Genomic DNA, 59,079 nt, shown 5'->3' with positions numbered 1-59,079 from the left:
TTTTTGACCCTATATTAAAATTAGAAGGTTTAGAAAGTGGATTAGATAACTTAGGTGAATTTTTAGCTATAGACACTACTGACCAGTTTCCTATTATAAAGGAAAAAATATATTCTCTATATATCTCTTACGAAAGTAGGTTTAGAAACACACCTCGTGTTGAACAACCGCAACAATGAGACGACAATCCGCATTCATTCTTGAATGTTTCAGGTTGTCTAAGAAGAAGAAGAAGAAGAAGACGACGATGAGTCAAGGTCAAGAAGAATCTGAGAGTGGAAGTGGATCTTCATCAAGAGGTGGCGGCGGGTTCAACGAGTTAATGGCGTACCTGAGTGAGGGCTTAGTTGTAGACAGTAGTGAGGTGTTTGATTTGGTTGAGTGGTGGAGGGCACGAGCATTAACTTGGCCGATCCTAACACGACTGGCAATGGATATTTTTTCAATCCCGGTCTCCACCGTTGCAGCCGAACAAGCATTCAGTACAACCGGCCGAATACTTGAAGAACGGAGAAACGCATTGCAACAGGATATTGTTGAAGCTTTGGTGTGCATCAAGGATTGAGACCGTTCCGACCAACGCTTACACGATACAATCTCACTGGCAAACCAAGAATAGATCAACGAATTTAATAGATTAACTTTTAATTTTCAAGATGATCCTTCTGCTTCATCTTGATAATTTCTTTGTAAATATTTATTTACTTTGTAATTTCTAATTTGTATAGTGTTTATTGTAATTTGTAATCTTGTATAGACTTTGTAAGTTCATCAAATTTGTAATTCGTCCCACAATGATTGCACTCTTTTTTTCTTACCAAGTTTTTATCCCAATTGGGTTTTTCTTGGTAAGGTTTTTAATGAGGCAATCATGAATTACAAATTTAAAAATCAATGAAGAAGTAATTTTTTTTGTATAGTTCGTTCGTGTCGTGTGTTCATTTCATATTTCAAATTGTAATATACACAATTACACATTGTAATTATACAAATACTTATTTCAACAGCATAAAAATATAATATAAAAAAAAATTTATGGCATCGGGTAGCCCAACCGGGCACGGGCAGGCTTCCTTTGCCCGAAGCCCGTCCATGGGAATTTTCAGGTCAGGTCGGGCAGCCCGAATTTTTGGGCAAATCAGGTTCGATCATCGGGCAAAAATTCAGACTTTTCGGTGGTCACGGGCGGCCCGTCCAAAGTTTCAGCACTGACCATGATAAATAACCCAATTTGCTTTCCTCTTTCTCATCTCTATCGCCCAAATCTTATGCCTACCCATCTCACTTCTTTCTTTAGCGTGAAGAACTCACTTCTTTCTTTAGCGTGAAGGACGATTGTTCGTTCTGATCTCTCTAAGTGACTTGGTAAATACTCTTTTTTCGTTCTTTCTCCCTGCGCTTATTGACACGTGATCTCTCTCTCACTCTCTCTCTCTCTCTGAATAAAAATACTCACTCTTCTTCTTTTCTTCTCTGCTAGGGTTTGACCTCGAATAAGGATTGAAACTCGGACGGTAACTCTTTCTCTCTCCGTCTGTTCTAAATTCTAAATATTTCTCTATCTTTCTATTTCTTCTCTTTTTTTTTAAGATTATGACTAAATTAGATGTCAATACGTAAATTTGGAGAATTAAGAAGCGATGTAGTGAATTAAATTACATTCGATTTAGGGTTTCTAGTTTAAAATGATTTTAGCTTTTTGAAAGGATGAGAGAAAGCAACGTTTTGAATGACTTATTTATGCATATAAAATTTAAGTGTCTTTTTTTGAAAGGATTTATGAGTAATTTTTCAATTCCGTACTTTTTAAAATTCTTTTCTCAAAAAGGAAAAAAAAAAAGTTCGAGTATGATCGAGGGGCAAGATATGTAAATATTGGGATAATGAAGGGCAAGAACCGTAGGCGCAAATAAACTGCGCGTTCTCTACAAATCTTTTCATATTCACACAGTAGGACTGTGAAAAAAGCCATAAAATCTAAACCGACCGTTATCGACCGAAAAATACACGGCGTGAGTGTGACGTGAAACTAAAGATAGTCCGTTCGGTTTTGGTTTAGAGGCCGATCGAATCCATTTTTTTGTTTTTTTTTTTAATGTTGTCGTTTTTACTCTCATTATCCTATCTGCTGTCGTTTTTTTTCCTCCCTCCTAAGACGTCTCCTCTGAACTCTCACTCTCTTCGTTTCTTCCATTTACTCTCTCACTCTCACAGTCTCGACTGCGGCCGCTCCAGCTCTCTCCTCAGTCCTCCTCGCACGTCCGCCCTAACACCCACCTCACCTGTGACGCTTCTCACCAATCGGCGCATATAAATTCGTGTTTCTTTTCCCGTCTCCACAAACCTTTTCATTTTCACACACAAACACACCCAAACCACGCCAAACCAAACCAGAGCCCCGGCGTTTTCATTTCTTGGTCTTCTTCTTTTCTCTTCGACGATTTTCCATCTTTTCGTCAGGTAAAATCCTCTTGATTCATCGATTTTCTCGGATTATTTTGCGGTTGCTTTTCTTCTTCTGGATTTCTTTGTTTTTTTTTTTTTTTTTTTATCGGAACTAAAATCATGTGTTTGCGCGATTGATTTTGTGATTTTCTCGGTGCGGAGTTTATATCTGAGGAATTTTTATTTGTTTTTGTTGTTGATTGTTTTTTAGAGGATTTGCTGCATTGCACTTTTTAATATTCTGTTAGTCATCTCCTTGATTATTGGGATATTTCTTTGATCTTGGTTATCACGCGTAGATTTTTCTTTTTTTTTTTATGAACCTTCCTTATCTTCCCATAAAAATAAATAAATAAAAGTAAAATATAAAAAATCTTCCTTATCATACACCTATATTTTCGAACATGTCAATGTAAAAATAAAGCTGCTTTTGCTCATCTCCGTCGCTGAGCTTGAAGATTGTCCACGATTTGATCCATCTTACTGGTATTTAGTTTTACTCTTCTCCGGTTTTCGTATATAATATAGAGCATTCAAAGCTTTTCCCTGATTTCTGATTATAATTTTCAATGTCTATGTTTTTCTTTCACATTAATTTGTGGATATAATTTCCTGTTGGGGTTTTTCTTTCGTGAGTTTTGATCTGATTTTGGGCATTGAGCTTTAATCTGATGATGTTTACGACATGATCATGGACTCGATAACATCATATTAATCTTCGTTGTGATATTTCTGTGCAAAAAGTAAATTACAACTGGGGCATGTTAGTATAAGAAAGGAGACAAAGAGAGCTTCTGCCTTATCTTATCTTTTTTCGTTTTATTTTATTTATGATCTTTAGTCTTACACTTTTTTTTCTTTTGTACCCTTAAATCATGTGTTTGCGCGGTCGATTTTGTGATTTTCTCGGTGCGGAGTTTATAGATCTGAGGAATTTTTATTTGTTTTTGTTGTTGATTGTTTTTGAGAAGTTTTTGACTGGTCTTGAGCCGGGAATCGGAATCTTTTGGGTTGATTTTGGTTTTTTATTTCGGTCAAACTGTTTAATCCTAACAATATTTAAGCGATTTTCATTTTTTGATTTGATTTTTTAATTTTTCTTTGATTCTGATGATGTTATTATTTTGTATTTTCGTTGAATAATCATCGCACCTGGAAAAGTGAATTTGTTGTATATGCTGTACCGGCTTTGTATGTGTCAAAGTTTTTTTTTTTTTTTCAATAAAAAAAATTAAAGCTTTTGTCCTTCGTACCCTAAGCAAAATGGATGAACGCATGTGTTCAAAAAAAAATGGATGAACGCATAGGTTTGGTTATTGGTGAAATCATTGGAAATACATATAAGGTCCATGACTTTGATGGTTTTTCTCGTGTCTTAGATTTTGTTGCCACAAAATCATTCAATTTTAACATGTAAATGACAGATGTCGATGATGTCTCGATCCATCATCCAAATTTCTCGAGATGGCTTGATCTCGATGTTGACTCGATCATATGCTACAAGGTCCCCGTTTTGGCACTTTTATGAATGGCAAAAAATGCGCTCCCAACAACCCCTGAAAAATGAGTATGAAGAAGAATTTTTGAAGGTGTTTCCTTCGGGGATAGTGTACTTACCAATGGAGGATGGCCGCTCGGATTTTAATGAAGAAGAAAAAAGAGTGCTGGAACGTTATTTCAAATCTTATCCTCAAAGATGCGGTATGTTTTCTATCAAGGCATGCTATTGTGTCATTAATTTGGTTGCACTAAATCACTAATTTCTTTTTGATATAATTCTCTAGGGGGCTCAAGGAGAATGATCGTGAGAGAGAACTTGAAGGAAGAAAACTGCAAGGAAGTTGAACCCTCTAGGGTATTGGCATTTCACTTTGTGGTCCTCAATTGAATCATCTTTATTTTATTTTATTTTATTTTTTCTTGTTTTATATATGCATTTATATTTGACCATAGTTTTCATGTTTATTAGGTCACAGAAGCGGGAGCAGTTTTGGCACTTGAGAAAAATAATTAACAAAAAAGTGGTAATAATACTCGTGTTGATTTGTCAACTACAAAAAGTATTCTTGTGGATTAACATCCAGTAGACTTTTTGGGCGGTGAAATTTGACTTTAGTTTTGTTTTGCTTTGCTTTTCTTCTTTTATTTTTTGTTTCTTTTAGGGCGATTGACAATCGGAAAAGTTGTGGTATAGACAGTGTTCATTGTGTTGATAAGTTATAAGTTTGGTTTCTAAGTTACGTGTTATGTGGTTTAAACTTAAAGTATGTGGTTTCTGCTAGTTTTTATTTGTTTTTCTTTGCTCTAAGGAGTTGCTTATATTAAATTGATGATGACACAAATATATGTTGGCTTGTTTTATTTACTATACCCTGTTATTGTTCCCTCCATATTCATTGCTTAGCCTAGATGTTGTCTCAAATGATTTGGAAATGGGATATTTACGATTTTATACTTTGCATTTTTAGTTTAATATACTTTGCATTTTTAATGCTGTCGATAAAATACCTCTCAGAATTTCATCTCTGCATGAAATTTTGTAACTTTTCTTGGTGAAAAGTTGATTGTGATTTATAGATTGATGAATTTACCCATTCTAACTTATAAACAAACTTGAAATGAATTACTAATTGCTAGTACTCTGCAACTTAGCTTGAAAATAACACTTTTATGATTTTTTTCTTTGTTTTATTAAACATTACATACGAATTTTTAGCAACAAGATCGTCTATAGGCTTGAAAGGGTAATTTGTCCCTTTTTTTTTTTTTTTAATTTCAAAACTATAGGTGCGATCTTGTAAACACACAAAAATGTAAGGCTCTTTTTTACTACTCTTAAAATGCAAGGTATAAAATAGAAAATAACGCTTCTTATGGTCAATAAAAATTGACCAAAGGTGATAAGATTATTGATATTTCAACAGGAGGATAATGAGCAATGAACTATTGTGGCTTGGTGGGGGCTATGTTTTTCTTGCATTTCAACCATTTAATTTGTATAAACGAGTTTTTTTTTTTTTTTTTTTTTTTTTTTTTTTTTTTTTTTTTTTTTTCTAGAGCCGGTATATAAACGATTGGTAGTTAGAAGTGTTCACTAAAATGAAATGTGGCTGCCAAAGCACAAACGTTAAGCAATTATCCTTCACCACTGCATTTGCATTTTAATTTCGAAAGAAAATATTTAAAAACATGTTTTCAAATTCAGTCTGCAAAACGCATATTCATTCTTTACAGTGATGAACACTTTTATTGAGGAAAGTGCTCAAAAGGAATTTTTTTTTTTTTCCTTGTCAATATCAATTCAAGTCTGAGAAAGGCCAAACAAGGATTATAGAAACCCTGAAAAAAAATGAGTAGAATGATAGCAAGCAGAAAGATCAACTAATGTATGTTTTAAAAATAGAAGATCATGACATCAAAAGAATAGAATATATAGAGATTGATTGCTACTATAATAACGAAAATTTGCAAATAACCTCTTTATTAAAAAGTTTAAAGTCAGTACAAATACATCAATAAGCAAATACAACAGATTAACAATCAAATAATTACACAAAAGAAAAACAAATCAACCCCCCCCAAATCGTAGAGAAATATTGAATAATTAATTCATGGTTACATTTAGAATCAAGCTTGAAGACTTGTATAAGACGCTCAAAAGGATGATTCTTCACTATCTGTGTAATTTGGGATTGTAACAAAACATTGCAATTGGAACAGAGTATATATCCAATATGCAGCTCAGAAATACTTTCAAGTATGAACGAAAGCTAGCACAATGCAGATTTGTTAAGTCCACTCGACATATTTGGTCACACAAACTCAAGGAATTCTATAATTTCATTATGTGTGTGTGTGTGTGCGCCATGAAAATGCTTTTAATAATATGGTGAAGTTGCATATTATTCCATTGTTTGGTACATATTTATGTATATGCACGTAGAGGAGAGTTCTGGAATAATACAACGAATTGGGTGGAAAATCACATTAAAGAGAATGAAATAATAATAATAATAATATGTAGATGTATATATTTATCTTGATTCTATAATTGAGTGCAACTTGCTAAAATTAAGAGTTTAAAAGGTAAATTGCTAAAATAAAACCCTATAAATTTAGGGGACAAACGTGTAAAATACCCTAATTTTTTCCTCAAATATATGAGCATGTGTAAAGATCTCTTTCCTTTACCCCTTTCAAATAATATTTTTTCAAATATATCTCTTAAATAATGTACTCCTTAATTTGTCTCTCAGTATTTTCTTCAAATTTATACCTTTTTTTTATGAAAAGAAATCTATTTTATGTACTTAAATACTTCTTTTTCCCATTTTTTTAATGCACGTGCTTTTAAATGGACAATAACGAACGTGGCATTTATGTGAGAGCTTTCAATTTACTATTTTGACTCTTCTGTTTCTCCTCTATGTTTCTTGCATATCTAGAGTTTACTTTTAGTTACTCGGACTATGAGCTCCAGGACTTTGATAGTTGTAGTGAGCCTTGATTAACTTCTCGTGTCTTGGATTTGGTTGCCATGAAATTGTTCAAAGTACTTAACATGATGTAAATGACAGAAGTTGAAGATGTCTCGATCCATTATCCTAATGTGTTGAGTTGGCTCGATCTCGACGTTGACTCGGTCATATGCTACGAGGTCCTCCTCATTGCCGAAGCGGAGCACCTCTAAGCATGGCCGAATGGGAAAAAATTATCTTTCAACTCCCAAAAAATAAGTTTCAAGAAGAATTTTGCAAGGTGTTTCCTTTGGGAAAAGTGACCTTACAAAGGGAGGATGGCCGTTGACATTTTAATGAAAAAGAAATCAAATTGTTGGAACGTAGTGTCCTACGTTCTAAAAGAACCGGTATCTTTTCTTTCAAGGCACGTTATCGTGTCATTAATTTGATTACACTAAATCACTAATTGCTTTTTTATTTTTCTTTTGGTGGATTAGGACCAGTGATAGTGACGACAAACTGCAAAATGTTGAACCCTCTAAGGTATTGGCATTTCGCTTTGTAGTCCTCAATTGAGTAATTTTTACCCTTCTATGTTTGTTTTTGTTCTATGTTGCATTTGCATTTGACCATGGTTTTCATGTTGTTTATTAGGTCGCAAAAGCAGAAGCTGGAGCAGTTTTGGCACTTGGAAAAAAAATTAATGAAAAATAGTTAATAATACTTGTGTTTTTGTCAACTATAAAAAGTATTCTTCTGGATTAACATCCAATAGACTTCTTAGGTGATACGATTTGGCTTAATTACGTTGTGTTTTGTTTTTCTTCTTTCAAATTTTGTTTGTGTTTAGGGCAATTGACACTCTAGAAAGTGGTTTGCTCCTAACTTTGGAGGCCTCTCTGCCATTGTGTTTTGTGGTGTAGACAATGTTCATCGTAGTTATATGGTTTAGAAGTTATGTGTTATGATCCAAAATGTAGAGTTTTTTTTTTTTTTTTTTTTTTTTTTTTTAATTTTACACTAGATGCAAGGTATAAACTAGAAAATAACCTTTGCAATTGTCAATAAAAACTGACCATAAAGGGATATGATTATAGATACTTTAATATGAGCACTATGAGAATTGAACTTTTATGGGTTGGTTAGGCTTACGTTTTTCTTGCTGAAAGTTTATGGGGGGTTTAATTGGATGTTGATTCTTCAAAATAGCTAAAAAGCGGGTAAGAAACACAAGAAATAAAAACTCTAACAGTTTGGACGAAAATTTATGAGCAATTTTATCATGAAGAGTGACCAAGGCATATCACCTTTTTTTTCCATTTAATCTTTATGAAAAATATCAGTGGTGTTTAATGCCTAATTCACCTTGCCTTTTATTAATTTTCTCTACTATATTATGTTTTGAGTATGACCGCTCTCATTCTACTTTCCTTACACATATTCTTATACCAACCATTAATTAAATTTAAGGACCGTCTCTGATAAGCTGCCCTACTAGTATGACCAGTTTTTTGACTATTAAATCTGACTAAAATTAAATGAGATTGAAAAAGTATGCAGAACATACAGTTTTTGATATAAATCTGACGGCTAAAAATGGCTGAAAAAAATAAAACTACCAGTAGTTCTATTTTTCTAATCCTACGCGAGAAACTTCCTTTTTCAAAAAAAAAAAAAAAAAAACAGAGAAACTCCCTTTTTAATTATGACTTGTTACATCCCTCTTATTATTCCAAATGAGCCTTTACAACTATATTGCATTGTTTCTCCTTTTTTTTCACCCAATAATCCTTTTTTCTTTCTTTCTTTTTTTTTTTTTTTGAAAAATCCATTTTCTCCTTGTTTCTCTGTTTTCTCCCATATTTCTTCTTCTCATAAAATAAAATATAACATTGTTGAGATCATATATAAGAATCATAGTAAGGATGGTATTAAGACCATATTTAACCGACTTTTCTTTCCCTAGGAAGTCTAGAACCAGTACATAGACAGATAAACAATTGGTATTCAGAAATGTCCACTGAAATAAAATGTGCCGGCCAAAGCACAAACGTTAACGGATTATCCTTCACCACTGCATTTGCATTCTAATCTCAAAAGAAAAGTATTTAGAAACATGTTTTCAAATTAAAGTCTGCAAAACATATTTTCATTTTTTTACAATGCTGGAAAGTGCTCAAAAGGACTTTTTTTTTTTCTTGTCAAAGATCAATTCAAGTCTGAGTAAGGCCAACTCGGAATAGAAAATGCTAACGCATGATTTGGGAACAGAAGATCCTGATATCAAAAGAACAGAAAATTGCTCCTGTAGTAACGAAAATTGGCAAATGGCATCTTCAGTATAGAGTTTGAGGTTTCTATAAGCAAATACATTAGATCAACAATCAAATAATTACACAGAAGGAAAATAAATCAACCCCCCCAAATATTAGAGATATAGAATAATTAATCCCCGGTTACATTTAAAATCAAGCTCGAAGCTTTATAAGACGCTCAAAAGGATAATTCTTCACCATCAGTGTAATTTGGGAATGTAACACATTTAAAAACTTTGCAACTGGAACAGAGTACATATCCAATCTGCAACACAACAATACGTTCATGTACAAACAAAAGCTTGCAAAATGCAAATTTTTATTGAGTGAGTTCAACATATTTGGTCACACAAACTCAAGGAATTACTGCGTAATTTTCATTATTGACCATATAAATGCAATTTGTTAAGTTGGCCTATGAAGTGGAATTTAGTAAGAAATCAAACAATAAAATAAAAGCACAAACAAACTTACGGCTCGACAAGATGGGCATCGACGGTAGATGCGCTTGTTGTCGGCCTTAACGTTGGTTTTTTGCCCTTTACAAAAGTCACATACTAACCATCCTCTACCATTGCAAGGTTCACACAAAATCCCTGCATCACTCTTCAAAATAACTGAACAAGAATTAAAATTAAGCACCAATGTAAATGATCTTCAATTAAGGTCCTTGGTGGAAAAAATATGCTCAGTTGAACATTATATCTGAAATTGGAAATTTAACTACCTGTTGTTGTTCTTGTTCTTGTTGTTGGACTTGCTGGGCTGGCGCGCAACGCGCCGGCTTCAAGAAGCGAAACGGCGACGTCGATGTTGACGACGATGGCGAAATTCGTGAAGAACTGAAAATTGGCGGGGCAATAGACATCCTCAGAATAGCCATTGGAGTGAGTTCCTCCCGCGAGAACCAGATGCCTTCCATGCCACACATACCATCTTTTACTACGTTATCCAACTAGTCATTACATTGACAATATTCTCCTTCACGTTTCTCCACAATTACAATTCTACCATCACCCAAAAAAAAAAAAAAAAAACCTGGTTGTTTTGTAATTGGCGCTTCTTGACTCTTGTAGACTTGAATTAACATAGAAGTAAAAGGCTAAACTTGAACCAAATCACCCCCCGAGACGCGGTTATTGGTAATATTTTCTTTGCTCAGTTGCTGATCTACATTTGGGTTTTAGGAGGCGTATGTGAAAGATAAATCCAAATGCAAATTGATTGGTTTTTTTGGTTCTTAATGAACTGTAAAGAGATGCGTTTCAAGCATTTTTAAAATTTTTTTTAACATAATTAATCCTCTGTGCAGCAAAAGGCCTCCTTAGCAAAGAAAGCCAGTGAAACATTGAGATTATTTTTGAAGTAGAGTATTTTTTTTCATTAGTTTATAAGTCCTGAGGATATTTTTGACGGGTTTTATTTGGATAATCATTTTTCTTTAAGAACATTGGATAATCAATAGTTTAAAAGACCAAAATGACGATAAAATTATAATCATACTTATAACTCCGATGTTATAAGTTACAAAAATATTCTTATGAATTTTTTTTTTTCTTTTTTTACATGGTCAGTTTCTTTACTCCTGCTTTAAGTTGTTCGTCGCTTGCTATACTGCGCTAGTCAACAAGCTTAAGCTGAAACTCCAAAACAAAACAAAAGGAAAGTCGAAATAAATTCCACTTGAGATTCGTCTATCAGAGAACGTCGTTTTCTTCAAACGACGACAAACATGAATCTCGTTTCAACAATCCAAACACTCTTCGTCTCCTTCTTCTTCGTCTTCTTCTTCAAGCCTTCGCTCTCTCTCCGAACCCTGACCTCCGATCCGTGCGATTCGACGGCATTGCGGGACCCACGAACTCTCCGGTCGGACCAAATCACGGTACTGATCAACGGCTACTCCGAGTCCCGCATCCCTCTCCTCCAATCCCTCGCCGCCACGTACTCCGCCTCTCCGCTCGTCTCCGCCGTGTTCATTCTCTGGGGAAACCCCTCCACTCCGTCCCAAACCCTAGCCGAATTCTCCCACAATCTCACCGCTTTCTCCTTCGGATCCGCTCCGATCTCCCTGATCCGCCAATCCTCGCCCAGCCTCAACGCGCGGTTCCTCCCCAGACCGTCCATCGCCACCGTCGCTGTCCTGATCTGCGACGACGACGTCGAGATCGACGCGAAATCGTTCGCCTTCGCCTTCAGGGTGTGGGAATCGAATCCGGACCGTCTGATCGGGTTCTTCGCGAGATCGCACGACATCGATTTGACGAGGAAGAAGTGGATCTACACCATCCATCCGGACAAGTACTCGATCGTGCTGACGAAGTTCATGATCTTGAAGAACCGGTACCTGTTCGAGTACAGCTGCGGAGGCGGCTCTGCGATGGCGCGTGCGAGGAGCGTGGTCGACCGGGCCCGTAACTGCGAGGATATACTGATGAATTTTGTGGTGGCGGAGGAGACGGGGGCCGGGCCGGTTTTGGTGGGGGCTAACTGGGCCCGGGATTGGGGAGATGCGAGAAATGAGGATATTGGTGATGGTGATGGACGGCGGGGATTGAGCGGAACGGTGGCTCAGGTGGGGCTGAGCAGTAGGAGAGCGGAGCACAGGAAGAGGAGAGGGGAGTGTATAAGTGAGTTTCATAGAGTTCTTGGGAAAATGGCTTTGAGGTATAGTTATGGCAAGGTTGTAAATTCCGTCGGTGAACAGGGGCTTTGTCAGAAAGGAGGGAAACTAGTGTTCTGTGATCAGAATTAATTTTGAGTTTATTTCAGGAAAAAAAAAAAGAATTAATTTTTAGTGTTGTTGATTATTCCTTTTGTTGAATTTTTTGTATTTTGTGTTTCAAAAAATAAATAAATAAATAAATAAAAAGGAGGAACACGTTTGGACGGCAGAGGGTTGGGGCCATTGTTAAAAGGTTTAAGTTTTCTCAATAATAGATAAATAAGAGAATCTACCGGAAAATATTTAGCTCGTTCATTTTACTGATTTAAATTTTTAATTTTAAGTTGTTACAGTAAAAAATTTTTAAAAAATATCATATTAAAATTTTTTATTGCAGTAAAAAATTTTTATTAAATATCACATCTTAACTTAAATTAAAAATTTAAATTTACGAAATGAACGAGATCTTAAAACCGCGCATATGAAAGATACCCGTGATCGTCAATAATCTCGACTCCACTGCCAATGTAATCCATGTTCTCCTTAACCGAATCATCAACATTGGAGGATGCCAACTCTGGGATTGGGAAAAGCTTCTAACTTTAGCTCAGGCAACGATAAAAATCTATAGGATGTTTTAAAAGTTCGTCTTTGATTTTAAAAAATCTATAGGATGTTTGTTTAAATATTTGTCTTTGATTTTAAATTATTTTTTAATTTTTTATAATATTTTTTTCTTATAACAAATTTAAAATTTAAAAATTAAAATTATAAATTATAGATCTGAAGTCATCAGGCTCAGCAATAGAAACGAGGCAATTAAAAAAAGAAATAATCTTCAAACGACAACAACTAAAGAAAATGGCAAGAACCTGAAACGCAATGCATGTGAAAAGTGAACAGTGACTATGGCGAGCAACATCTTAAAACGACGCGATTAGAGGAAATAGTACTACAGAATCTTAACAAGAACAAAAAAGAGACAATCATATAAAAACGACAAAAACTATAGAAACAACAATAATCTTGAGAGATGACAAGTTAGGAAAAAATGATATCATGTCCGAAATGGGGTAATATTTTTTTTTTGTCCTTATTATATTAAAAATGATCTACTTCTTTTCCCTAATTGGCTCATTAAAATGATTTTTTTCCACATATAGTTTTTACTTAAATAATTTTCTGCATAGCCTCTCAGTTTATTATTATTTGATAAATGATATTTTCTTTAATTTATCCCCGGAAAAGTAATTCTTCTTAAATATGTATTTTCTATTTTTTTTTTTCTTGTAGCCCTTTCAACGGTTGTTTTTTCATGTGCACTTTCTAATTAACTTTTCATATTTATATAAAAAAAAGCATGTTTTGATTGAAACATAGATTTCAATCGTGTTTTTTTTTTTTTGGATTTAAATCTTATATGCTAAATAAGCCGTACATTTTTTTTACTAATTTCCCCATATTAAAAGTGTTTTTCGTAAATATATCCATATTTAGAATTATTTTTTTGGTCTTCCAAACCTAGGAATACACTACCGTATGTTTTTTTTTTTTTTTTTTGTTTCCTTATCGATGACCGTATCATCCACCGGCTCGGTTTTTTTCAAATTGAAATTGGGTCCTACATATCCCTGCTAATTGAAGAAAAAGTGGCACACAAAATTATCATCAGCCTCATTAATATTTGACCAGACCATGTTTGAAGGTTTGAAGTTAAAAACAAGAAAACAAAAGCACAGCAAAAAAAATCATAAATCTTTTTCCAATCTCCGGCGCCGACCGGCTCAGTTGCTGGAGATAGCCATATCAACCAATTTGAAGGTCGGTGATGTCAAATGAGGAATGGGTTTGCATCACCATCAGTCGAGGAGTGGAAATGGGTTAGCTTTCGTCGAGGGGATCCTCGATCGTGGGGATATGGCCGTCGTCGTGCCTTTCGGCGTTGTCGGCGTCAGACCCCAGCGACATCGTGGTTCTTTTATGTTCTAACAACCTGCTTTTCACGATTAAAAAAATAAATAAATTCTGACTATAACAATGACATGGTTTTTTTTAATTATTTTTTATTTTGAAGGCAATGGCATGAAGACTCGAAACACCTAACGAGTGCGTTTTTTTAAAGAGTTATTTGTTCCCTCGTGAGATTGCTTACAAGTTTTAATTATAAGATTTTGTTTAGTTTACTAATTTAAATTTTTAATTTGAATTAATATGTAATTTTATGTAAAAAAAATTTATTATAGTAAAAAAGTTAGATATGATTATTTTTTAGAGTTTTTTACTGTAACAAAACTCGAATTTTAAATTCGAATCGGTGAAATGAATGGAGCTTAAATCTCCTCCAAAATATGATAAGGCTTTTGTGTGTTTTTGTATTAAAGCAAAAGTGAAAAAGAAAAAAAAAAAAAACAAACAAAAAAAACAAGAACAGAGGATGTAATTTTTCGGCAAGAAATAAAAATAGAATTTCAATGTACATTGTTATAATCACGTTTTCCTTATTTATAATTAAATGGCAATCCTTATACAGGTGCTGCCCAATCAGAAAGGTTAATTATTTAATTTATTTTTTAAAATTAAAAGTAATAATAAATATTATTTTATGTAGTATTTTGTATAAGCACCTATACAACCTCATTGTCCACATCATGCTCGCGTGTGCAAGCTACGAGAGACTTATGTTGTCACGAGTCTGTTTGGTTCATGGATTAGAATCATGAGATTATAGCTATTTTTAATTTACGTGTGTTTTTTATGAGAGAAAATACTGTAGCGAACCATGAACTATGATTCGAATTAGAGAACGAATCCTTCAACCAAACAGGCTCGATCAACCCACTTATTTATATGGTGGTTTAAAAAGTGCTATTACTCTTTGGATTTTAGTTCACTGATTTGAGTTTTTTATTCGAGTTAAGATGTGTAAGAGCTTATTTTACTGTAATAAAAAAATTAGATGCAACTGTTTCTAAAAACTTTTTATTATAATAAAATTTAAATTCTAAACTCGAATCGGTAAAATAAATGGAGCCGTCTAAATTTTCAAATTCCAATGTAAGATTATGGTTGTCAAGCTACAGACCTTCTTCTTATATTTAAACTTGGTTCTTTATATTATTGGGGAAAAAAAACAATGGTTGTGTTCAAGTTAAAACTGTAGGGGATGTTTGGTTCATGGATTCAGAACTATGATTCAGAACTATTCTCGTTTTACGTGTATTTTTTATGAGAAAAAATACTGTAGCGAACCACGAATCATGATTCGAATCATGACACGAATCCCCTAAATATGTTCTTCAGTCTCGTGAATGTCATTATTTCTGAATGTTTGTATATTTCTTTTGACGAGTTTGAAATTTTTTTATTTTAAAGGACAATAGATATGGACTTTTCAGAATCTGAGATCTAAAACAAACGGGGAAAGCTTTGTTTAAGGAAAAACCGGGGCATCAAATGGGGAAGCAAATGCGGAATACACCCTTTAAGGAAAAGAAAAAAAAAAAAAAAAAAAAAAAAAACCCCAAAAAACGTCCAAAAAAACAAAAAAAGAAAATTGTAGTAAATAGCATAATTATAAAATTAAATTAATTAAATAAAATATTTTAATATTATTTGAGGTAAATAATAGTTTTTAAGTTATAAATGAGTCATTTAACGTGTAAATGATTCATTTACGACTAATAATAAATAATTTAGTAGTAAAATATCTTTGTATACGTGGAAAAAAAATCTTTTTACCAGTCGTCAACAAAATTATAATGAAAAGATATTTTTACTAGCCATAAATGAACTTTATTTTACCACGTAAATTGCTATTTATTTTAAATAGCTTTAAAATCTGTTATTTACTTCATTTAGTTTCATAAGTCTGATATTTACTATATTCTCTCAACAAAAAAGAGGGAAGAAAAAAATGAGGAATAGTATCATAAGTCTATTGTTTCAATTTTTACTAGTTGTGTTTTGGCCAGTTAAAAAAGAGGAATATTTGGTCGTGTTTAGAATTGATCATGTTTTTGTTTTTCACGTTTTTCGAAACAGAAAAAATGAAAACGTTTCTAAAACGACGTTTGGCGCAATAAAGATAAAAAATAAAAATAAAAATAATTTTTTAGTTTAGTGTAAAATGAGAGAAATGAAAAATGACTTTTAGTCGGTTTTTATTTTTTGTTTTCGTTTTCTCTCTGGAGCAGAGAGAGGGAGACATTAATGGTTTTTTTATACTGAAAATAATCTCTTAATAAAATTACCAAACGCATTTTTAAAAATAATTTATATCTAAAATTAAAAATATTTTTATTTTCATTTTTATATAAAAAATAAAATTATTTTAAAACGAATTCCAAACACGCCTTTGTATCCGGAAGCCTCTATACGGGCCTCTTTACGTAAACTCTTTTACCGAATTCTGAAATAATGGTTTTTTTTCTTCAGATGTGTATTGTGTATGTACTCAAACATTATTTTTCCACACCCCTTTTAAATGTTATTTTCTCAAATATACATCACCTAAATAACTTATGATGCCGTTTTTCCTGTTAACTTATTTTTTATTTTCTCAAAACATGTTTATATAATATTTTTGTCCTAAATTAAATGCTTAAGAGAATGATAAATTATTTTAAAAAAAAAATTAAACCTTTATGAAAATTTTACATTCCCGTACTAAAAAATCTCTTTGACACTGAATACGCACGTGAATGGTGAAAACACGTGCTTTCTAAATTTTTTTTTTTTAGGAATTGAATAAGTTCAAAATTCCAAAAATAATAATAATAAAAAATAAATAAATATAAAATATGGCGGTTGATGGGATTCCGGGCAGCTCCAGAAGGGCCAGAAATTTCCAGAAACAGAGAGAATAGAAGACAAAGTGAGATGTTGCTTTTCAAGACCTGAAAAGAACACGAGTAACAACTGTTTGGGTATTGAATCGTCGATAATTCTGTAAGAAAAGTCTTCTAATTCTCGTCGAAACCAAAGAGAAGAAAGAAATGAAGCGCAAAGACTACGAAGACAAATACGACAATTTCTCTTCAATTTATCTCTCTTCTCCTTCTGCTAAGTCCAGGAGACTGGTACGCACCCATTCTTTCTTAGTCCTTTTTCTTTTATTCTCGAATTTTTGTGAAGAAATTTGATGTTATTTCGCTTAAAATTTCGCCACAGTGATCTGTTTCCTCAAAGTTTGTTGAATTTTTCGATTATGTGATTTTATTATTATTATTATTATTTAAATTTTTTTTTTTGTGAAATTTAAGGATCCGGACTTACTTCCGTTAACAAATGAAGACCCAATTAGCAGTGGAATCTCTGATTCTGAGGTTGTTGAACCTTTAACAAGCTCACCAACAACTGATGATTTGGGTTTGGCTAGTAGGCCGCCTTCTGGTGGTGGTGGTGATTGTTGCAATGAGAAAGCTCTTGTGCTTTACAGTTCAACAAACACTCTTTTTTTCAAGCCCCCAACTTCACCTGATTTCTCTGTCGTTGTTAACTCCGATTTGATCCCTGGTTTAAGGGGTAAGTGGATATTTTTTTATGCTTATTAGTCGTTATTTGTTTTCATTTTTGTGAGTAAGTGGCTTAATTTTTTTATTTTTATTTTTTATATAAGACATAATCGAACCCGCAACCTTCATCAAAACCCGCAACCTAAAAAGACATTTGGAAGAATCATATTTTGAATCATGGTTCGTGATTCGTGACAGTATTCTCTCATAAAAAATATATATAAAACGAGAATAATTCTGAATCATAATTCTGAATTCATCAACCAAACATCCAGTAAGTACTGTGATTTTATAGTCGTTATTTATGCTTTAGAATCCCGAGTCAATGATTTGGTCTATAGTGTCTCATTTTATTTTGCAATTCTGACATTCGAATTTGGCTAGTATGTCGTTTCTTTTGATGCAATTCACACACAACTCTAGACACTTTTAAGGTTTACAAGTCTATCATTCTATTTTGTAATTTCAATGTCCAAGTTCGCAAGTATATCATACCTCATCGCGTCGCCGCCGTAGAACAATCCCAAGTGAAATCAAGCATTTGGTAGAGAACATTGGACATTCACTTGTGACTTGGTGTGTATTATTGAATCGGATTGATTATCAGGAAGGGCATTGGAGCTTCACCTAATTTCATGGCTTCAACTGATCAATATCATTTTTACCATCTGTATAGATCAATTCATTCTGCTGGGGAATTCAAATATGGTCAGACCAATGAAGGATGCATTAATAGCCAAAGACAAGATCACAGATATTTCGGATGATCGTTTGGCAGTTGTTCCTTGGGTTGGAACACGAGCAGGGCCTCAAGTGGCGGGTATGTCAGCGACCATGGAAGCTGAGGAGGTTGAAATGATGGACACCGATGACGATTCTGATGGCAGAGGGACAGCGGCTATTCCAGCAGGAGGAGCGGCAGGTGGAGCTGGAGGATTACAACAATGGCAGCGGGAACATTGTTTGAGACCTGAGCTTGTCCAAAACACTTGCACTCCTGTTACTTGGTAACAAATTGGTTGGTGGTTCTTAGTCTAGTGGTAAACCTGAAATGTTGTGCCTTTTTGATTAAAATGTACATATTGAATTGAATCATGGGTCATGACAACCTCGGTTTGTATGGAACTAAATTGCCCTTCATATTGTATTGAATTATGAAATTTTGGCTTATCCTTTTGGTTTTTTAAATCACGCTACACTCTACAGTTTCAAACGATACTCCTTATTAATCTTCTGCCAAGAGGGTACCTTGAGTCCTGAAGTACCAAATTTACCACGTGGTTGTTACTTTGAACAAACAGTTAAAAAGAAACAAATGAGATACACCCAAATTTTATTTACCACAATTGAAATAAAAATTTAACCGTGAAAAAGAAAAGGGTAAAAAAATCCAAAAATGTACTTAGGCTTACTAGACCAGCTTCAGTGTCAACTCAGCAAGTCTGAAGAGCAAAAGAAATCGCTTTACGAGCAGTTCAACACCTCCTTTGTCACCGAATTAAACAAAGGGGCTGCCTGAATAACTACTCGAACAATAAACTATTATCACAACTTTTTTTTTTTTTGGAAAATATTATGCAAGACCAAACAAACGACTTTTTATGACAAAATTAAATACCATAAAAAAGACAATTAAAAGAACAAAAAAAAAAATTAATCAGCCTAGCCAAAAGAAATTCGCTAAAAAAAAAAAAATCAGTAGCAAATGATGATGGCGAGGTTGAGAGGTTTTTATTGGGAGCTGCATTCATCTCTAAGGCACTGTGTTTTATAGCCAAAGAGCCAAACTCCAGCCCCTTTCGTTCTCTCAAAAACAAATAAAACTTAAAAAAGGAAAATCTCAAATTCAATAGGGAAGCGAATCGATTAACGTAGAAAATAGTAGTCACAGATAGAAGAACCAAAATCTCTTCTTCAGTTGATTCTGCGTTAATCGGCGGAAACCCTAATTCCATCTTCAAGTACGATGGCAATTGGAGTTTCCAACTATTATATAGGGAGGATCTTGTCGGACATTTACGCATTTGCCCCTCCAGAACTTTCGGTTCTCTCATTATTATTATTATTATTATTTAAATTTTTTTTTTTGTGAAATTTAAGGATCCGGACTTACTTCCGTTAACAAATGAAGACCCAATTAGCAGTGGAATCTCTGATTCTGAGGTTGTTGAACCTTTAACAAGCTCACCAACAACTGATGATTTGGGTTTGGCTAGTAGGCCGCCTTCTGGTGGTGGTGGTGATTGTTGCAATGAGAAAGCTCTTGTGCTTTACAGTTCAACAAACACTCTTTTTTTCAAGCCCCCAACTTCACCTGATTTCTCTGTCGTTGTTAACTCCGATTTGATCCCTGGTTTAAGGGGTAAGTGGATATTTTTTTATGCTTATTAGTCGTTATTTGTTTTCATTTTTGTGAGTAAGTGGCTTAATTTTTTTATTTTTATTTTTTATATAAGACATAATCGAACCCGCAACCTTCATCAAAACCCGCAACCTAAAAAGACATTTGGAAGAATCATATTTTGAATCATGGTTCGTGACTCGTGACAGTATTCTCTCATAAAAAATATATATAAAACGAGAATAATTCTGAATCATAATTCTGAATTCATCAACCAAACATCCAGTAAGTACTGTGATTTTATAGTCGTTATTTATGCTTTAGAATCCCGAGTCAATGATTTGGTCTATAGTGTCTCATTTTATTTTGCAATTCTGACATTCGAATTTGGCTAGTATGTCGTTTCTTTTGATGCAATTCACACACAACTCTAGACACTTTTAAGGTTTACAAGTCTATCATTCTATTTTGTAATTTCAATGTCCAAGTTCGCAAGTATATCATACCTCATCGCGTCGCCGCCGTAGAACAATCCCAAGTGAAATCAAGCATTTGGTAGAGAACATTGGACATTCACTTGTGACTTGGTGTGTATTATTGAATCGGATTGATTATCAGGAAGGGCATTGGAGCTTCACCTAATTTCATGGCTTCAACTGATCAATATCATTTTTACCATCTGTATAGATCAATTCATTCTGCTGGGGAATTCAAATATGGTCAGACCAATGAAGGATGCATTAATAGCCAAAGACAAGATCACAGATATTTCGGATGATCGTTTGGCAGTTGTTCCTTGGGTTGGAACACGAGCAGGGCCTCAAGTGGCGCCCCCCCCGAGGATTTTGTACCCACCGGAACTTGGTCACCAAGCCAAGCTCGTAAGGACCGGTTTTTGTGCTTGCTTTCCTATAATCGTACGGTGAAAATAGAAGAGCGTTGCAAAGAAATATATCATCATGCAGAATCCAAAGTGATTACAGCGCAAGCGTTTTACCCCTTTAAATTGTATTGGATGGAACTAAATTGCCCTTCATATTGTATTGAATTATGAAATTTTGGCTTATCCTTTTGGTTTTTTAAATCACGCTACACTCTACAGTTTCAAACGATACTCCTTATTAATCTTCTGCCAAGAGGGTACCTTGAGTCCTGAAGTACCAAATTTACCACGTGGTTGTTACTTTGAACAAACAGTTAAAAAGAAACAAATGAGATACACCCAAATTTTATTTACCACAATTGAAATAAAAATTTAACCGTGAAAAAGAAAAGGGTAAAAAAATCCAAAAATGTACTTAGGCTTACTAGACCAGCTTCAGTGTCAACTCAGCAAGTCTGAAGAGCAAAAGAAATCGCTTTACGAGCAGTTCAACACCTCCTTTGTCACCGAATTAAACAAAGGGGCTGCCTGAATAACTACTCGAACAATAAACTATTATCACAACTTTTTTTTTTTTTGGAAAATATTATGCAAGACCAAACAAACGACTTTTTATGACAAAATTAAATACCATAAAAAAGACAATTAAAAGAACAAAAAAAAAAATGTATCAGCCTAGCCAAAAGAAATTCGCTAAAAAAAAAAAAATCAGTAGCAAATGATGATGGCGAGGTTGAGAGGTTTTTATTGGGAGCTGCATTCATCTCTAAGGCACTGTGTTTTATAGCCAAAGAGCCAAACTCCAGCCCCTTTCGTTCTCTCAAAAACAAATAAAACTTAAAAAAGGAAAATCTCAAATTCAATAGGGAAGCGAATCGATTAACGTAGAAAATAGTAGTCACAGATAGAAGAACCAAAATCTCTTCTTCAGTTGATTCTGCGTTAATCGGCGGAAACCCTAATTCCATCTTCAAGTACGATGGCAATTGGAGTTTCCAACTATTATATAGGGAGGATCTTGTCGGACATTTACGCATTTGCCCCTCCAGAACTTTCGGTTCTCTCAGATCATGGGCTTGCGCCGTTGTATAATAGGGCCTAATGGGTTGGGAGCCCAAATAACGGATTTGCACATGGGCCTTATAGTTCTTAGGAGAGAGGAACAAGTATCAATTTTTTTTATTTGAATTAAATAACACATTTATTGGTAAATAAATTATTTATCTCCTTAAAAAAAAATATTCATCATCAAAATATTATTTATTTGAAAATACTCTATTTATTTTAAACAAGTTTGAGAAAAATGTTGTTTACTCACTTTGCTCATTCTAGCGGCAAGAGCCGATTACAATTTTGCTTACTTATTGGTTGTCTTTCTAATACTGTTTTTATAAATTATGTAACTTCTTAATCAGTTTTATTATTTTGCATTTATCATGTGATCAAATTCTTAAATTTGAATGGGTCGTTAAAAGTATATTCGAAGAACATTCAACTGGATAGGAAATTCATGACGACATATTTGACTTGTAGGAGTCAAATGAACAATAGTAATTTTCAAACGAAAATTCTAGGGGCCCGTTCACTTCATGTATCCCACTCGAATACAGCCCACTCGAATTGAATTTTGGGTTGCGTTTTACGTTCATTAACCAAAACTCGAGTGTGAAACTCGAGTAATAACTCTGATTTCAGAGTTTGGCACACCACTCGTTTTTCCATTACTGCAGTGTGCTTCTACAGTGTTTTCATGTGCTTGAACAGTGCAGATTCCTGATTTCTTCCCGTTGCTGCCTCGTTCCTGCCTCCCCAGTGCAGATTTCTCTATGCTTTTTGCCCGCTGGACCCTGGTTCCTGCCTCCCCCTTCTAATTTCACTCTGAAAAAAGCTATTGTCTGCAGATTTTTAGAGTGAAAATTGACTCTCTCCATTGGGGGAAGGTTACTCGAATCGGTTACTTTGTCGATCCGCAGCGAAAAAAGGTAAACCTCTCCCCTATTTCCACCATTTTTGCTTCGATTTCTTGTTGCATGCCCAACCCTAGAAGTGTTCCCCGCCCCTGCCCTTGAATCTTCATCACGGATACCATTCATCCGCCTCGATGCAACCGGCAAACTCCGTTGGCCGTCTTATTGCGTCGATGTAGAGTCAAACGGAAGAATCTTGCATCTACTGGTTATCTTCCGTTGAGAGGTTACCATCGGCGGTTCCGGTGTCAAGCCGTCGTACGCGCTGCCTCACGATCGCGTTTGGGGGTTTTGATAGACGATAAGCCTTTGTCCTCAACTGGTTCCAACCGGGTATGATATTTCACAACTACTAATCTCCTATATACCATTATTTGTTCTGGATTTGTCATGATCGCACCGTAGTTCTTCTTCGTTTTCACTGATTTGATGCTGAGATATTGGTTGTCGTTTGCATTGTGATGGAAACGTGAGACATATTCCTTGTCGTTTGTATTGTGATGCTAATGTGTAGTGAGACCACTGTTGTCGTTCGCAGTCACGATGTTCTCTTACTTGTTGTCGTATTGCCTCAACTGTTGTCGTTTGTCCCTGTGGCTATTGCATCCCCTGTTCTCGTATTGCCTTGGCTGTTGTCGTTTTTACCTTAGCTTGTTTATTCCCCTGTTGTCGTATTGTCTATCCTATTGCCGTTTTACCTTAGATTATTGCCTACCCTGTTGTCGTATTGGCTGTCCTGTGGCCATTTTTACCTTTAGCTTATTGCCTCCCTTGTTGTCGTATTGTCTCTCCTGTTGCCATTTATACATAAGCTTATTACCTACCCTGTTGTCGTATTGGCTGTCCTATGGCCGTTTTTACCTTAGATTATTGCCTCCCTTGCTATCGTATTGGCTTTCCTGTTGCCGTTTATATCTTAGCTTATTACCTGCCTCCCCTGTTGTCGTATACTATCTCCACTGCCGTTTATACCTTAGCTTATGGCATCCCCTATTGTCGTATATTCTCTCCATTACCGTTTTTACCTTAGGTTATGGCATCTCCTATTGTTGTACTGGCTCTGCTGTTGCCGTTTTTACCTTAGCTTATGGCATCTCCCATTGTTGTACTTGCTGTGCTGTTGCCGTTTTTACCTAGCTTATTGCCTCCCCCTGTGGATGTATTGGCTCTGCTGTTGCTGTTTTTACCTTAGCTTATGGACTCTCTTATTGTTGTATTGGCTATCCTGTTGCCGTTTTTACATTAGCTTATTGCCTCCCCTGTGGATCTACTGCCTCTGCTGTTAGTGTATTGACTCCCCTATGGTTGTATCGCACATGACCGCTTAACAAACAGGTAATGTTGGCAATGATGAAATTGGTTCAAAAATTAGAACACTCGTCGTAGTGGCGTCCTGTAGGCAATGTGACAGTTAGTTATCGCTTCATTGGAATTTATCGAGTGCCTCTGAAGCATGGCAGCTACGTCACTCCTGCTTATAAGGATGATGCTCCGAGTGTTGTTGCGATTTCTCAGCTACAAAATTTCTGAGCCAGTAATAACATTGCCTCACTTGTTACATGTATAAACCAGGTAATAGTACGTTGGTTAATGGCAGTGATGTTCGAAAAATGTTCGGAGCCATTTATAACTGTGTCTAGTCGTTAGATTGTTTCAAATATCTGACTCACGCGTACGGCCATTCTTCTTGTGCGTCGTTACGCTTCTTTCTTTCCTATTTTTAGATGCCGAGAGGGAAACCCGACGATGAAGCCACTCTACACTGGACTGAAAGGCAGAAAGAGGAGTTGCTTATGCGACTCGCTGCCTACAATCGTGATGCCAACGGTCGAAAACCGGATTCTAAAACATGGGAGGATTGGGCGCAACATCTTCAACAGTTCTTTAAGGATCAAGTCACCCCTGCCAAAGTGCAGCAGATGAAAGTCCGACTCAAAGCCAAGTTTGACCATGAGCTTACATTACGCAATAACACAGGACTTGGCTGGGACCCTGTTACCGGTGCTGTGACATGCACTGATGAATATTGGGAAGATTTTGCCAAGGTAAACGTCTAAACAATTATTGTTCTATGGGTAGTCAATTCTTGCAATATTTTGCCAAGGTCATTTTGTTTGCTCATTCATATGCAGAACAAGAAATGGGCAAAATCGGCAAAGAATCAGCCTCTTAAAAATTGGGACTTGTACTATGAGGCCTTTGGTGGTACGAGGGCAAGTGGGGCATTTGAGAAGGGATTGGATAATCCAACGAACATAGATGAGGGTCCAGTACACATCTCCGACGAAGAAAGGGCGACATCTGATGAGGGTGGCAGCGAAGATGGTTTCATTGCCTCCATGCGGGCCGGTTTGAACAATGCAGCTAGAGGTCTCAACATTGCGTCATCCTCCAAAGCGATTGGCAAGAAATCAGCCAAGTCCTCACATAAGGTAATATGTGACCCTGTAGCGAGGGATTTAATCGGCAAGCTTGTCTCTTCTATTGAAAGCAAGCGTAGTAGTCGCACTAAAAGCTCTAGTGCGAATCAAGCTGCGCCTATTGTCGATCTCCAGGACCAATGCCAGGGCATAGTTAGGGAAATGGCGCTTGATGATGAAACCGCAATAATGTTTTTGGAGGCTATTGCTTGGTATCCAAATATGCAGAAGCTGTTCGTGGGAATGAGTGATACTCAACGTAACTTCTTCGTGACAAGAACAATCAGTATGTCTAGGACTCAATCACATGGACCTTTCTCAAACCCCCATGCCTCTACGGGGACACAGTTTATGCCGCCACAATTTCCCAACTTCATGTCACAACCCAGCAGCTATATGCAACCGGCTCCCTTCTATGGCCAACAACCCACCAACAATATGCCACGGCCCCCAAACTTTGGGGGACAACAACCTGTCCCACCATTTCCTACAAATCCCCAAAACTACAATCCCCAACAACCGGCTGCGTATAATCCCCAAACACCATACTACATGCCTCACTTTCCGCCGCAACCGGGACACTTTGGTGGCGATGGCAGTCCAGACCAGCATTGAGTTCCATAAAATATTGTTTTTACCATTGTCTGTATTCATACGATTGAACATCATTTCTCATTTTTAGATTTCAACATAGTATTTGAGTAGACTTTGCTAATTATGTTTACTACGGCCCTGCTGGTGTTGTATTGATTATGGTTATTGAGTTGCATTGCGCAGAACAATATTTATTGATGTACTATGTGTAGTCACCTTTACTTGCGGATCAAATGACCATTTCATATATATTCGTTTGTTATCCTTTCATTATGCATGTCTCGCAGGTAGCAATGTGGAATGCAGGTCCCTCAAACCACGTTCCTGAAAATGATGATAGTGACGACTCAGATGACGATTATGAGATTGCGGCAGTAGCAGTAGTTTTGTGGTATTACTACACATACATGGAAAGACCCCTGCCTCAACCAAAGCATACATCCGCACTCACAGGTATAATGCGTGTTCAATACCTACTTGATGGACATGAGGACGTTATTAGGTCGAAGATTAGAATGGGAAGTGATTGTTTCAAGCGTCTTAGTACGTTACTTGAGCTTAAAGGGCTTTTAAGACCGACTAGGAATATGAATGTGCACGAGCAACTTTTTATTTTTCTATACATTGTATGTCAAAGTTCAAACAACAGGGAGTCACAAGATCAATGGCAGCATTCGGGTGCTACCATTTCAAAGTACTTCCACGCTGTTTTGAAGGCGTTGTATGAGCTCCGTTTTAACTTCCTTACACCACCAAACTTCGACATTATCGATCCTGTCGTAGCCGCGCGTGGAAACAAGTATCTGCCATGGTTCCAGGTATTTTTTCTAAACTAATTACTCTTTAAGATAAATATGTAGAATTGCGTTGTTGTGTATGGTAATTAGTTACTACGTAGAATTGTGTTGGCGCTCTGGATGGTACTCACGTACCATGTGTTCCACCCGCTGCAAATGCTGAGGTATGGAGAAATCGGAAGGGGTTCTTCTCTCAAAATGTATTAGGAGTCTGTTCGTTCGACATGAGGTTCACATACATGTTAGCTGGATGGGAGGGCTCTGCTCATGATGCACGTGTGCTTGCATCCGCAACAGAAACGAGGGAAAAAAATTTCCCTACTCCACCAGAAGGTATGTGTAAGCTTGATCTTTCATTACTTTTCGAAAACTACACGTTTGTGCTTCCATGTGGAACTAATACATTCACGTAATATATTCTAACGCACACAACAGGTAAATATTACCTCGTCGACTCTGGGTACGCAAACAATGATTGTTTCTTGGCACCGTACCGAGGGAGCACTTACCACCTTCAAGAGTATCGGGCAAGGAGGGGTCGGCCCCAAACTCAGCGTGAGCTATTCAATTACACTCATTCTTCCCTCAGAAACTGTATCGAGCGCACATTCGGCGTCTGGAAAGCCAGGTTTCGTATTCTTAAGTGCATTAATAACTACCCGATACAGACACAAATAGATATTCCACTTGTTTGTGCTATTCTACACAACTTCATACATATGTACAACCACAACGATGATCTACTAACCCAATACATGAGAGACGCCATTCCGGTAGCAGAAATTGATCCACTCAACACAGAGCAAGATGTGAATCAAAATCACAATCCTGATCGGGGAAGCCAACAACATCAAAACCGTCCACACCGACGACAAATGCACATTTTAAGGGATGAAATAGCTAATAGTATGTGGGCTGCATATGAGAACAACCGGCGTTGATAGATTAGTTTTTCTGTATTACTTGGTTGCCTTTATAATTGCCCTCCCCAGATTGTTATATATATATATGTTATATATATACATTTATATATATATATATATATATTCTTATGAAGAACAGAAATGCATGCCAATGTGGGAAATGCACCATGTTCACGTTTTTTACATAACAGAAATGCATGCCAATGTTGAAATTAATTAGAGTTTGGCATTTGTGCAAGTGAACACAAAACTCAAGTTTCAAAAGTTAAATAGTCAACACCTAAACACTAAACTCCAAATTTCAAATTACACTCAACTTTTTTGAAACTCGAATCTAGTTTTTTAACTCGAATCATAAAATTTGAGTTAGTGAAGTGAACGGGCCCTAGAAATACCCTCGTCCTTCTTCCACTTCCCAATCACCGAAGTTGTGAACTTTTACGTGCGCAAACAAGCTATGTCCTGTTTATCTTCTGTCTCCTTGGATCTCCTCTTTTTTCACTCTTTTTTGACTATGTATACTTGAAAACCACATCCTTTGCATATATCATAATCTAGATTTTTCACCACATGATTCAAATGATCCTCGTCGCACCCAAACTCTATTGACACCATTTTCCATCTAGCATTACCATATACCGTACCGAGAGATTAGGGTTTATAATTTGAAATTCTTTTTTCAGTTTTAGAAGTTGGGGATCTAAAGGTTTGAATGAGATATGTGCAAAAAATGGTATTTTCTAAGGTCAATTCAGGATTTTGGAAAGACGCCTTCTTTACATTTTCTTATGGCCCGTTCACTTCGCTGATTTGAGTTTGTCATTTGAGTTTAGATGTGATTTTATGTGAGAGCTTTTTACTGTAGCAAAAAAGTTAGATGTGACTGTTTATGAGAATTTTTTACTGTAGTAAAACTCAAATTCTAAACTCGAATCGGTGAAGTGAATGAGGCCTAGTTTATTAAAAGTAGTTATTTATACTTAAATTAGACTTTAAAACTTAACATGGACTTGAAAAAAACATCCAACGCAATGTTTTGGGTTTTCAATTTGGGGGGTTTCCTCAGATTTGGGGATTAGGATATAGGGTCTTCTATTAGGGTTTTTTTTTTTCAATTTTAAAGTATACAAAAATCATTAATATTTTTAAAAATAATAGTACTAAATCCTTTCAAGAAAAAATAAAAGCAGTAAATATTAGATAAAACATGGATAAACATTAGGTAAATAAAGTACTTACTGTAAAAAAATGATTAACTCTTAAGAAAGTGAATATATTAGTAAACAATTAGTAAAAATTACTAAGCATAAAAATTTGTGAAAAAAATAAATTTGTAATATCACAATTAATCGGTCGTCATCTCTTGGATTTGTCTACTTCGAATCGGGGAATTACGACACGTCCTATAATTGTTAAGTATCGTTGTACTATGTGAATTGGGAAATGACCACGATGAAGATTCTTGTAGTCACATTGCTTCACAACTAAGCTCATGTTTGTTTAACTAGTTTAGTTCAGTTAAATCCAATTTGAACAGTGAGCACGGTTTGAATTGACATTTAGTAATCATGTAGTTTGAACTATATTTCCCATTTGAACTGAGTTAAACGGCCCGACTTAGAGTTTGCCCGACTTAGAGTTTAGCTCCCCCTCAAGTTCAACGGTTCAAACCATTTTTTAAAGGTAAAAAGTACCCACTATCTTTGCTTTTCACACCTACCAAACACAAATTTGAATTTTATTTTATGCTCAAATTAAAACTTTAAATACACATCTAAACATCAATTCAAATTATAATTTAAACCACACAGTTTAAATTTTTCTGTTCAAATTAAAAAGTTAAAACCAATAAAATTCAAACCAGCGCAATAAACTGGGGCTAAGTTTAGCGACTAATGTCTAGAGTCTCGCTGTGGTCAAGGTTTTGTCTAGTGTAGTTTAGTTTGATTGAAATAGAACAAGATTGGATTTTTTTAAGGATTAGTTAATTCTAAATGAAACATATGTTCTGATAAATCTTTAAGATTCAAATTAATATTTGGGAGATAAGAAAATGAGGACAATTCAAATTATAAACAATGGTTTAAATCATTGATTTTAGAATTGGCTTCTCTCTCTAAATTCAAGCAATCTGAATTGTTTTTATTGTTGAAAACAATTAGAATTTGACTTTGTCACTCTCCTTAACTTTAAGCTTAAAAATATTATAATTTCTTCATTTCGATTCTAAATGAGATAATTTTTTTCAATATGTTCATAATGAAGAGATGAACAAATTCCCATTTATATTACATTTTTTTTAATGACATTTACAAGGAGGTTTTATAAGAATTGTTACAAAACTCTAATGACAGTTTTAACACTTTATCTAAACACAATTTAAATTTTATTTTTAATTCAAATTACAATTTATTTATGTATCTAAACACCGGTTTGTATTGTAATTTAAATTAAATCACACAATTTAAATGGCGAACCAAACAATGCCTTTATCTTTTCTTACTTACTAGCCTCGTTCATTTCACCGATTCGAGTTTTCAGTTTTAAGTTTCTACAGTAAAAAACTCTCATAAAATATCACATCTATCTTTCTTTACTACAATAAAAAGTTTCAAAAAATGTCACATCTCAGTTCGAATTAAAAGCTCGAATCTATGAAGTGAACGAGTTCTAAATATTGAATATTGAGATGGATCCGATGTTAACCAGATAAATCCTTTATTCCGAATATTTTGATAAACAATGCTTCTTTATTAACAACTAAAAATTAAACACGCAAACAAACACCTAGTACCTAAAATTAAAAATCTCAAAAAACAACCTCAAGTATGCGAACTCGAACCAGCCTAGCTACTAATGTATTTCATTATAAATACTTTTTTTTTTAAAGAAAATGAGTAACCATTCGTTAATAGATTTATGTAATATAAAACATATTTTATTTTATACTTAAAATTGATTTTTTAATTAAAGAGGTAAATGATCCTCTTTTTTTCTAAAAATAAAAGGTAAATAACTAATATCATTATTCTTGTGTCTAGAAGGTGGTTTCTCCACCTATCTCAATTTATGGTTTTGTCTCCCTCAGTTAGTGGTTAGATTCCCCACCACTACTTGTATGAGGTATATGTGTATGGTCCATTATAAGATTAAAATTTAGCTCATTTTGAGTCGATTCTTCACGGCCAAATGTTATAGAGTCATTTTTAGGATGAATCCTCTCTATTATTAAATTAAGAGTGCGTTTTTAATGTCTAATCTTATGAATGACACCTATTTTTATGACTTTAGTAGAATTATATATTTTAACTCTTTAGTAGTCTTTTAATAAAATTATCAAATTTACTTTAAAAAAATATCAGACTAAGACTTTTCGACTGATAATAAATATTATAATATCGAATATACTTTTTCTTTTTACTCAAATAAAACGGAATATACTTGATCATCTTTTTCTTTTTCCTTAAGAACGGTACTTTAGGAGAAGCCATTTATTAGTCGTTCGAATGGTTTTCTTTCTAAGACAAATTATGTACGTACTTTCTTTTCCCTTTTATTTTATCCCACTCTTTTTTTTAATATTAAAACCATTTTAACTTTGCGGTGACATGAGAAGGTAGAGGAACCAGCAAATTAGATCCCGTTTTTTTTGCTGATTTGAGTTTAGAATTCGAGTTTCGCTACAGTAAAAAGCTCTCAGAAACAGTCACATCTAACTTTTTTACTACAGTAAAAAGTTCTCACACAACATCACATCTCAACTCGAATTAGCGAACCAAACGGGTCCAGACCTCAATATGAGTAGCAAAAAAAAAAAAAAAAAAACACTAAAGACCTCAATATAGAATATCCAATCCATTTTGGCGCCTAAAGAGATTTGAGTTGCTACTTGCTAATAATGGACAGATTGCGCTGTTGGAGAAATATTCTCCTTTTTCCTCATCTTTGGGAATGTGAGAAAAAGATAAAAGGATTCTCTTTTCACTAATTTAGGATTTAGGATAATACTAGCTGACTATATCATTTTTCTGATGTGGCATTGACATGACTTTAATGATATTGTCCAGTCAACCAAGTTCCAACAACCAGATCTGAGAGGGAATTTAGATTATAAATTTCGTATTCTTGGGATAATAATACATCATTAATTCTAAAATTAACATATAATTTCGTGATCATTAATCTCACTTATGCTCACAAACTTTAAGATAAATCTCACTTTACTTTTTAAAATTTAAAAATTCACGCTACCTCATGAAATTTAAATTAGTCTCATTTAATTTTTTTATTTAAATTTTTTTTTATAATAGATTGAAAAATAAGAAATTAAGTGTAGTTATGTTGTCTTTCTATTAGAAATTTATAGAATTTATGAATAATATATGATGTGCCTGTAAAAGGTATACTTTAACACATACTAAAATTCATATTTTATTCCTCACTCACATTTTATACTTAAATTGCATATTCAAACACTACTTCATATTAGTTATATCACGTTATTTAAATTTTACGGTTCAAATAAAAAATAAACTTTTCATAGTTTAAGAGTCCGTTTAATTTGTTGATTCAATTTTTTAATTTGAATTGATATGTGACTTTATATAAGAGTTTTTTACTGTAATAAAAAAATTAAATATAACTATTTTTAAGAATTTTTTAATATAATAAAATTTAAAATTTAAATTTAAATTAGTGAAATAAATTGGATGTAAATCTGCGAACTAAACCCTTAAGTGAGGCTGATTTAAAATTAGAAACTAAGGATGACGGTGATATTACGAGGCACAAGTGAGAATAATATAAAATTAGGAGATAAAAGATAAACAGAATAACCGTACGTGCGCATACTTCCCGTTTCCGTTCCCCGGTGAGTTAAGAATGCCACGGAAAAAGACAAATTTTTACAACGTACCCGTCTTTATCCAGATCACCAGTTTAAAGACTCCGCACTTTTTTCTCTACCTGCGATACGATAATCTCTTTGTTATATAATTATATCTTCGTCGTCTTCTTCTTCTTCTTCCTCAGAGGATCTTCTTCTTCTTCGTCGCTAGGGCAAGATTTTGCGATCACATTGGTGAAGATTAACCGTCTGAGAATGAGGATAGAGGCGGAGAGCGACGGAGTTTCGTCGTCGAGGAACCATCTGGTTTTCGCTTACTACGTCACCGGCCATGGCTTTGGCCACGCCACTCGCGTCGTTGAGGTAAGCTTCTTATTTTTCTTCTTATTTTGATTTGTTTCGGTGAAGATTTCGGAATGGGAACCGGTGAATTTGTGCTTTTTTTTGGTATTGAAATTCGAATGGTGGTGATCCAGGTGGTTCGGCACCTGATCCTGGCCGGCCATGACGTTCACGTCGTCACCGGCGCTCCGGACTTCGTTTTCACTTCTGAGATACAATCGCCTCGCCTCTTTATTCGCAAGGTCAAACTCTTGAACTCGAATTTTGTTTACTGAGAACGGGCTACGAGTTTTATGCAAAATGGATTCCGATGTAGTTATTGATGGAATTGTGTGATTACTAGGTTCTGTTAGACTGCGGAGCTGTTCAGGCTGACGCTTTGACTGTGGATCGCCTTGCTTCCTTGGAGAAGGTTTGTTAAATAACAAAAAATGAAGAAGTTTTCTTTTTATTTTACTTTTTAAAAAATGATTGGGACATTTTGGTTTGAATTTTGTAGAAAAGAATTCTGCTTTATGCGTATATAATTATATATTTGATATCACAAAATTTGGTATCTTTTTTTTTGTTTTGTTTTTGTTTTTTTTTTTTGGCATCTGTGTGAATGATGTAAATTTGTTTATGGTGATAATTATGTTTTTTATTCCGTACCAAGAAAAAGGTATGTTTTTGATCCACAGTTTGTGTTATATTTGGGTGTATCTAGTATTCAGAGACGGCTGTGGCACCTCGGGCTTCCATTTTAGCAACAGAAGTGCAGTGGCTGAACTCTATAAAAGCTGACCTAGTGGTATTTACTTACTTTTTTTCATCTTATTTGAACGGCCTAATTCAGTGGAATATAGATTGAACAAGAAGCATGTTGCTTAACTTTTAGCATGTCAAAAGTCAAATTGGAAGACCATGAACTTGAGTTTTCACGCTAAAATACCTTTCAAATTAAATGAAGGCCGTTGGTTAATTTGATTGTGCTGATACAAAAAATAGGTCTCGGATGTTGTTCCAGTTGCGTGCCGTGCAGCAGCTGACGCTGGAATTCGGTCTGTTTGTGTCACCAACTTCAGGTACCCTATCTTCATTTGTTTTTTCCCATTCTATGTTCCCCCTAAACAACTAGTTTCTTACGAACTTTTATAGTATTTCTGGTTGCATAGTTGCATTATCTTTGACATGCTTCAAGATAGCTTAAGAATCACTAAATATGGTTGGCAATGTGGAACCTTCCACTATTGTCTGACTCTAGGATGTGTTCACATGATAGATTAGTCGTAGTTTTTATTTTGCTCCATTTTGTTGTGGGGTGCGAGCGACTGATGAAAGAAGTCGTGTTTGGTTTAGAAATTCCTGAAGTCAGTTGATAGTTTTACTTTAGTGTTCATTGACTGCAAAAGTCCGCCTACAGCATTTCTCTATCTTGAAAAAAACGAACCTTAAAGGATTTCAGGTTATGCGTATGAGAAAATATTGTCTCTACTAAGCAGAAAAGAAAAGAAAAGATATTGGCAGGTTAACTTGTTCATGTTTCGCACTAGGTATATAGTAGAAATCACGTTTTGATCTTCTAAAAACATTGTTTGTTTGTACTACTTTTTATTTATTTATTTATTTATTTGCAGTTGGGACTTCATCTATGCAGAGTATGTCATGGCTGCTGGATATCATCATCGGTCAATTGTTTGGCAGGTAATATTGTTTTCTTTATCTTGAATCTTTGTTTGTCTTCAAGTGGTGTTCGTCGTCGTAATTGGCAATTATATTCTCTATGTTAGCTACGCTCTTTAAGGTTCTTGAGTGTTTCCTTCTTATGTCTTATGTTTTCCAACAATGCTAACGCTGTTCTCTCTTGAAACTTAATGCAGATTGCCGAAGATTATTCTCATTGCGAGTTCTTGATTCGCCTTCCAGGATACTGCCCAAGTACGTTTCTTGTTACATCCCTGGAACATTAATTTCTCTTTATGATGATTTTGTTACCATTGTGTGTTATATGGAGTTTTAACTACTCTCTCTTTAAATTGATACTTCCTTGTAGTGCCTGCTTTTCGCGATGTTATTGATGTACCACTTGTTGTAAGAAGATTGCACAAATCCCGCAAAGAGGTTTTGAAACTCACAAATTTAGCAAACCCCTTCTTTTGCTTAATTCACTTTGTGATATTTATTATTACTCTTCTTCTAACAGGTCAGGAAGGAACTTGGCATTGGGGAGGATGTGAAACTAGCTATTCTGAACTTTGGTGGACAGGTTAGCATAATGTTTTCACGTCCTTGTATGCCTTTAATTTTCATCATCATCTGGTTCACGAATCACGACCCTTGGACTTTAGGAGCCCTTCATTAGTACAGAGATCAAGTTAGGCATCAAAAGGTTGAATGCATAAATAGAAACGCTCTTGGATGGATGGTTGGGATAGCAAATTTTACTTCCAGTAAAACAAAAAAATTACCTGTTCTGGTAATGAATCATTAGCTTTGTTTTTAGGAAATTAGTTTTCTGGTCACTGTATGCCTGAAAATCTCATAGCAAAACGGCTCTGATGCTATTTACTTGCTACAGTTTATCTTGATTGTGCATATATATTCCTTTATCTATTTTGCAGCCAGCAGGCTGGAAACTGAAGGAGGAGTTTTTACCTTCTGGTTGGCTGTGCCTGGTATCTTTCACAACATATATTTTACATCTTTCTTGACAAAGACTGCACCCTTATGTTTAGCCCTTTTGTACTAATTCCTTTCTTGAATCAGGTTTGCGGTGCTTCTGAAAGCCAAGAACTTCCACCAAATTTCATAAAGCTTGCAAAAGATGCTTATACACCTGACCTTATAGCAGCATCTGACTGTATGCTAGGTAGGAATGAATCTTATATGCATGAGCTGGATTGAGATCTATATGGTCAATCCATATTATGATCAAATTCAAATGTATCCCTTGTAGGCAAAATTGGATATGGCACTGTGAGCGAGTCGCTGGCATTCAAGCTACCTTTTGTGTTTGTGCGCAGAGACTACTTTAATGAAGAACCTTTCTTGAGAAATATGCTTGAGGTACATTATTGTGTATTAGTTTTAGTTATCCCCATCATCTTCTTCTCAATCTCTTTCTTTGAACCTCTGATCTTGAATCTGATCTTTGATGAAGAGGTTTCTTCTGTTTGGTTTTCACCTCACTTTCTTTCATTTTTATTTCAACATGCTTGTTAAGAATCTTATATACAGTAATCATTTGGACAGTTTTATCAAGCTGGTGTTGAGATGATTAGGAGAGATTTACTTACTGGCCACTGGAAACCTTATCTTGAACGTGCACTTACTTTAAGACCATGCTATGAAGGAGGCATCAATGGCGGTGAGGTACCCTCTTCTTTTCTGGGAGTTTTATGTCTAGTTCAGTGTTTCTAGTTAGTATTTTTACGGGAAGAATCATATAATCTTTCGGAAAGATATGCCGGATTAAATTATTTCAGGTTGGTTACTAATTAGTGATATATAGCTATCCTTCCTCATAGATTGACTTTGATATGTATGGGAGGAAGAGATTTGAGGAAATTAGTGGAATTTCACATAGCTCATTCTATACTAAACTCTAGTAGAAGATTTATAGCCGAGTGGGAGCATTCAAAATATTCAATTTAACTTGTATATTGAGAAGCCTGCTTTTGGGTAGTGGATAAGTCGGATGTGTGTTCACTTGTGTATTGAGTGTAATTGCTTTAATGGTTTCATTCCAAATGGATAAGAATGTTAAATGGTTTTTTTCTTCCTTGGTAAATCTGGCTTCTTGTCACTGTTGCACGTAAAAAGGTGTGCTTAAGGTACTTGATAATTGGGCAGGGCTGAGACAATGCAAGGTTGCATTTTGTTTTTGATTCCCCCCCTCTCCCTAACAAAGTAGGATTTTGTGGTAGTCAGTGGCCTAACATGTGTACCATTCTGTGACTGAAGCCTGAACTTGTTATCAGGAGCAAACAAAAAACGTTATCTATATTTTTATAATGCACCAATAGTGCATAAAGTCTGTTCATGTAGTTACTGTATTTATTTCTAATTTTAAGGAGCAATAGTTTGAAAATTTGTTAGTTTTGTGGCGACTTTTTTTTTTCTTGGTAGCTTTGTAAGTTGATTCATGCAATACTGTTGCTGGTGTAATAAGATCTTAAATCACAGGTGGCAGCTCAAATACTGCAGGAGACAGCTTTTGGGAAAAATTATGCATCAGATAAGGTAAACCATGGTTTTGGTTAATATTTTCAAGTTTAGTGGAGAAAATTCCTTGGAACATTCGTCTGCTTCGTATGTACCAATATGCTCAGGTTATATGCAACTCCTTTAATGAAACTATTAGTTCCTGAAATCCCAAGAGCAAAATATCTGAAGGTTTGATGGGAACAAATTGTTTCAAATAAACCAGATCCTTGTGCAAAAAGCAAGCACGGACACTGAAAATGAGAAAAAAGAAAAAGGGTGACAAACTCACAATTTCCATAAAGAGCAGCTTATGCAAAGATAATTCATATATCTTGTTAAAGTATAAAACTATTGTTGGTCCACCTCCTAACAGCTTAAGCTTTTGGGATGGATTGGTAAACTAACATGGTATTAGTGCGGGAGGTCCTGAGTTCAAACCCCCATAATTGCACTCTTTATCCCCATTTAAATTGTCATAATGTGTTGAGTCTTTAATATATCTCGGGCTTAAATATTCACGTGTTGGGCTTTCCAATTAATTTACCCAGACGATTGTCCATTGTCCAGCCCACACGTGAGGGGGAGTGTTATAGTATAAAATTATTGTTGGCCCACCTCTTTAACAGCTTAAGCTTTTGGGATGAATTGGTAAACTAACATATCTCAATTGCACGAATATTAATACCCGTATTGAAAGTTTCACTTTATTACAATGTAGCTTAGTGGTGCTAGAAGATTGCGTGATGCCATTATTCTTGGGTATCAACTACAACGGGTCCCTGGACGAGATATTTGCATTCCGGATTGGTATGCAAATGCTGAAAGTGAACTTGGCCTTGGTAGCGGATCACCCACTTTCCAGATGAGCGAGAGAAGTTCCTTAGTGGACTTGTGAGATTTTACTTTCTTAAAGTAGTCTTATTTTAATAAGAGACTGAACAGCATGCTTTTCTTACCATCATTCTTCTTCTCTTTCCAGGTGCACAGAAGACTTTGAGATTCTTCATGGAGATACTCAGGGTCTTCCAGATACATTAACTTTTTTAAAGAGCTTAGCAGAACTAGATGTTGACTATGACTCGGGGAAAAGCACGGAGAAGCGCCAGTTGCGGGAGCGCAAGGCTGCTGCTGGAGTTTTTAATTGGGAGGTCTAAGACTCTAACAACTTTAACTAAAATTCAATGACCTTTTCTTTTTAGTCTTTGCACTCAAGAGAGATAATTCTTCTCATTAATTGGTTGTTTTATTCCATCAAGTCAGTACATATTGGTCCACAAGTGACTTTTTGGACTTTTGATGATCCGCATTACAGCATTGCTTTAAAGGATTTCACAATTGAAATACGACTTGCAAACAATTTCCTTTTCTAAATCAAACCAAATCTGATAAGTTAATAACTTATTGACTCTACTTTATCTTGGGAAAATTAGATAGGATCTCCATTTCTGTATCAAGACAAACCTGATGAGTTAGTGACTCTGTAATGCCACTTAATCTTGGGAAAATTACATAATTCAATCGTATGACTGATGATATGGTTTCATGTATCATACAACTTGAACATGTTAATGTGCGCTTGTGCATGTGGACATTCCTTGACATATCTATGCATGTGTGCAGATATTTGGATTCTTTCGTATCTATAAGATATCTTAAGTTGTTTCGTGCTGCTTTATCAAAAAAGTTGTTTCATGCTGATTTTATTTTATGAACACATTTGGTGGGAGTACAGGAAGAAATATTTGTGACAAGAGCACCTGGACGTTTAGACGTAATGGGAGGGATTGCTGACTATTCAGGAAGCCTTGTGTTGCAGGTGCCACAAATTTAATGCCCTGGCCTGAAATAGATATGTTTGGTTTGAATGTTCTCAGCTCTGTTTTTAGTGGTATTATGGTTCCTGTTTTTGCTGAATCTGTACTTGTTCTCTCTGTGACAGATGCCAATCAGAGAAGCCTGCCATGTTGCTATCCAGAGGAATCATCCAAGTAAACATAGACTTTGGAAGCATGCACAGGCCCGGCAGCAAGCCAAGGGACAAGGATCAACACCCGTCCTGCAAATTGTAAGTATGAAACTCAGAGTTTACTATTTTTCTTCAAGTTTTTACAACAAGAAAAGGACAATTTTCTTCCTCTTTGATATGGTGAAACTTTCTCATTTTATGTATAATTTAGATTAGTTTATCTCATTATTTCTCATCTTTTTTTGTTTCATATCGTTGCCTTATCGTGTTACTTCAGGTATCATATGGTTCGGAGTTGAGCAATCGTGGACCAACCTTTGACATGAATCTATTTGATTTTATGGATGGAGAGAAGCCGATATCATATGACAAGGCAAAGAAATACTTTGCCCAAGATCCGTCCCAAAAGTATGTCAGTTTTCTTTCTTTATTGTGTATAACTGGATCTTTACTCTTTACACCTTAGTATCCTACAAGGTTTTGTATGTTGTTAGGTGGGCAGCATATGTTGCTGGTGCAATTCTGGTTTTAATGACAGAATTAGGTGTTCGTTTCGAGGACAGTATCAGCATTTTGGTAAGTTTCCCTTACCTTTTCCAAATTAGGTACATCGTTAAATTACTACCTAAATAACTTTTGTTCTTGCTAGTTACAAATGCCTATTTTACTCTATGTTCTCTGCTAATAGGTTTATAAGTAATGTTCAATAATAATGTTGTCCACTAGTATTTTGTTGTCTTATACAAAAAAGTTGATATATCTCTCTCCGAAGACTAAGTTTTTAAGGTGGTCGGACAAATTATGGTCTTTTTGATAAGTCATTTTTATATCAGAAGTGGATAAAATTTGTCATGAATATGAACACGAGATCCACAATTACCAAACTTTAAAGATTTTGTCACATTTTTCATGAGGACTAGTGGTAAGAAACTAAGGTGCACCACTGGGCCTTTACAAAGTTGGGCTTAGTATTATATCAGAATTTGTAATAGATAGCAGATTTATGAAACTAAATCAAGTAAATAGCAGATTTTAAAACTATTTGAAGTAAATAGCAGTTAATTATGTAAATTTTTCATTTACGACTGGTAAAAAATAACTTACGTGGTAAAAAAATCTTTATTTACGTGGAAAAAAAATCTTTTACCAGTGATAAAAAGAAAATTTACATGGAAAAAAATCTTTTTACTAGTCATAAGAAGAACAATTACACAGTAAATTGGTATTTACTTAAAATAGTTTTAAAATATGCTATTTACTTTAATTATTTATTATAAATCTGTTATTTACTTCATTCTCCCTACTTATATTTATGCACACAGTGGAAAAAAAAAAAAGTTAAACATGATCAGATTTTCTCACTGCCTTGCTAATGAAAGTTTTCTTTTTTATAAGGTTGTTGTTCTTTAGGAACCAGTGCTTTACGCTGCTGATCATTTAAATAGTTGAGGGGTGCACTTACAAGCCATTTTTTAATGTCCGAATATTACATACAGGTTTCTTCTACAGTCCCAGAAGGTAAAGGTGTATCGTCTTCTGCCGCTGTGGAGGTTGCTACCATGTCTGCTATTGCTGCCGCTCACGGTAAGCTTTTTGTTCTATTTCCAATTCTAGAATTTGTTCGTATCCAAATTACTTGTTAGTTGTTAGCCACATGGCCCACATCCAAGATATTCTTGAGGTCATACCTGTTTCATAGAAAAATGAGTATCAGTCTTTGATGGGTTCTACTTCAACTTAATATCAGTCTTTTAAGTAGACTTAAATACTCAACATCCCTTGCCTGGCGGGAAACAACTGATATTATAGGGCTGCCAGATATTAAATATGGATGAAGAGTAGAACCTATTTTTCTTTTATAATTAAGTGTGTTCATGGACATATTCTGCCTAAAACAGTGAGATACTCGCTTTTCCAGTCTTAACTGCGGGAAAACTCTTGTTTTAATCCCTAAACTATAGAAAAGTCTCGTTTTAGTCCCTAAATTTTAAAATCAAGAGCAGTAGTTCCTTAACTTGCTAACTAAACAATTTGTCCTATGAACAGGATATCTGTTGTTAAAGTGTTGCACTGCTGCTAGATTTATTGCATTTTGCTATTGCCTACTCATTGTTTGCATTAGGGATGGCAATTCGTGTCACATGTCGTGTTCGTGTCGTGTTTTGATCGTTTTTTTAAAATTTGCAGTCAACCCGAACACGACCCGTGACACGAAATTTTTTAAAAACCGCAATACGAACACGACACGACCACTTTACGAGCTGACACGACACGACCCGAAAATGACCCGTGACACGAAATTGACCCGTGAACCCGAAATTGACACGAAAATTGTATACTTTTATTTAGTTTTTTACATATTAGAAATAACTTAAAATTCATAACACACTAAATTACAACAACATCCATTGAACTTAAGCAAATAATAGTATAAGATTTTGAGTATAACTATCATGATATCACAAGTTCATAATAAAATTTAAAATATGAAATGAAAAATATATGTATTTTTTAGTTTTTTACGAGTTTCGTGTCGTGTTCGGGTTAGGCGGGGCCAACCCGAAATTGACCCGTATTTTTTGTGTCAAGTTTAGGTCGACCCAATTCTGACCCGAACCTCTTTTTTCTCAACCCTAACCCGCAAAATTCGTGTCGTTTTCGAGTCGTGTCGTGACCCATATTGCCGGCCCTAGTTTGCATCACCCATGTTGCATAGAAAAGATGATTTAAACCTTCTTCTGTACCTTGCAGGATTAACCATTAGTCCAAGAGATCTTGCTTTACTTTGCCAAAAGGTTTGATGTTTAGAACAGTATTTTGACGAACTATCTTTCCCAAATTCTTGAGATTTTATTTGATGTCCCTTGTAAGACTTGTAAAATACTATTCCAAATTGGTCATTAGGTGGAGAATCATATTGTTGGAGCTCCCTGCGGTGTTATGGACCAGATGACTTCAGCCTGTGGTGAAGCCAACAAACTTCTTGCAATGGTTTGTCAGGTAGACAAGCAACAAAAGAACCTTCATGCTTTGTTTTCCTGGTCAAGAGATAAGTTACATTTTGATGTGTAATTTACCCATTTTGCAGCCTGCTGAGGTGATTGGGCTTGTAGAAATTCCTGGCCACATAAGATTTTGGGGAATTGATTCAGGGATAAGACACAGGTAGAAGGGAAAGTATTCTTGTTTTATTGTCCTCATCATATGTTAGCCAACCGTTTTTCCCCCTTAATGTCAAGTGACATCTATGGTTTTGCTTTATTTTCATGGAAGTCTTTACTACCTTGAGATCCTGTGTAGGTCTCAAGAAAACAACGGGATACATGGGTGTTAATAAGGGCTTTCTTTTTTTTTTTTTTTTTGGCAGTGTTGGAGGTGCTGATTATGGATCCGTAAGAATAGCTGCCTTCATGGGTCGAAAGATGATAAAGTCAATAGCATCTTCTATCTTGTCTCGATCGTTGCCAGATGCAAATGGGTTTAACCTTGATGAGTTCGAGGATGATGGTATTGAACTACTGAAAGCTGAAGCCTCATTAGATTACTTATGCAACTTGTCACCTCACAGGTAAGATCATTTGCAGGTGTTTTTTTTTTCCTCATATTTTTTCATCTTAAGGTGCCATTTTGTTACTTATAATCATCCTATTTATCGGATGATGCACTTTTGGTATGATTAATTTGATTCACAGAGTTGGAAATGAAATAACCCTTTATTGCTTTTTTCATGGCATGCAGATATGAGGCTGTTTATGCTAAGATGCTTCCAGAATCCATGCTTGGTGAGACATTCAAGGAGAAATATACGGACCACAATGATCTAGTCACAGTAATCGATCCAAAGCGTAATTATGTATTGAGAGCACCTGCTAGACATCCTATATATGAAAATTTCCGGGTCAAGGTTAGAGTTCAAATTTAATTAAGTGTTCTTATGCAGCAATCAATGAACTGCACATTCCTAGAATATGTAAATTTATTTATTTATATTTAGTTTTTATTTTTTGTACTTGAATATTTGCATATTTATGCGGGGGTGTGTGTGATTGGTAAAAGAGTGTGCTAATACGATTCAAATTGATTGTTCCCAATTTAAGCTACTTCCACTCCTTTTACTTGAGAATCCGGGCACATGATAGAGGTTCATTGATATGTTAACGAGATTTGATCTTGATATGCTTCTAAGTCAAATGAAATTAGCCTATTTCTATTTTCACCTTTCCAGATGTGGCATATATATGTTACATTTCTGATCTTGCTATATCACTGATTATTGTATAAACTTCTAGATCTTGCTAAGTTGTTTGATGAGGTGAAATGAAATTGAAGTTACTTTTTTTTTTTATTGATTGATTTATTTATGTTTCTTGCTCTTCTACTTGATTTCTTAGAATAAATTATTTTATGAATTAAGGATATAGCCATATAGGTTATGAAGAATATTATAGCTTAAACTGAAGAACCTAATCTGGATTGAGTCCGTAGCTCAAGATATTCTATGCGGCATAATTAGTCTTGTGTGCTGGTGTTGGGGAAAATATTTGCATTTATGTATCTGTAGGTCATTTCTATTTCAAGAAAAAAAAAAAAGAGGTCATGTATAAACCCTAGCCCAAAAGCAATATTGCTAAGCTACATGTCCAAGCATTGTTTTTTGTTCATTTGACGTATCTTATTATTATCATGAACTTCTATAGATGTTTAGCTAATTTTTCATGTGTCCCTCTCCCAATTGCTCTATTATAGGCCTTTAAAGCATTGCTAACATCTGCAACATCATACGAGCAACTTTCAGCTCTTGGAGAATTGTTGTATCAGGTACGTGGAAATTGTCTTGATTTTTGAATTTAGACTACTCTACGTTTACGTACATGCTATGTAGGCATCTTTGAAAATAATACCAAGAAGTTATAAGAAGTTAAGTTGGGGGAATCATGGTGCATGTGAAAGCCGTTCTGTACCCTTATGTATTTGAGCGTGTGATCTCATAATTTAAACTACAAGTGACATAATTTTGGATTAGAACTAAATTAGTTCAGCATATTGCATCAAACTTTCTTCCATACAAAGTGTTTGATCTTAGTTACTTTTGATTTTATGCAGTAAAACGGGTTCTCTTTTCCATTCGATTCTGCTGCTACAGTTGACGCGCAGTCAACTGATAAGCAGCAATTTGCTTTTTTCGTCTAGGTGACAATTAATGCAGGCGTGGGCAAGTTGTGTGCTCGTTTTCGTTCCCCCAAGAAATCTGAATATCCTCTTAGGTTTAGAATAGTTGGTGATTTTCTTGGGTCCCAAGCAATAGAAAGGTCTTACTTGAGAAGTCAATAAGAGTAGCTTGATTATTCGTAGCTGATTATTCGTTTCTTATTAGGGAAAAAAAAAGTTTAAACGAGCTTGAATCTACTTGAACTCATTTGACTAATACTACTTGGTTTGAGTCAGGTTTGGTCGGCAGTGAACCTGGTTGCTGGCCTCTTTTATCTTTTTCTTTTTCTTTTTTTTTCCCCTCTTGTTCAGGGAAAAATAAAATAGATCTCTTGTTTTTGTTTTGGCAGTGCCACTATAGCTACAGTGCTTGTGGACTGGGATCTGATGGAACGGATAGGCTTATACAATTGGTACAGGAAATTCAGCACAGTAAATTATCTAAATCTGATGATGGGACATTATTTGGAGCCAAGATAACAGGCGGAGGTTCAGGTGGAACAGTTTGTGTAATTGGCAGGAATTCATTACAAACCAGCCAACAAATTCTTGAGGTAATTTTTATCAATACAAATGGTCTGTTTATCTAATTATATTTACAGTGGTTTATCTCATCGTATTAGCCATATATTAGAATATTTCTTCTGTTCTTTTCAATCTTTCTACCATCCCAGAAAAGGGGAAAAGAGATTGATAGCTTTTATTCGCTCTAAGAGTTAGCTATGTTGTTTTATGATTGTTCAGGTTCAGCAGAGATACAAAGCTGCCACGGGCTATTTGCCGTTTATCTTTGAGGGTTCATCACCAGGTGCTGGGACGTTTGGATATCTGAAAATACGTCGTTGCAGCTCTCAGGCAAAATTAATTTGAGATTTGATAAGAAATGAACTAGCATTTATACAAATATGATTAGAGGGACCTCTTAGTCTTGACTTTTGAGAAAACTTTCTCCCGTATAATATTGTTGGGACAAGAGGGTAATTTAAAAGAATACCAATAAGTTGCATTTATTAATAAAAACGACTTGTCGTCTCCGTTCTTGTGCAGTAGAGTGTTTACTTGTGTGAACAGGTAGAAGCATCGCTGAAAATAGGCAATTTTTCTTTTCATGAAATGGTAATTCAAACACCCTAATAGCCTCCTATAACAGGAAAGATGACACCAATAAATAACCGGTTCCACTTGAATGAAACACTTTGGATAGTGTGTATTGGATTTCACAATAGTACGTTAAAATTCGAGGACACGCATGGTGGCTATTTAACATAGTCCATACAATTGAAAGAAATATCTGATTAATTGATGTTGAAAATCTCATAGCACTAAGTCCACCCAAAAATGCTAGAAAACAAATTGTGCGGATGGAAAACACAACTAAAAATACAAAACAAAGAGAAAGAAATCGGGATAAAAACTAACGTTATTACAAAGCCTAAGCAAACAAAACAGAAAAAGGAAAAAAAAACAATCACAAATAGCGGTGTCAAAGCTTCCAGTAGAGAGAACTTTAAATGCTTGTCGTGCACTGAATTAAGGACAAAGCACCACGTATGCACCCTGATACAACTGCTTATTATGCACTTTCAAACCATCAAATGGGCCGCACCATCTGAGATGGACTTCAAGAGAGCAGGACGCTCTTAGAATGCCGCCCAAAAAGAAAAAAGAAAAAGCCAGCAGTGAGCAGAACCCCCACCCCATTTCGTCGCAGATTCAACACCTATGCCTCGAAAACAACAAAAACAATCCGACCACCATTTCGTCCTCATTGCTACAAAGCGCGTTGAACAAAACACAACAAGGCTGGGAGCTTGGGGGCTACTGCCCAACAGTGATGTTAGAGCTCCGACCAAAACACTCCTCTCTCTCTCTCTCTCTCTCTCTCTCTCTCTCTCTCTCTCTCTTATATGGAGCATTATTAATAATAATAACAATAATAATAATAATATCAAGCTGAAAACTAACTACAACTTTTGTAATTTAAGATGGAGTTTAGGGATTAGAATGTAACATGAAATTGGAGTGAAAAATCAGGATAATAATGAAACCTTTTTCATTTTTACATCTTTAAGTTTTTTAAGTGCAGACTGCAGAGTTGGAAAAAATCATACAGCAGCCATCGCGTCTCTTACAAAGAAACAAAAGAAAATGAAGATTCTTGTCATTAATTATTCTACTTATAATTTCTTTTTCTTAATAGAATTTATTCTACGTATAATTTATTCTTATTAATTCTTATAGTCTCGCAATTGAGATAATGAGTCACAAATACTAAATAATAATGTGTAAACTGTAGGCGGACCATGATATACATAATCGAATAAACTTACGACGCAGGATGGTTATCACCATTCTGCTGAAAGAAGGATTCATAGGTGGCTACTCTTGTCTTTGACTCAGCCAGGTCCAACTCTTCCATAAATTCCATTGTCATTTTCACAAAATCATTCATGTGTAGCCGCTTCCATTCCTAGAAATTTGCCAGTGATAAAAAGATAAATGAAAAGGCCAAAGAAAAAAAAAAAAAAAACCTGATATATTGAGAAGTTGTTAGATAAAAGTGTTACAAGTAGAACTGAAAAGTATCTACTATACAGCCTTGTTCAGGAAAATAGAAGTATTTATAGACTGTTAACATTTAGTAATATAAATCAGACATGGCAAAATTTCAAGCCCCGAGATGGAAAATAACACAGACCAAATGGAGAAGGGATGGAAAAATCTACCTCAAAATCCCATTCTCCATATAAATTGGGATCATCTTTGTTGCTCCAGACGTAAGCGTGAGCTAGTAAATTCTCAGAACTATCCTGCAAAGAAATTGTAACTCTTCATCATTTATCTCTTTAAAAAATTCGACGTGAACATTTGTTTACAAACTTTTTCAAAGAACTAAATGGGAAGATATTACCCCATTCTAAGACAATTTATCTCCTAGCTCATACATGCATTGTCCTTACTTTTTTGGATAAAGCTCATAAAAGTCATTTCTTTTGAGCCTACCATTCCTAAACCCATTTAATAGTCAAGCATCTTCATGTCAAAGATGAGAACACCAAAGTTCTCCATCAATCAAGAAAAATGAAGGATGAATTCACTGAAAGGACGGTTTTCAATAAATGAGTCTCCGTGTTGTTATGTCCTCTTTTTTTTTTTTTTTTTTTTCCAAATGACATTACTAGCTTGAATGAAAATGCTATTTGACAACACTTACCTTCAGTGAAACCTCGACGGTGCGCCTTTCATACTCAACATCCTCAAACGTATCCAGGATATATAATTCGGGGTCTGTGATACCCATCAAAACCTGGGAACTCTTTTAATGAGAAGATCAAATGTACAATTTTTAGGGAAAACAAAATGGTGCGACTTATCACTCTTGTTTCTCACTCATTGCAAACACGATCTACATTATACATTTTGGAGGGTTATAGTTGTCTGTTTAGTGATGCACAAATCAATTGCAAATCTCAAAACACCCCGAGCTCATTTCTAGGATGACTACTCAACTACCAACAACAACAACAACAAATACAAGCCTTAATCCCAAATTAATTAGGGTCGGCTATATGGATTTCTCGTTTCTAGTCTGTTCTATTAAACACGAGACCCTCTTGAAGCCCTAGATCTTGAAAGTCGTGTCTAACTACGTCGGCCTAAGTAATTCTTGGTCTACCCCTCACTCTCCTAGTACTAGGTATTTGGATGCTCTCCCAAGCACGAACAGGTGCATCTAACGATCTACGTTGTACATGCCCGTACCACCTCAGATGGTTTTCCCGCACCTTATCTTCTATTGGTGCTACACCTACTTTACTACGAATAACTTCATTCCGTATACGATCCATCCTCGTATGGCCACTCATCCATCTTAACATACGCATCTCCGCCACACTCATCTTGTATATTTGTTGTCTTTTGATGGCCCAACAGTCACTACGATATAACAAAGCTGGGCGAATTACTGTCCTATAGAATTTTCCTTTCAACTTAATAGGCATCTTATCATCACATAAAACTCTCATGGCATTCTTCCACTTAACCCACCCGCCTTAATCCTATGTCCAATATCCTCATCTATATCCCCTTCACACTGCACTATGGACCCAAGGTACCTAAATTTCCTAGAAGTCCCAATCACCACACCATCCAAAGAAATTCCATAACTCTGGATCTCTCAAATTACTAAACGTACAATGTATGTACTTAGTCTTCGTTCTACTTAAATTCCTTTGTTTCAAGGGTCTGTCTCCATAGTTCTAACTTATGGTTAATGCCCTCCCGATGTTCATCAACTAAAACTATATCATCTGCAAAAAGTATACACCAGGGAATCCCATCTACTACCATTAAAAAAAAAAAAAAAAGGTTCATGATGGAAACCGGGAATTGTTGGTGTATGGTAGGAGATTGAAGCGTTAGTTAATTAGTAAGGCTGACATGGACTTGAATAAGTAGGCTTGGTTGTTTGAGAGTCTTGTCGAGGAAGTTCGGCATTCTTGTAATAACTGAATTTAGTTAGAGTTGTGGTTTGTTAGTAGAGTCTATAAATAAGCAGGGGTGCCTAGGGATTGGGGACTTTTGGATTGTGTAGTATTGAGAGGAGAGACGGTGATTTTCTCGAATAATCACCCCGAGTGTGTAAATTGTCCTTCAATAATCTAGAGGTTTCCATCAGTTCATAAGTTTCATCTACCTCCCAAGTGCTCAAACTAATGGTCAAAAAACTGCAAACTACAAAATTTACTTGGACAACTTGGTTCTACTTCTAACATTAGGCACATAGAACAACTAGCAAATATCTGGAACTGGAATTGTGATTACTGTTCATCTCTTGCTTCCCAAAGTTTTGTTTCCTGTGTAGTTTTGAGGTAAATAGACTACTAAATTCAATCAAAGACTCGTCAACTTAAATGCCTCAAAGTGAAAGACTCCCGTCAATCACCATCGGAATTGAGACATTCATCACCACTAAGTCACACTGGAAGAATGTGAAAAATGTTTCCCAAGATTCAAAATAAAGGATTTTTCTACTTCAGAACCCCTTAGCTCTTACACAAAACAGTAAAAAAATTGCAACTTCTGTTCTATTAAGTAGAGGTTCTTCAGACAAAAACATGAATAAAAAATAACTAGCAAAATTCGATTGATTATTCGAATTTCACGAATCATAAAACCAAATTGATCCGTATAAAAATAAGAGAATTAGTCATAATTAAGCACAACTTAATTGCTGGGCAGGCAAAAATAAGAATAAAAGAGGATGATACCCTTCCATTGACTCTCTTATTCTCCACAGGTAATATGGCGGGATAAACACGTCCTTTGATGCTATACCTATGACTGCAAATGAAAAAAACTTCCCATTTCATCAATCTCAACAACAATTAATTAAGCATGCAATTTAACCACACAAAAAAAAGCAACAACAACAAACACTACCAATAATAATAAGAAGAAGAGAATCAAATCGATTAGTTCACATAAAAACGTGACAAAGGGAAATAAAACAGCAAAATAAACATACTAAAAAGAAGATTTATTAGTATTAAATAGGGGAATCAGTATCGGATATCAACAGAAAATGACAGGGATAAGAGAGAGAGAGATATCAAATTAATGATGAGAGAGACTGACAAGGAGTTGAGGGTGGCGAAGGATGAAAGAGGAAGACGGTTCAAGAGAACACGAACGACGTCGTCGGCCAAGAGGCTGCCGTAGACGAATACATTGTGAAGGCTCTGAGACTGAGAACCACCTACACCAATTCCACTCATTTTTTGTTTTTGGTTCCTCTTTTCCGTCCGTTTGCTTTTCTCAGGCGACAGAAAAAATGATGATATATATTCTTGTGCTTTTCACTTTTGGTTACCAAATCTTATGCCCAAAAATATGGACAATCCTCCGCTATATATTTTTGCATTTGTCAGGTGGCTTGCGCTTTCGATTGGAATTTATTTATTATATAAGATATTTTATAGGCTCATCATTGTCTATTATTATTTTTTTATAAAAAAATAAAATAGGCTTATCATGGTCGTTTTAGTTCCGTAACCCGTTTCCTTGGTTAAAAATAACAAAAATAGTAAAAAATAGATTGATATGAAAAGTTTAAGGAAGTATATAAGTTAATTTTTAGTTATAAAAATTAATAGGTCATAATTTGTTAAGTTATGATTCATAATTAGATAAATTATGGATAAATTTATTAAATTATGGTTCATAATCAGACAAGTTATAGATAAAAATCGTGATTTATGGATAATAACTTGTTTAGTTATGGTTCATAACCAGATAAATTATGAATAAAAATAATAATTTAGCTTATTTATTAACTTATGTAAATTATTGATCTATTAATTTTAATTCATCTTAAGTCGTGACCTATTTTTTTCTTTCGCCCTTAAAATAATCAGAAAAGCAAAATCCATGGCCACGTTATAACTTATAACTTACAAGCATCTAATTTCTCATTAAAAAAAAAAAAAAAAAAACTAACAAGCATCTATTTTCATCGTTTTTTTTAATGAGAAATTGGTATCCTTAAGGTTACATTATTCAATAACCATAAAATTTTCTTGAATTTCATCATAGCATAAAGACTTGGAATTTTCTCTCTTAACCGTTGCAATGTGCTAAATATCTCTCCTTATTAAGATTTGTTTTTGATCCATTTGCTCTTGGTTTTACCATTCATCGTTTCCAATTTCATCTCACTCTTCCAGTATGCCAAACGATAAGAAGCAGAAAACTAGCATATAGGAACGCTGCCCAAAGGTATGGTTTTGAAGTTAAAAACTCCTGTAAATTGAAGAAACATGCATAATCTAAATCACAAATACAAGAATTTTTCCAGGGCAAAGAGGTTCTCATAATCCAAACATGTTTTGCAGAGAAAGAAAACAATAGCAACTGTAGCTAAACGATTGGAACATCATCATTGTATGTTCATCGGCTCAGGGCTGGAAGCGTTGAGTATGTCCAGCAGCGAGTTCTGTGGCTCCAGCTCCTCATGCCACAGTGGAAGTTTGTCTCCTGGGTAGAAGTTTCTAGTCACTCCCTCAGAATTTATCTGCAAACACACAACAAAGACCAAGGATTTCAGCCAATTTGTTGGTATGTGTGAGAAAATCTGCAATAAATTACACAGTGGCAATCAATGAAATTGAGAACATCTTACAATAACGGTGCGAACAACACCTCCACTGGCACCGTCACGGGCTATGGCAAGGGAAACTGCCTTCACAACTAGTTGCTGCAGGAGAATATCAAAGAGCTGTTAGCGGAAAGGGAAACAGTGAAATAACAAGTTCTCTTCTCTACTGACTTTTTTTTTTTTTTTGGGTCCTTTTTTTCTTCTCGCATGTATGGCTTCTAATATGAACAATTCCCATGAAAAAAATAGGAGACCTAAAACCCAATCCATTCAAGGCTGCTACTGATTCTTGCATTCACATATAACAAGGAATACATACCTCAGCTTCATCCTTGGTCATTCCTTCTTTCCATGCTTGGTCAAAGAAACCATACAAATAACTGGAGCCAGATCCTGAAGTAACAAAATCGTTAAACATGAGCCATTTTCAGTCACATTCGCCAACTGAACTTTGAAACAGTTATACACATTACAAAACTGTGTTAATATCAACAAGAGTGTAGTCGACCATCCTTCCCACTATCAGGACACGATACTAAACCCTGCTATTTATGAACTCGTGAATGAATGCTCCACATCTATTTGAGGCTCATTCAAACAAAACCAATTAACAAGACAAGTCAAATCCAACTTCAAGATTACCACTAGATTACCAATAGAGTTTAGGTAGGTCCACAATGACACGTTACTGACCTAGAAAGGCCCGAGGGAAGTATTCTATATAGCATATATATTTTAATGGCAACTTGATATCTAAAGTTGAAAGGTGAGCTTAATTAGTTTAGACAAGAATAACATACCCCCAATAGAAAATGGCTGCTCTATAATTGTTCCACCAAGTGGAATTCCATATATTTTACCGCCTTCGTACTTGTCCCACCCACCAACTATCATACCAGTTTGTAAAATATCCTGCCAAGTAAAAAAAAAATTATGGTGAACTATAAACATAGATGAACTAGATATGCTTCAACACAAACAAGACATGAAACAATTGAGCACACATGATCTAAAGACCCCATCAATCCACGAAAACAAGGGGAAAAAATATAGCGGGGAGCACAAAAACTATACCAACTCAAAATTTTCATCTCCAAAATCTACTTTAACCAAAACACTAAATGCTGGTCCCAGGAATTACGTGATACAGCACAAAGGAGCATAAGAAAATTCAGACTCGAAGCAACGCAAAACCCGAGATTACTCATAAAGAGAGTATATGTACACAGTAATCCTAACTCCTAAATACTATCATCGCTTGCCATGAAAATGAAAATTGTTTCAGAATCCAAAAGTACAAATAAACGAACAACTTTCCAATTAAATGTTGAAATAACAACACTGAACTCACTTAATTCTGAAGTGCTAAAACTGATATCTCCTATATCTGTTTAAACCTCCAACAAAAATGTATACTAACACAAGCATAGAGCTTGAGTAACAATCCAAACCTTGTTATTGTAAGACAAAAGCCTGACGAGGTTTGCGGCAACTTTGACGGTTGCAGGCTGACCTTGCTGTATCCTGTTCACAAGGGTTTAAATATAAAGTGGGCATCAATGCATAAAACTAGTAAACCGTGAGTAACATGAATTTAGACCCAATAAACAACCAAGACCAACTACTATTGCTTCCGGTGTATTAACAAAAGATCTAAAAATCCAAACAGCAGTTTAATTAACTTACGTGTGCTGGTGAAGGAAATAACGAACATAGTCCGAAACAATCTGAGAATCAGCGGCCTGCAAATGCACAAATCCTCAGAATCATAAACGTAACAAATAACATTATAAATAGCTCATAAAGCTAAATCAAGCAAGAAAATGATCATAAATTACAAAAATTTCCCCTTAATGTAACACCACCATGGACATGCCATGTCATTGACGATTACAACACATTTCCTCACTAACAAAGAAATGCAAAGAATCTCTTCTATCTGCTATCTAGACTGAAAAATTGAAATTCTACGAGCTATAATTCTAAAATGACGAGAATAATTCCATAAAAAAAAAAAGCAACATAATAAAATAGGAGATATAAGGATTAATACCGATCCAGAGCGACAGACGTAGACATTATCGGTGAGCTGGGTAATCTTATCCGAAGCACGATTAGCAACATAAACACCTATCAAATGCACATAATCAGTCACAAAATTACCATTTGAAATGCTCAAAATTTGGAATAAAATTTCGATTTTTTTTGTTGTAGGGCACGTAACAATAAGAAGAGAAAAGAGGCGAAAAGGAAAATGATTGCAATTGACTTTGTTTATGATTTTGAATGAACAATTAAAAAAGAGAATAAGATTAGGAGAGAGAGAGAGAGAGAGAAAGAGAGAGAACCGGTGCTAGTGCGAGAGTCGGCTCCGAGAACGACGCCGCCGTTGTAAGTGACGCCGATGATGGTGGTTCCCATGGAGTGAGGAGCGTCTAGATCCTTCTTCAGATCCATATTCATGACTGTTTTCCAATCAAAATGCAAAGATTGATCGTAGCAAGTAAATGGAAATATGCAGAGTCCGAGAGAGAAGAGTGGGAAGCCGAGGAAGGTGGGGTTTTTTACTTCCTCTTCTTTTCTTTTCGTTTAGGCCTGACTTGTGTGACAAGTTCTTTTTCTTTCTTTTTTTCTCCTCTTCTTTTTTGTTCTCTCTCTTTTTTGGGCCCATGGGCTGTTGTGTTTATTGGGCCAAAGAAGATGTCCTGTCTGAGCCCATTTGTAATGGGAATAAAAGGCCTAAGCCCAAATAACATCAATAGCCTTTTGGGCCTTGAAATGTCTCTTCTCAACCCAAGTGTATTAGTAAATAGCACAATAAGCTTGAATAACAGTATTTTCTCTCAAAAATTTAAACTCAACCTTTTTATTATAATATTTTTCTCTTATATATATATATATATAACTCAAATTCTTAACTTGAGTTAAAAGAATACCTTCCAAACTATCAAAACTATAAAAATTTATTATTCAAAAATTTAGCAGGCTTAAATATAATTTTCAAAAGCTTTTTTGTACAAAAACCCCACAATTTTACGAGTTTGGCAAATTCATCCCTTAACTTTTAATTTTGACAATTCACCTCTTTTAAACTTTAAAATTTATTACAATGTTGGTTAATTAAAAATAAAGTTAAAAATTCAGACGGTTTTTTCCACATGAACAAACAATGAGGCTAATTAGCTAGTAAATAAAGAATTGACCAATACTTAAATGGCAGATCTTTTATTTAGGAAAATCAAATTTTGTTTTTTTAGCTTGTAAATAAAGGATTTACCAAGTAAACTAACTATTGCCTTGTAAATAAAGGATCACAAGAATTACTTGTAAATGGGGAATTTAACTGGTAAATCATTCATTTACTACGGGTGTATATGCAAAAACACTTTTAAAATTTGTGTCAAAATGTAATTTTCTTAAAAATTGAAAGGTCAAAATATAATTTTAAAGAATTTAAGGGCTAAAATATAAAGTTTAAAAAAATAATTTTTGGTAAATGAAACATTTATCACATAAAATTTGTATAAGAGTAGAATTAGAACATCATGTATTGAAATTTTAAATTATGTGATTTACTATGAATGATTTTACAAAATGGATTATATGTTACAATTTCCCGTGTTTCCCTTTGCTTAGTTGTTTCTCCTTGTGGCTTTTTTTTTTTAAACTTGGGGTGGGAATATTCGCTCTATAATTTTATGGTGGAATAATGTGTGCATTTATCGTTAAATTATGCCTCAACCACAAAATTGTGCCTTTTTTTTATCCGTGTTTGTAAGCATATTTTAAAAGAGCTCAATGAAGTAATAACAATGTTAAAATATTCACTTAACTTACTGTTGACGGTCAAATTTCGCCAATAAAAACCGGCCGGGTTACCTCTTGGTTTCCCTTTGGATTACCGGCTAGTGTGTAGTTAACGTATGAGGATTTGTTGAATATGTGTGTTTGTGTGTTAACTAAATCATGCATAGACAAACGACACAAGGAATTTTATAGTGGTTCACTCTATAAAATGAGAGTTACATCCACTGTGATTTTGTATTTCTTTTGAGAAGATAACGATTTACAGCAATTGCTCTCATTAAATCTCTTTTCTCTTTGCTGAAATTTCTGAACCCCTTCCTTATTGGAGATCTTCCTCCTTTTATACTGGGCTTCCTTCGCTTAGGGGGTTTCCTTCATAGGTGGAAGCACTCAAGTGCTCTTCCTTGGTAGGCCCAGACGTAGCCCACTAATCAGCACTGTTCACTCAGCCAATTAGTCTCCTATTACGGCTATGTGCTTCTCCGTAATACTTTTCTGTCCCCTGTGGGGCGGTGTGAGAGCTTACAATTAATGCTTGTAGACGTCTTCCACTTTTGTACGCAACCCGTCACGTCCTCTAAAGAACGTTCCCCTCGTCGTCAGCGCTGCTTAGCCCAATCGCCCTCTTTGGCGGTCCTTTCTGCGGTCGAGGGATCTTCGTGCCTCAATCTTGACGGCGCGATCTGTCGACGCCATAAGGGATCGTCGCCCTAATTTGGACTTCGTGCTTTGGGCTTTCCAGTGGAATAAGAGGGGTCCGTAGACGTCGAGGGTTTTTGCTTGGTGGGGAGTAGTCAAGGCCATGTGTCGCATTATCGTTCATCTATGTGTCCGTCACATTTTCCCACACAACACTTACAAACATGTTGTAATGAAGATTTTAAATCTTAATCAAACTCCGGTATATATTAGGTGAATTTGATAATACCTCTTTTGCAATACTACTATCTAATTATACTACTTTTATGAGAAAGTTTGAAACATACTACTTTCAAAGAATAAAAAGACAAATTTAACCCTAAACCAGATATAATTAATCACCAATTAATTGAGGTTAGTTATTGATTAACTTACATTAATTACTGATAAACTTGAATTAATTAAATCTGATTTATCAAAGTTAATCATTGATAAACCTCACTAGTATACTAAAAAAATGAATAAATCAAATATAATTTATAAGAGATAAAAGTTAATCAATAACATAAAAAAAAAAAAACAAAAAAAAAAAAAAAAAAAAAAAAAAAAAAAACAAACAAAAAACACCATGAACTAAACATTACGGGTAAGCGACAAAAAAATAACTTTGATTGTTGTTGTGGCAACTTCAATGATGCCTATCCAAACATATGTTTACGATGCTGAGCCGATCCACAACAAATACTCACAATGTTAGAACGAATCTAACACCAAAGCGCAAAAAATCAACAAAGAACAAAACAGTAAACAAGAACACACAACACCAGGATTTATACAGGTTCGGCCAAAATGTTTGACCTACGTCCTGTTGAGCTCCTCCATAAGAGTTGTTCCACTATCAAGAAAAAGAGTACATTTCAAATCTCACGATTACACTCTTGAACAGAGAAATCCCAAATACCCAAGAAAATCTCACAGTGTTTTACAAGACAAACTCAGAGTAAAACTCTATTTACTGATTTTCTCTCACCGAATTGTACTGTCTCTCTCTCTAGATTTCTCTATCTGAAATTAGGGTAAAACTAAGATCCCCAAAACTCTCGAGCACTAGAACAACCTGTATATTACATATATATATATATACACTCGTTTAGAAGATGATAACACAACACCGACTCTATAGCCACGTGTTGCTCAGCTGCTTGCTCTAACTCAGCATTAACAAAACGCTGTGTTTTGATTCACTGCTTCCAGAATAAATGACTTACAGTATTACTCTTCACCAGACATAAACAAAATGTCATTTATGTTCTTTTCTTCTTCTTGTTATTAATCATGAGTTTAGTTCAGAGATTATTCCTCACAAACTCCACCTTAATCTCTGAAGTAAACTTGAAGCTTCCTTGTGGAATCATTACTCCACCCTTCTGATCTACGTTTTTCCAACGCTAAGCAACTCCAGACATTTCTGGAGTTTGCTAGCTGGCATCACCTTTGTCGCCATATCAGAGGGGTTTTTTTCTGTATCCATTTTTTCCAGTCCTACTATCCCTTCTTCAATTTTCTCCCGGATGAAATGGTGTCTAACCTCAATTTGTTTAGACTTTTCATGGTAGACTGGATTCTTACTCAAGTGAATTGCAGATTGACTATCTGAGTAGATGATGGCATTTTCTTTCAACATTTTCAGTTCTCTTAGAAGTCTATGTAGCCACATAGCTTCCTTAAACCCTTCAGTTACAGCCATGTATTTTGCCTCAGCACTTGAGAGGGCAACCACTGGCTGTAACTGAGCCTTCCAATTTATGCAATTTCCTCCTAGCGGCATCATGAAGACTGAAGTAGATCTTCTTTTATCTCTGTCACCAGTGTAGTTTGAGTCTACATACCCTTCTAAGCTGAGGTGAGATGACCTTTGCTTGTAGATCAGTCCATAACTCAAAGTACTATTCACATATCTGAGCATCCACTTCATGGAAGACCAATGCTCTTGACCTGGATTAGCCATATACTTACTAAGTATGCTCACTGCATAGGCAAGATTAGGCGTAGTGCAAATTATTGCATACATTAGTGAGCCTACAGCACTTGAGTATGGTACTTTTTCCATTTATAACTTCTCTTTCTCAGCTGATGGTGACTGTTCTGCAGATAGCTTAAAGTGGCCTGCAAGTGGGACAATGACCTTCTTTGCTTGATCCATGGAAAATTTCTTTACAACCTTTCTCAGGTACTTTTCTTAAGACAATCATAACATTCCTTTCTATCTCTTTTGATGTCAATGCCTAAAATCTTCTTAGCATGTCCCAAGTCTTTCATATCAAACTCTACACTCAACATCTTCTTGACTTCGTTTATGTCATTCAAGTCTTCTTCTGTAATCAGCATATCATCCACATAGAGTAGAAGAAATACTGAATTTCTGGAACCTGCATTCTTGTGGTATAGACATGAATCATAACTACTCCTTTCAAAACCAGCCTTTGTCACATGGCCATCAAATCTTCTATACCATGCCTTGGGGATTGTTTCAATCCACACAAAGACTTACTTAGGAGGCACACATTATCTTTCTTTTCATTAACCTCAAAACCAGGGGGTTGGAGCATATAAATGGCCTCATTCAGGTCTCCATGCAAGAATGCAGTTTTTACATCCATCTGCTTTAATTTCCAATTTTTCTGAGCAACTAGAGATAGAATGGTTCTTATGATTTTATACTTGACCATTGCAGAAAAAACTTCAGCATAATCAATCCCCTCAACTTGTGTGAATCTTTTGGCAACTAATCTTGCCTTGAACCTTTTTGCTTACTTTCCTGTAGCTCCTTCCTTGATCTTAAAGGTCCGTTTGCATGAGACTGGTTTTTGCTTCTTTGACTTGTCAACCAGCACCCACGTATTGTTCCCCTTTAAGGATGACATTTCTGTTGGGAATAATGTCCTAGAAGCATGAGATGTAATAGGATATTTATTATTTAATTAATAAAATAGTTTATTCATCATTTTATGTACATATATTTATGAATATTTTATGAATATCAAATGAAAATTCCGTGATTATTTATGTAACCTTAAACATAGTATATAATTGTTATATACAAGAGGATAGTGTTTAAGGATAATAATAAAAAACATTGTTCATAATGAATTTAAATAAAGTTCATAATCTTTAATTAAAACATTATTAATACATGTCATTCCCATTTAGAATGGAACGGTGCTATCCGCACTGTTAATATGGTGAGATATTGAATGAGTGTATTATGCATAATAAGATTATGTGGAACATGGACACAGACACAATATGAATTTCTAATAATTTCCGTTAAGCATAGAAATTCTAATTGAGTCTACCGATGGTCATATATAGAATGATCTTAATCCTGAGTTCTTAATAAATTCCTATTTATGGATTTATGTCTTTTGATTTACTCAGTACGAATTCTGAGACCCTGAATCCTATTCCTTGTATTTTGGAGACATGATGAAATAGGTAGCTGGGAATGTTATTATACGAGATGGAATCCATTCCTTCTTGAGAAAGAAGTAGATAAATAATTCTCTTGAGTGTTGATTTGGTACTTGGATTAGTAAGAGCGCTCTGG

At 35.1% G+C, this 59,079-nt stretch overlaps 8 protein-coding genes and 2 non-coding genes across 11 annotated transcripts; 5 read left to right on the top strand and 5 right to left on the bottom strand.

Moving 5' to 3' along the window:
* The first annotated feature begins 2,090 nt into the window (after positions 1-2,090).
* Positions 2,091-4,779, top strand: LOC21402803. 2 transcript variants are annotated; one of them, XM_024175920.1, is made up of 4 exons: positions 2,091-2,460; positions 3,870-4,146; positions 4,230-4,300; positions 4,415-4,779. In XM_024175920.1, the coding sequence occupies exons 2-4, from the start codon at positions 3,870-3,872 to the stop codon at positions 4,457-4,459; spliced, it is 393 nt and encodes a 130-aa protein (XP_024031688.1). In that variant the 5' UTR covers positions 2,091-2,460; the 3' UTR covers positions 4,460-4,779. The 2 variants fall into 2 exon arrangements, with proteins under 2 accessions (XP_024031688.1, XP_024031689.1); XM_024175921.1 differs by lacking the exon at positions 2,091-2,460 and adding an exon at positions 2,877-2,931.
* Positions 4,780-9,259: 4,480 nt separating this feature from the next.
* LOC21402802 lies at positions 9,260-10,152 on the bottom strand. Its single transcript, XM_024175923.1, has 3 exons — positions 9,948-10,152; positions 9,695-9,826; positions 9,260-9,485 (listed from the first exon to the last, which is right to left on the bottom strand). Exons 1-3 carry the CDS (start codon positions 10,149-10,151, stop codon positions 9,399-9,401), a joined length of 423 nt encoding a protein of 140 aa, XP_024031691.1. The 5' UTR covers position 10,152; the 3' UTR covers positions 9,260-9,398.
* Positions 10,153-10,618: 466 nt separating this feature from the next.
* On the top strand, positions 10,619-12,023 carry LOC21402801 (glycosyltransferase family protein 64 C3). The gene has a single exon (XM_010113843.2). The coding sequence runs from the start codon at positions 10,953-10,955 to the stop codon at positions 11,973-11,975; it is 1,023 nt and encodes a 340-aa protein (XP_010112145.1). The 5' UTR covers positions 10,619-10,952; the 3' UTR covers positions 11,976-12,023.
* Positions 12,024-16,700: 4,677 nt separating this feature from the next.
* Positions 16,701-18,712, top strand: LOC21402800. Its single transcript, XM_010113842.2, has 3 exons — positions 16,701-16,963; positions 17,147-17,408; positions 18,075-18,712. Exons 1-3 carry the CDS (start codon positions 16,880-16,882, stop codon positions 18,407-18,409), a joined length of 681 nt encoding a protein of 226 aa, XP_010112144.1. The 5' UTR covers positions 16,701-16,879; the 3' UTR covers positions 18,410-18,712.
* Positions 18,713-18,793: 81 nt separating this feature from the next.
* On the bottom strand, positions 18,794-18,915 carry LOC112094591. The gene has a single exon (XR_002903618.1). It is a non-coding gene; the product is annotated as a small nucleolar RNA snoR77 (small nucleolar RNA).
* Positions 18,916-21,030: 2,115 nt separating this feature from the next.
* LOC112094590 lies at positions 21,031-21,152 on the bottom strand. The gene has a single exon (XR_002903617.1). It is a non-coding gene; the product is annotated as a small nucleolar RNA snoR77 (small nucleolar RNA).
* Positions 21,153-25,896: 4,744 nt separating this feature from the next.
* Positions 25,897-27,341, top strand: LOC112094583 (protein ANTAGONIST OF LIKE HETEROCHROMATIN PROTEIN 1-like). The gene is made up of 3 exons (XM_024175886.1): positions 25,897-26,421; positions 26,502-26,733; positions 26,836-27,341. The coding sequence occupies exons 1-3, from the start codon at positions 25,897-25,899 to the stop codon at positions 27,339-27,341; spliced, it is 1,263 nt and encodes a 420-aa protein (XP_024031654.1).
* A 4,947-nt stretch (positions 27,342-32,288) lies between these two features.
* On the top strand, positions 32,289-44,897 carry LOC21402798 (L-arabinokinase). The gene is made up of 29 exons (XM_010113840.2): positions 32,289-32,532; positions 32,646-32,753; positions 32,855-32,923; positions 33,218-33,301; positions 33,499-33,575; positions 34,128-34,194; positions 34,371-34,428; positions 34,544-34,611; positions 34,694-34,756; positions 35,112-35,165; positions 35,257-35,359; positions 35,447-35,556; positions 35,743-35,862; positions 36,676-36,732; positions 37,415-37,587; positions 37,676-37,844; positions 38,429-38,512; positions 38,636-38,761; positions 38,940-39,070; positions 39,157-39,238; positions 40,159-40,246; positions 41,414-41,457; positions 41,567-41,662; positions 41,751-41,827; positions 42,030-42,230; positions 42,401-42,566; positions 43,409-43,480; positions 44,221-44,424; positions 44,615-44,897. Exons 1-29 carry the CDS (start codon positions 32,425-32,427, stop codon positions 44,738-44,740), a joined length of 2,985 nt encoding a protein of 994 aa, XP_010112142.1. The 5' UTR covers positions 32,289-32,424; the 3' UTR covers positions 44,741-44,897.
* Positions 44,898-46,063: 1,166 nt separating this feature from the next.
* On the bottom strand, positions 46,064-49,790 carry LOC21402797 (AIG2-like protein D). Its single transcript, XM_024175909.1, has 5 exons — positions 49,508-49,790; positions 49,141-49,213; positions 47,085-47,177; positions 46,597-46,680; positions 46,064-46,340 (listed from the first exon to the last, which is right to left on the bottom strand). The coding sequence occupies exons 1-5, from the start codon at positions 49,645-49,647 to the stop codon at positions 46,197-46,199; spliced, it is 534 nt and encodes a 177-aa protein (XP_024031677.1). The 5' UTR covers positions 49,648-49,790; the 3' UTR covers positions 46,064-46,196.
* Positions 49,791-50,650: 860 nt separating this feature from the next.
* Positions 50,651-53,648, bottom strand: LOC21402795 (proteasome subunit beta type-6). Its single transcript, XM_024175904.1, has 8 exons — positions 53,375-53,648; positions 53,080-53,156; positions 52,713-52,768; positions 52,478-52,550; positions 51,827-51,938; positions 51,346-51,419; positions 51,051-51,125; positions 50,651-50,942 (listed from the first exon to the last, which is right to left on the bottom strand). Exons 1-8 carry the CDS (start codon positions 53,487-53,489, stop codon positions 50,808-50,810), a joined length of 717 nt encoding a protein of 238 aa, XP_024031672.1. The 5' UTR covers positions 53,490-53,648; the 3' UTR covers positions 50,651-50,807.
* Positions 53,649-59,079: the final 5,431 nt, after the last annotated feature.

This window comes from Morus notabilis, unplaced genomic scaffold (genome assembly GCF_000414095.1).
Source record: "Morus notabilis unplaced genomic scaffold, ASM41409v2 Scaffold848, whole genome shotgun sequence".
Taxonomy (NCBI): Eukaryota; Viridiplantae; Streptophyta; class Magnoliopsida; order Rosales; family Moraceae; genus Morus; species Morus notabilis.
The sequence above is the reverse complement of the archived record's forward strand: the minus strand, read 5'-3'. Positions and strand labels throughout refer to the sequence as shown.

What these genes read in the sequence shown, in the direction of transcription:
- LOC21402801 (XM_010113843.2), top strand. Translation starts at nt 10,953, where the DNA reads ATGAATCTCGTTTCAACAATCCAAACACTCTTCGTCTCCTTCTTCTTC.
- LOC21402803 (XM_024175920.1), top strand. Translation starts at nt 3,870, where the DNA reads ATGTCGATGATGTCTCGATCCATCATCCAAATTTCTCGAGATGGCTTG. An exon ending in ATCTTATCCTCAAAGATGCG is followed by an intron (nt 4,147 to 4,229) that starts GTATGTTTTCTA and finishes ATAATTCTCTAG; the next exon opens with GGGGCTCAAGGAGAATGATC. An exon ending in AGGAAGTTGAACCCTCTAGG is followed by an intron (nt 4,301 to 4,414) that starts GTATTGGCATTT and finishes CATGTTTATTAG; the next exon opens with GTCACAGAAGCGGGAGCAGT.
- LOC21402797 (XM_024175909.1), bottom strand. Translation starts at nt 49,647, where the DNA reads ATGAGTGGAATTGGTGTAGGTGGTTCTCAGTCTCAGAGCCTTCACAAT. An exon ending in TTCGCCACCCTCAACTCCTT is followed by an intron (nt 49,214 to 49,507) that starts GTCAGTCTCTCT and finishes TTTCATTTGCAG; the next exon opens with TCATAGGTATAGCATCAAAG. An exon ending in ATAAGAGAGTCAATGGAAGG is followed by an intron (nt 47,178 to 49,140) that starts GTATCATCCTCT and finishes AAGAGTTCCCAG; the next exon opens with GTTTTGATGGGTATCACAGA.
- LOC21402802 (XM_024175923.1), bottom strand. Translation starts at nt 10,151, where the DNA reads ATGTGTGGCATGGAAGGCATCTGGTTCTCGCGGGAGGAACTCACTCCA. An exon ending in AAGAACAAGAACAACAACAG is followed by an intron (nt 9,827 to 9,947) that starts GTAGTTAAATTT and finishes GTTATTTTGAAG; the next exon opens with AGTGATGCAGGGATTTTGTG. An exon ending in GATGCCCATCTTGTCGAGCC is followed by an intron (nt 9,486 to 9,694) that starts GTAAGTTTGTTT and finishes GTTGTGTTGCAG; the next exon opens with ATTGGATATGTACTCTGTTC.
- LOC21402800 (XM_010113842.2), top strand. Translation starts at nt 16,880, where the DNA reads ATGAAGCGCAAAGACTACGAAGACAAATACGACAATTTCTCTTCAATT. An exon ending in CTGCTAAGTCCAGGAGACTG is followed by an intron (nt 16,964 to 17,146) that starts GTACGCACCCAT and finishes GTGAAATTTAAG; the next exon opens with GATCCGGACTTACTTCCGTT. An exon ending in TTTGATCCCTGGTTTAAGGG is followed by an intron (nt 17,409 to 18,074) that starts GTAAGTGGATAT and finishes CCATCTGTATAG; the next exon opens with ATCAATTCATTCTGCTGGGG.
- LOC112094583 (XM_024175886.1), top strand. Translation starts at nt 25,897, where the DNA reads ATGTGGAATGCAGGTCCCTCAAACCACGTTCCTGAAAATGATGATAGT. An exon ending in AGTATCTGCCATGGTTCCAG is followed by an intron (nt 26,422 to 26,501) that starts GTATTTTTTCTA and finishes GTTACTACGTAG; the next exon opens with AATTGTGTTGGCGCTCTGGA. An exon ending in TTTCCCTACTCCACCAGAAG is followed by an intron (nt 26,734 to 26,835) that starts GTATGTGTAAGC and finishes CGCACACAACAG; the next exon opens with GTAAATATTACCTCGTCGAC.
- LOC21402798 (XM_010113840.2), top strand. Translation starts at nt 32,425, where the DNA reads ATGAGGATAGAGGCGGAGAGCGACGGAGTTTCGTCGTCGAGGAACCAT. An exon ending in TTGCTTTACTTTGCCAAAAG is followed by an intron (nt 41,458 to 41,566) that starts GTTTGATGTTTA and finishes ATTGGTCATTAG; the next exon opens with GTGGAGAATCATATTGTTGG. An exon ending in TGCAACTTGTCACCTCACAG is followed by an intron (nt 42,231 to 42,400) that starts GTAAGATCATTT and finishes CATGGCATGCAG; the next exon opens with ATATGAGGCTGTTTATGCTA.
- LOC21402795 (XM_024175904.1), bottom strand. Translation starts at nt 53,489, where the DNA reads ATGAATATGGATCTGAAGAAGGATCTAGACGCTCCTCACTCCATGGGA. An exon ending in GCAGCCATTTTCTATTGGGG is followed by an intron (nt 51,420 to 51,826) that starts GTATGTTATTCT and finishes TTGTTACTTCAG; the next exon opens with GATCTGGCTCCAGTTATTTG. An exon ending in GTGTTGTTCGCACCGTTATT is followed by an intron (nt 50,943 to 51,050) that starts GTAAGATGTTCT and finishes GTGTGTTTGCAG; the next exon opens with ATAAATTCTGAGGGAGTGAC.